The sequence below is a fragment of the Ornithodoros turicata genome, unplaced genomic scaffold, assembly GCF_037126465.1.
Source record: "Ornithodoros turicata isolate Travis unplaced genomic scaffold, ASM3712646v1 ctg00001222.1, whole genome shotgun sequence".
Classification (NCBI taxonomy): Eukaryota; Metazoa; Arthropoda; class Arachnida; order Ixodida; family Argasidae; genus Ornithodoros; species Ornithodoros turicata.
Window position 1 is genome coordinate 21,605 of NW_026999509.1, and position 71,623 is coordinate 93,227.

At 45.2% G+C, this 71,623-nt stretch overlaps 3 protein-coding genes and 1 long non-coding RNA gene across 5 annotated transcripts in view; 1 reads left to right on the top strand and 3 right to left on the bottom strand.

Annotated features, from left to right (window-relative positions):
* Window positions 1-5,125: 5,125 nt before the first annotated feature.
* On the bottom strand, window positions 5,126-5,775 carry LOC135376692 (uncharacterized). Its single transcript, XR_010417807.1, has 2 exons — window positions 5,497-5,775; window positions 5,126-5,441 (listed from the first exon to the last, which is right to left on the bottom strand). It is a non-coding gene; the product is annotated as an uncharacterized LOC135376692 (long non-coding RNA).
* Window positions 5,776-10,845: 5,070 nt separating this feature from the next.
* Window positions 10,846-31,728, top strand: LOC135376689 (crooked neck-like protein 1). Its single transcript, XM_064609181.1, has 15 exons — window positions 10,846-11,087; window positions 11,153-11,242; window positions 11,306-11,368; window positions 11,421-11,512; window positions 11,566-11,649; window positions 11,701-11,942; window positions 12,009-12,187; window positions 12,238-12,399; window positions 27,180-27,308; window positions 27,365-27,577; window positions 27,635-27,781; window positions 29,664-29,858; window positions 29,913-30,071; window positions 31,091-31,183; window positions 31,240-31,728. Exons 1-15 carry the CDS (start codon window positions 11,037-11,039, stop codon window positions 31,354-31,356), a joined length of 2,016 nt encoding a protein of 671 aa, XP_064465251.1. The 5' UTR covers window positions 10,846-11,036; the 3' UTR covers window positions 31,357-31,728.
* Window positions 31,344-37,778, bottom strand: LOC135376690 (N-alpha-acetyltransferase 20-like). Of its 2 annotated transcripts, none has more exons than XM_064609183.1 (6): window positions 37,607-37,778; window positions 37,527-37,551; window positions 37,377-37,443; window positions 32,831-32,960; window positions 32,644-32,783; window positions 31,344-31,479 (listed from the first exon to the last, which is right to left on the bottom strand). In XM_064609183.1, exons 1-6 carry the CDS (start codon window positions 37,657-37,659, stop codon window positions 31,394-31,396), a joined length of 501 nt encoding a protein of 166 aa, XP_064465253.1. In that variant the 5' UTR covers window positions 37,660-37,778; the 3' UTR covers window positions 31,344-31,393. The 2 variants fall into 2 exon arrangements, with proteins under 2 accessions (XP_064465253.1, XP_064465252.1); XM_064609182.1 differs by having other exon boundaries at window positions 37,377-37,467; window positions 37,607-37,769.
* Window positions 37,779-46,562: 8,784 nt separating this feature from the next.
* LOC135376691 (uncharacterized) overlaps window positions 46,563-71,623 on the bottom strand; it is a 26,473-nt gene continuing 1,412 nt past the window's right edge. Inside the window, exons 2-5 of the mRNA XM_064609184.1 lie at window positions 53,974-54,153; window positions 50,545-51,877; window positions 49,052-49,651; window positions 46,563-47,147 (exon numbers count right to left, since the gene is read on the bottom strand). Of these exons, the coding sequence (XP_064465254.1) occupies window positions 46,967-47,147; window positions 49,052-49,651; window positions 50,545-51,877; window positions 53,974-54,153 (2,294 nt within the window). The 3' untranslated portion in view covers window positions 46,563-46,966. The remainder of the gene's footprint in view (window positions 47,148-49,051; window positions 49,652-50,544; window positions 51,878-53,973; window positions 54,154-71,623) is intronic.

Below are 71,623 nucleotides of genomic sequence, written 5' to 3' on the forward strand. Positions count from 1 at the left end.
TAACTGGCATAGCCTGAAACGTCGATGGAGTGAGTTGTTCCGTTAGGCGGTAAACGCCTTTAAAGCGAGGGGAGAGTTTCTCGAGGCCTTGCAGAACTGGCTGTTGGCGGCGAATCCAAACGAAGTCACCCACTTGGAAGGAGTGTTGACGATGGGTTCGATCATATAGCTTTTTTCTACGATGCTGAGCAGTTTCAGAGTTTGTGAGAGCCTCTACGCGTGCAGTTTGAACATCTAGTAGCCGTTCTGCGAGCGACGAAGCACTTGGGGGGCGATGTCGTTCTTCGGGGAGTTTTGGCAAGTATCCGAAGAGAAGTTCAAACGGGCTGAAGCCAGTGCTGGCGTTATACGCTGTATTTACGGCGAATGCAGCTTCTGCTAACTTGGAATCCCAGGGTGGTTGGTTTTGTGGACTGATTTTCCATAGGACTGTGACGAGTGAGCCGTTGCTGCGCTCTATCATTCCGTTTCCTTCCGCTCGGTAGGCAGTGGAGTAGTGTACTTGCACTCCGTGAAGGCGCATGAAACGCACAAACTGGGCAGACTCGAAAGCTGCTCCGTGGTCGGAGAGACAATGGTCTGGGGCACCAAAACGGTAGAATATTGAATGCAGATGGGCTATTACGTCCACGGTGTTTGTAGAACGTACTGCGGCAGGGATGATGAAGCGTGTTGTGAAGTCAATCACGTTAAAGATGTAGCGGGCACTCCCTGTTGGTGGCATCATTATGTGGTCAAATGCGATGATTGAAAATGGGATTTCAGAGACTGGCACGTGTCCCATAAAGCCAACATTCTTTGAGGTAGGACGATTGTAGAGCTGGCAGGTTTGGCACGATGTAACATAGTTCTGTACTGATGCCGTTAGTCCGGGCCACCAGTAACGGTCGTGAAGCTTGCGTAGTGTGCGTTCTGAACCCATGTGGCCTGCACAATCATGCATAGTATGGAGGATGGCTGATCGCATTTTTGCGGGGACGACCAAGGTTGGGTGCCCAGAGTCCGACTGTTTGTAGAGAATTCCATCGATGTCCAAGAAGTCGCTGCACGATGGGTTGTCTTGCATTGTTAGCCGGGCGGCTGCGCACTGGGGATCCTCTCGTTGCAGTTCAGCGAGTGAACTGTTATGTGCTGTGATGGCAAGTGACAGGCGAGAAAGGTGATCGGCGACAACATTTTGGCGACCTGGGCGATGTTCCACGCTAAAGTCAAATTCAATTAAGTCCATAAGCATGCCTGTGAAGCGACGTGACGGGCGAACGTTGGTGGTAAGGCAAACAACAGTCCAATTGTCGGTAATGAGAGGAAACTTTCGGCCTAAAAGGTAGTGGCGGAACCTTAACGTAATGGCCCAATGGACGGTGATACATTCCCAAACATTACTGTGCAGTTTTTGTTCGTCAGGCGTAAGCTTGCGGCTAGCATACTCGATGACTGTGTCATGGCCATTCTGAAGTTGAGTAAGCACTGCACCGACAGCTGATGCGGATGCATCTGTAGTTACAGTAGTTGGAACTTCCTCAAGAAAATGTCCCAGAAGTGGCGCTTCAGTAAGGGCTTTGCGTACAGTCTGAAAAGCTTGTTCACACGTAGTGTTCCAATACCACTCGGGGGCTTTGACGAGGGCATACAGTGGGGTGGCAATCCTTGAGAAGTTTTTGATAAAGCGGCGGTAGAAATTTGCAGTTTGTACCCAGGAGAGAACTTGCTTCCGTGTTGTTGGTCTTGGGATGTTTAACATGGCGGTCACTTTGGTTGGATCGGGAAGTTTCCCGTCGCTGCAGAGGATGAATCCTAGAAAACGGATTCGAGATAGCCCGTAACGACACTTATCAAGTGAAACTTTCAGTCCATGGTGTTCCAAGCGGTGGAGCACCAATTGGAGCACTTCGACGAAGTCAGGAAAAGATCATGCGAAAACCAGAATGTCATCTAAATAGATACGAATTCCTGACTTTTGTGGGGCTTTGAAGTTGCTGAACACAAGTTGCATGGCACGTTGAAAGGTAGATGGGGCATTCTTGAGGCCAAAAGGCATACGTGTCCACATGTAAGTGCCACTGTGTGTGATAAAGGCAGTCTTAGCATAGTCCTCTGGTCGAAGGCTGACTTGCCAGTAGGCAAACTTTAAATCGAGACAGGCAAAGTAGGATGCTCCTGCTACATCGTGAATGATGTCGTCTGCATGCGGCAGTGGGTGCACGGCTGTGATTGTAAGTTTGTTTAAGGGTATGTAGTTGACGCAAAGTCGTTTCTTTTGTCCTCTGGTGACGACGATAGCCGGGAAAGCCCATGGCCCTGTAGCTGGAAGGAGGATGCCTTGCTTTAGAAGTTTATCCGTTTGCTCATCCAAAAACCGACGGTCATCTGGGGAGTATCGATATGGACTCCTGCTGTATGGCACTGCGTTGGGTAGTAATTCGATGTGATGCTCAAGTCCTTTTAGATGACCGATGTCATCTTCATTGCGAGCAAAAACACTGTGGTGAGTTGACAAGACTGAGGCGAGCTCCGACTGTTGTGCCTGCGACAGTTCCTTGCCCACAGCTGCTGGTGGCAAGTCGTCGTGAACAGGTATTGTAACGGTTTCATCAGGTGCAGAACGAGTGCAGTGTGATGGTGCCGTGCTTTTGCAAAGGGGCTCCCATGGAGGTTTTGTATCTGGTAGCGACGACTCCTGAAGACCCAGAGTAGGTTGGGCTTCTGGTGCTGTGCCTTGCGCTAGGGACGACTGGTGAAGAACAACTGCGCAAGATGAACGAGGATAGAGTTTGAGATGTGCTTGTACTACTGAACCTGAAGCAGGGTGGTGTACTTCTGCTGGGTTAGGTGGCTCAAAGACAAGGCGGGTGCCTGTTACGCGGAACCAGTCCTCACCCAAAATCAAGGGCAACACGTTATTGTGGAGGACAACAGCCTCTACGACTCCAGAAATAGGTCCAATTGTAATCTTCAGACAGATCGTTCCTTCTGGTAGAACGGTCGATCCACCGACTACTCCCAGTGGTGGCTGGGTCCAAGGAAGTAGCTGTGTGCTGGTCACGAGGGACTGGTGAATAATGGTCATTTTTGACCCAGAGTCAGGAAATGCGTCGCATGGTCCGATACTGGCGATAGTAGCTCTAAAAAATGAGCACTCCAGTTGAGACCCGTCAAAAGTTTCTGATGTGGTGGTATGTAGAGCGTGAGGCACTGGCGGTGCTGGTATGGTAGTAGTCTGTGTTGCAGTCTTTGATGATGAGGAACCGTGATTTTGTCGGCCTTGCTTTGTAGGGCACTTGGAGGAGAGGTGGCCTTTCTCACGACACGAGAAGCAGACAGCTTCGCTTAGTGGGTCACCAGGGCGGAATGCTGGTGCACCGTAGCGCTGAGACAGAGCTTCGTACCGGACTTCTTTTTGTTCCGGGGCTAAGTCCGCAATTCGAACACGCTGTTGTAGAGCATGGGGGCGCGGACGACCTTCTGGATAAGACTTGAGATTTGCAGTATTGGGACTTGCAAGTTGGTGTTCAGGTGGTCCAGTGTTGGGGGGTCCCAACGATGCACTTGGACGACTTTGATGGCGTTTGTATTCCTCCTGACTGTGACGTGGGGGCACAGAGGTTGGCTGTTGCAAATGCTGGAGTGTGCGATCTATGTCATTGCACATCTCAAGAAACGCTGCCACTGACGCTGGACGCTGTGCGGCGATGCTTGTAGCAGTGGACTGGGTTGATATACCCTGCAGTAGGTACTCCACTTTTTGAGCATCTGTGGGGGGAGCAGGGCATTTGTTGATAGCACGGAGCTTTCCGTAGGCGTAGTCACGCAGGGACTGGGAGCTGTGTTGCACGGTAGCCATAACCTGCTGCTGCCACTGGATCAGTGACGTTTCCTGTGCGAATGTGTCGAGGAAGGCAGTCTTCCATGAGTCCCACGTGGGGTACTCACGACCCGAAGTCAGATGCCAGTTCTTGGCTGTGCCGCGCAGTTTACTGGCCGCGATTAAGCGTGTAGTGTCTGGTGACCATGATGCCAGTTGTTGCGTTCGTTGAAGATCCTCAATCCATAGACGTGCTTTTTGTTTCTTGCCGTCCTCAAAGGCAGGTATGCTAGACGAAATGTCGGGCATGGTGGTGACGTTTATTTGAGGAACGTAAGACATCTGGTAAGGCTGAAGTACAGGATGCAAAGCAGACTGAGGTGCGGTTTGGGGATGGGGCGATGGAATGGCGCTGACTCCGTGGTCCGCTGTCGACGCTTGGGATGTGTTGCTTGAGTGGAGCATGGTTTCACACAATGGAGGAGACATAGGAAGAGTTGACGTAGCTATCTCTGAAGGCACACTCATAGTCATTGGTAGAGATTGCGGGGGTTGTTGGGCTTGTTGCAGGATATGTGTCAGTGTGTTGATGGATGCTGTAAGCTGTTGTAAAATTGGGGGTCAAAAGGCACAGGAGCTTGAGGGATATCTTGGAGCGTTTCCCGTGTTGTGGATGCTGTGGAACGTTCTGCGTCAAGGCAGGCTTGGAGACGCTGGACGAGTTCTGCGTCCGAGCCGGTTGTGTCAAGATCGCGACGTGAGAGTTCATCCCGAATTAGAAGTGGGCTGAGGCCTGCCATCGTAGCGGCGTCCAATTCCCGCCAATTGATACCCGGCATGGTGGAATCAGCGAGCGAAAGCCGCGTGACAATATGGCGGCTCAAGGCCAAGACGGCGAAGCCGAGGAAGAAGGCAAAGATGGCGCGGCCTGGGAGAAGGTCCGAGAACCGGGGTGACAAGCGAACAAAGCGAGGCTGGGCGGCATTGTGGTACGAGCGGGGTAGGCAATGGGTTGATGTCGACTGCGCCAAATGTGGGGATGCCAGGGCTGGAGAGGCATGAGGCAGGGCTTGGGGAGAACAATGAGGGCAGCGAACTACCCGTTTAATGGCGAAAGCGATACAGACAACTAGCAACAGAACCGTCAAGTAAGCATGGCGAGCGACGACTACTGACTAGTGGCAAGGGAGTCTCTGGTCATTCAGACGCGGCGAGCGCGCATGCCACAGCTTTTGCGTAAGCAAGGGGGCGACCTCTGTTGGAGTCCAGGGGAAGTGCGGCATGAGTGAGGAGGAGGGGGAAGGAAAACCCTCACAATATAGCTCAAGTAATTACCGTTTATTCTGCTAAAAGCATACACTGAGCAGAAAGAAATAATCAATACATCTCTACATTTACATCCCACGCAGTATAAGTCTGATCACTCACTGTGTCTAGACAAAGCATATGCCTGACTGTGCGATGCACTCACGGACCACAGGGAGCTTTCGTTCGTTGGCCACCTCACATCTTGTATTTTCTTAGAGAAGATGACACGACACTCCTGTTTTCTATGCAGGTCGCGACATACACCCCATTCCTCTTCACCGTACGTTCGGAATCTTCTTATCCTGTTTCTCTTCAAGTTCCTCCGAAGTTTCTAAAATGAAACATCTAATTAATAGTAATCAAAACATCACGGTCATCACTCATACCTGCAAACATTCGCGACGTGCAGTCCGATTGGCGTTTCACAGTGCGGTCTTGCCTCTACGCCGTTTACGTCTTCTTGGCGTCAAAACGCTTCCGGGAAATCGACAATGTGTTGCACAGGAACCATTGTCATCGCATTGTCTTACAAAGCGCACTGAAACACACGTAAATACTGCACAGGAGATACACCATCACCATCCTTGCGACGGTTACTGAAGAGAAAACCAACTTGCTGCGACGCGCAGGGTTGCCAGATGGCGAAGGCCTTGTATCATGCCTTGTATAGCCCGTTTTCCGGCCACCTGTAGCCAAAATATAGCCAGTACGCCAGTACCTTCTAGCCAAAAAAATAGCCAAAAGCGCCCGACGTGTTTGTGCATGCTACACATGCTGCGGGAGGCGCTCCTTGTCCTTCCTTGTTATCCGTTTCGGTTTGACTGCTGACGCAGAAACGACAGCCGTGCATTGAATGAATGACAGGCATTTATTATTCGTGAAATGATGCGATTAGAACGAAGGAAAATATGAAAAATTCAAGCTCCAGTCAATTGTAGACTGCTAAGGACATTCGTCGGAGTTGTTTCCCGGGTCTTCAGGATCCTCGTCCGCAGTTTCTTCCCATTGACTTTCTCCATAAAGCACGTCGCTCGTGAACTTCTTTAGGAGGTTGTCTGACGGCTTGAAATCGGCACAGCCACAGGAGGGTCTCGAGGGTGGTCAAAGACAAACGGTTCCTCAGGTCTGTTTTCATAACAGTAACCTGACTAAATACTCTTTCTACGACAGCATTGGAGATCGGGACGCTGAGCAGGCCGATAGCGAACCCCGACAGATTCGGGAACATCTTTTTCCCAATGCTGTTTTCCATGCGTCGCAGTTTTATCCAGAACTTGGGCGTGTTCTCATCCCGTGCGTCCTTTATAACAATCTGCAGCAGCGAGAACTCAGATTCGATATCAGAGACTGAGTCGCCAGGAATCAGGTTGCGAAACGATCAGCGAAATGCGGAAAATTATAATTTTCCGCATATAGATAGATATAAGATAGAAAATATGTTTTCTCAAGATTGTTGCATTGTAGCAGCTGTAGAGATTCCAGTACTTCTAAGTTCAATCGAAGTTGTCTCAACACAATTTTGACACAGGCGACAAGGTGGATCTTTCCATCACACCCAGTTTTTCCTCATCCTGCAGGTGGGAGCATTGCATCAGCATTCAGCAAAGCGAAACTTTGTCGCATAAACGCGAGCTTTCAAGGTCAAGGGGAACGCACTGACGCAGCCGTGGATTCAAGGAACGTATGAAACAATGGATTTTTCTCTTGTTTCACATTTTCATCGTTTCTAAACGGAATCACGGTCAAAATTCAGAAAATAGCCCAAAACTAGCCAAATAGCCAAACCCGATTTTTACCCGCCAAATGCGAGCAATATTAGCCAAATTTGGCTATTTCTAGCCAAATCTGGCAACCCTGGCGACGCGTCGAAGTTCTAACTTCCAACTGCCACACCTGCCACTCTCGCTTCTCGCTCCGTCGCTCGCTCTCTCCTCTCCCTCTCGCCGTTTGAAGTTTGAATTGCCGTGGCGTCTTCACATTGCATCAGCCTCTGCAATTACATTTTCTTTTTTTGTTGTCGTCTTTCTTCTAGTATTTAGCTTAATTTTTGTTGTTGTTGAGATGTATTTTTTTACATTACCCTGGTACTTGACCCTGGTAAGCTGACGATACAGCTCAGACACAAAGGCGTTATTCAAGTCGTGCTACACGCCGTTACGTAGGATTCTTTGTCACAAATCAAACCAAGGCACAAAACAATACCAATAGATGAAAAATTGTTACAATCTTGGTCTCATTATGACGTAATACCGAACTTGTGCGCAAAGGTTATTCAAAGAAATGAATGTGCACTTGCTTCCGTAGAGAGCACCGTGTACCATGCTAGCAATGCATGCAGAAAAGCTCTCGAGTGTTCGCACATATATTGATGACAACACTACCAGTGTAGTGTAACACGTTCTCTCAAGCATATTATGCACTCAAAATGTATTTGCCTCCGGGTAAAATGCAAGTGTGCTCGATTGAACGTCGGAAGAGCGATCAAGCAACCTGCATCCAGTGCTCGTTTTGGGCAAAAAGCACTTCATAATGGTCAACTAAATATACAGAATGGACGCCTATTTATTCCTTGATGAAGAGTGACTCACCTGTATAAATTTAGGCCCTGTATCCTTGCCAGTACGGTTGGTACGACCGTAATTGCAAGAAGTTGACATGATCGCTGCGGCGACTGTTGTGGGTACAGTAAGATTGCGGCCGGTTTCTTCACGCTCGCGCTCCCTATCCGCGATCCAGCCTTTTACAATCGAGATCAGTGGTCCCACATGGATGCTCATCGGCAGTACCCCTAGCGGTGCCTGCACATAACTCTCCTGAGACCGAAATGCACTACCATGCACTGTCATGACCACCCTATTCTAATAGCGTCCTCGATAAACCAGAGCCGTATATTAAAAGGGAGTCTGGCCATTAATGGGTCATGCCAGAGCCGTATATTAAAAGGGAGTCTGGCCATTAATGGGTCATGCCTATACCTGAAGCTCCACCCACTTTTTCAGCTTTCCGACCAATGAAGTCTTGAAATATGGGGCGCTATCAATCAGCCTATCCTCACTATTTGCCCCCCTATTCAACCTGGGCAGCGCCATTTTGGGTGGCAAGTGGATTGGATGGGATTGAAATGGATACCTCTCGCAATCTGCAAAAGTAGTGGATTGTTGGTGCAAATTTGATAAGCGCCACCTAGGGAGCGTAAGGCACGTCGGGAATTGTCGTCTGTTTCCGTCGTTGTACCGCTGCCGGCAGAACCACCTGCTGGGACACATTCTGTTGTCGGTATGATTTTTAAACAAATCTACATGAATAGTTGGAATATAAGAGGCAAGAATGTTTATATCCATGAAATCCAGCTGTTAAAAATGAGATTGTACAGCACAGCGCCGTTTTTGTTATGATTTCGTCGTGATCGCCGTGTTCACTAGGCCTAACACGTCGACAAAACGTATTATTTTCAGTTAGATATCAGTGGATGAGCATAAGATGAAACTGATTTCCGAGAAACTTATATTAGGATGTACATTTGCAGCGTAAAATCAGGTTAATCTGTGAAAATTTTTTGTCACGAAATCCCCGCTTCACTGTGTTTGTTTTCGTTGCCATTTTGGGTGGCAGTATGGTGTCATGGCGACCCCCTTGGTAAAAAGCAAACCAATCAGAGGAGCGAAACTGTGATTGACAGGTCGAGCCTCTTTTTGTGACTCCTCCCAATGGCCAGACTCCCTTTTAATATACGGCTCTGGGTCATGCCTATACCTGAAGCTCCACCCACTTTTTCAGCTTTCCGACCAATGAAGTCTTGAAATATGGGGCGCTATCAATCAGCCTATCCTCACTATTTGCCCCCCTATCCAACCTGGGCAGCGCCATTTTGGGTGGCAAGTGGATTGGATGGGATTGAAATGGATACCTCTCGCAATCTGCAAAAGTAGTGAATTGTTGGTGCAAATTTGATAAGCGCCACCTAGGGAGCGTAAGGCACGTCGGGAATTGTCGTCTGCTTCCGTCGTTGTACCGCTGCCGGCAGAACCACCTGCTGGGACACATTCTGTTGTCGGTGTGATTTTTAAACAAATCTACATGAATAGTTGGAATATAAGAGGCAAGAATGTTTATATCCATGAAATCCAGCTGTTAAAAATGAGATTGTACAGCACAGCGCCGTTTTTGTTATGATTTCGTTGTGATCGCCGTGTTCACTAGGCCTAACACGTCGACAAAACGTATTATTTTCAGTTAGATATCAGTGGATGAGCATAAGATGAAACTGATTTCCGAGAAACTTATATTAGGATGTACATTTGCAGCGTAAAATCAGGTTAATCTGTGAAAATTTTTTGTCACGAAATCCCCGCTTCACTGTGTTTGTTTTCGTTGCCATTTTGGGTGGCAGTATGGTGTCATGGCGACCCCCTTGGTAAAAAGCAAACCAATCAGAGGAGCGAAACTGTGATTGACAGGTCGAGCCTCTTTTTGTGACTCCTCCCAATGGCCAGACTCCCTTTTAATATACGGCTCTGGGTCATGCCTATACCTGAAGCTCCACCCACTTTTTCAGCTTTCCGACCAATGAAGTCTTGAAATATGGGGCGCTATCAATCAGCCTATCCTCACTATTTGCCCCCCTATCCAACCTGGGCAGCGCCATTTTGGGTGGCAAGTGGATTGGATGGGATTGAAATGGATACCTCTCGCAATCTGCAAAAGTAGTGAATTGTTGGTGCAAATTTGATAAGCGCCACCTAGGGAGCGTAAGGCACGTCGGGAATTGTCGTCTGCTTCCGTCGTTGTACCGCTGCCGGCAGAACCACCTGCTGGGACACATTCTGTTGTCGGTGTGATTTTTAAACAAATCTACATGAATAGTTGGAATATAAGAGGCAAGAATGTTTATATCCATGAAATCCAGCTGTTAAAAATGAGATTGTACAGCACAGCGCCGTTTTTGTTATGATTTCGTTGTGATCGCCGTGTTCACTAGGCCTAACACGTCGACAAAACGTATTATTTTCAGTTAGATATCAGTGGATGAGCATAAGATGAAACTGATTTCCGAGAAACTTATATTAGGATGTACATTTGCAGCGTAAAATCAGGTTAATCTGTGAAAATTTTTTGTCACGAAATCCCCGCTTCACTGTGTTTGTTTTCGTTGCCATTTTGGGTGGCAGTATGGTGTCATGGCGACCCCCTTGGTAAAAAGCAAACCAATCAGAGGAGCGAAACTGTGATTGACAGGTCGAGCCTCTTTTTGTGACTCCTCCCAATGGCCAGACTCCCTTTTAATATACGGCTCTGCGATAAACTGCACCGGTGCGCCCCGGTGCGACCTGGTGCGGCTTGCCATCCTCGATAAACTGCACTGGTGCGCACTGAACGTCCTCGATTAAAGGAGTGCACCCGTTCAGTGCAGCAGACTCCAGAACTGTTCCCAATCTGCCAATCGAACAGACTTGCTCTGGAAACGCTCCGAATCTGCCATTGGAATTCAACGTAAGGTGACGAACGATCGACAGCACACAAGCAAGTGATATAGTGGGAAAATATTAGCTGCTTATTTGTCTAACAAATACATATGAGATACGGATATAGTAATATAGTACGCCGAATTTAGATAGCAAGTGATGTTTTTAGGAAAACGAGCACGTCAAGTTTAGCGGGATGAAGCAGCCAACGGAAAGCAACGCCGTCCATGACTAACGGATGGCAGCTCCCGGTCCTTCAACGTGCTCTACGCCGCCGGAAAAAATGCCGACGGCGTGGGCGCACACCTCTAGCTGAGAGTGCTCAGAGTTAAGAAGTGAAAATGGCGGCGTTTTGTGTTGTTGTGCTGACTGCGACCGTGTTGTTGTTGTAACCACGGTAGTTGTAACCGGTTGTAACGTTTCATTCCTTTGAAAGAGGTCTCCTCGCCGGCGTGGTATCCGAGATGGCCAGCACAAGCGGATCGAAACCTCAGAAAATACCCAAGGTGGCAAAGGTACAAAAGAGCAAAGCATATTAAGAAACGTTTATTCTAATGGCACATTCGATTAACCTTTTCAGGTGAAGAATAAAACACCGGCTGAGATCCAGATCACAGCAGAACAGCTCCTTCGTGAAGCTAAGGAGAGAGACCTTGAAATCCTTCCACCGGTCAGCCGTATGACAAACCAGAGGAAGGAAATTGTATTCATTTATTTTTTTGTTTTATTTCAGCCTCCCAAGCAAAAGATCTCAGACCCGGAGGAACTCGCCGAGTATCAGCTGAGGAAACGAAAGGTATTTGTGACAGTGTGGAGCACGCCAAACTAAATTTGTTAACATTGCCAAGGCCTTTGAAGACAACATCCGGAAAAACCGTTCCCTCATCAGCAACTGGATCAAGTACGCACAATGGGAAGAAAGCCAGAAAGAAATTCAGAGGTAAGGAAAGGCAGAGAGCTGGAACCAGAGCTAAAAGGCTCACTTTTTTTCAGAGCTCGTTCCGTTTACGAACGTGGTCTTGATGTGGATCATCGCAACGTCACACTGTGGCTGAAATATGCAGAAATGGAGATGAAGTAAGAGCTTGAAATTACATTACATTACATGCTGACAAAGCTGTTTTCTAGGAACCGGCAGGTAAACCACGCGCGCAACGTATGGGACCGAGCCGTCTCTCTCCTACCTCGAGTCAATCAGCTCTGGTACAAGTACACGTACATGGAAGAAATGTTGGAAAACATCGCGGGTGCCCGACAAGTCTTCGAGAGGTGGATGGAGTGGGAACCTCACGAACAAGCATGGCATACATACATCAACTTTGAGCTGCGCTACAAGGAGATCCAACGGGCACGGCTCATCTATGAGCGTTATATCCTTTTCTAAAGTTGTTCCCAAACTTGTCAGGGTGAGATATATGAGCCTTGACTAAGCACACTCGTGGTGGTTCATCCTGAGGTCAAGAACTGGATCAAATATGCAAGATTTGAAGAGCGTAACAGCTATGTGGCCAACGCCCGCAGTGTCTTTGAACGAGCTGTTGAGTTCTTTGGCAAAGAATATATGGATGAGAAGCTGTACATTTCCTTCGCCAAATTTGAAGAAAATCAGAGAGAGGTAATTTGACCCTCTTGTGTGGAACGGGAATGACATTTTTTCTTTTCCAGCACGACCGCGTTCGTGTCATTTACAAGTACGCCTTGGAACACATCCCAAAGGAACATGCTCAGGAACTTTTAAAGCACTACACTATCCATGAAAAAAAATATGGAGATAGAACAGGCATCGAAGATGTCATCGTCAGTAAGAGGAAGTTCCAGTACGAAGAGGTTTGTCTTTTTTTGTATGCATGAAAGAAAAATCTTTTCTCAGTGCTGCTCAGTACCAGAATACCACATGATTGGACCCTCTGATTGTAACATGCGTGCATCTAAATCTAAAACGTAATATACGGTGTGTTTCATTTAACTCTTCCCTTAATGCGGCCATATAGGAGCTGCGCTACTTGGCCGCCGAAGCAGATAAGGACATTTGGTGCATATTATAAACACCACAGTATGAAATTCCTTTTCCCTTTAAGTATTTCTTCGTGGTGGTGATTTATGAAGCTAGCCCTGCACTAAGGGGGCAGTGTGGAGATTTTATCTTGGTTGCGTCATCGTGGGGGGGGGAGTTCCTGCAGCAGACCTCTTTCGCAAGTACTCACATTTGGAGCATATTTAGATTCTATTTTGTTTATTACAATGCAAATAATAACTGAAGGTGTTAAATAATCAGATTTTTCTCCTGAATGTGTGGTATGTGGAATGTGTGAATAACTTGCACTGTTGCTGTTCTCTGTCTCAAAACTAAGCGGGAGCAATAGAGTAATAATAATAATAATAATAACCTTTATTCAACACTCTCGTGGACGGGAGTTGGGACAAAAAAGCCTAAAGGACCTGACAAAGGTCCAAACCCCTGGCAACATCATAAACACATCAATAATAAACATATTTACAAGCATATGTACAAGTCATAAGGTACAGTCCAAAAAGGAGTTTGCAATTATACAAGCAATATAGCCCCAGTATAGTGTCATTCAGACATGTCCAAATGAGTTCCTTGTTAATCAAGATTGAGATAGTAACATACCTGCAAACTCTCCCGCATTATCCGGGAGATGGCCGAATTTCATTCAATCTCCCGATTGTACGGACGCTCTCTCTACTCTCCCGGAAAATTGGGGCTTTGGGCTTTTTTTCTCTTATATTTGTTTAAAATCTGTGCAGACTGACCGTCCATGGCTGGAGGTCGTTGCAGATCGCGTGTTTCATTGTGTTCGTGTTTCTCGAGAAGACTCACTATTGTCCTACAATCAATTCAGTCTCGTACAGTAGTTTCGTCTCCTCCAATGGCGCTCACCATACAGAAAAAATACCAAATACCTGCAGGTGTTCATCATACGTGCATTTTCACGGGTTTTCTGGTTGAGCACGACCAGCCATGGAGCGTAAACGGTCACGTGTGACCACTGTTCCGGAAGATGTTCCCAAAATGTGACGAAGCGATGCGCTACAAGTGCGGACAGACGAAGACCACTGGCATCATCGGTGAAATGGCTGTGGCCGCAAAAAATGCAATACTGGAGAACCTAAGACGACCCGTCTTTGCAATTGCGGTTGACACAAGCAACGATGGGGAGTCGCAGCTCCACCGGATAGCGGCTACATACGACGTAGAGTAATCGCAATACAGTCTGTGACAATGCTATTTCGAGTGTACAAAATTAATGCGCATCGTGTACCCCCCCTTCCTCTCTGGGCAATCTCCCGAATTTTGAGTTCGTCAGGTTGGCAGGTATGTAGTAATGAAGCAAATCCGCTTTCGGTAATAAACATAGCTCGTTATTGCTATTGAGCATCTTAACTGTATTATATTGGAATGTTTCATGGCCTATATGATGTTTCACATTTTGGTATCACGTAACATATTGGGTGACAATAATTGTACGTCTGGCTTTTATAATGTAGATCGATCATAGTTTGAAAACCTGTTAGGTTGTTTTTTACAGCTCTCTTATAAGTTAGTGAGAGTCTGTAGTTGTACAAGTTGTGGATTTTAATTATTTTGTGCTTTTCAAATAGACCCCTAGTTGTATGAGTATAGTGTATATCCTCTAAAGTGCGCAGGAATTTCTTCTGAAGCGTAAAAGGATTGATAGAGATGATCTCGGGGAGGTACGCCAAAACAAGAAACAGTGATTGAGGTGGGAGTCAATACATGCATGGTGCATCAATTCTAAAACAGAAAAGCGGTGGAATAGCAAAATGTGGTGCAAGAACAGGAAAGTTGAGCATGAAACTAATGTTTTCTGCAGAAATGAGCTGACAATGCAAGAGCAGAAATGAGAAATGAAAGCTGTTACGCATTATTTTTTTCCGCTCCAAAAGATGTGCGCGGACTTCCAAAAATACCACATCACCTTTCTCTGTCACTTGAAAGGTGCGTCTGATCACAGCACTATCTGGCGCCCACTTCACGAACAAGTGAACTCAGCACCATTCCGCCAACTGCTTGTAAGATATCAGAATTGCACGTCTTATATCTGCTCAACGATAAGCTCGACGTGAATGACAGTGCCGACCTTGTCTATCTTTCTTTTTTTTTTAAATTTTTAAATGAAAGAGAAGAACATAAGAGAAATGGCTAAATTATCTCAGATTGCACATTGAGCATCCTGCTGTCGTGTGTCACTTTTATTTACTTCCATTTTGATGCAACAGTTACTTGTTGAACAGGTGATGTAGCTGAATAGAGCAAATAATGCCATACTCCAATGAACAGCTCTGGCCTTAGGTGCAGCGCAGGGGAATAAAAAGGAAAAAAGAAAGAAAAGCGGTGAAGATATTTCAAAGCTGGCCTCCGGATTTGAACCCCAAGCCCTGCAATAATGCTGCGGCACTATCAGAACTTAAAAGAAGCAGAAAAGTTCACGAAGAAATGCCACAGGTCAGAGACGCCACAAGAAGGATGTTCGTACCGGCATATTGGCATCTATTGCTACAAACCCACATGCTAGCATGCGTGAGGAAAGCAGGGAGACCGGAATACCATTATCAACTGTTTCGAGATTGCTAAAGGAAGCCAGCCTCCATCCATACCATGTACAACTGCACCAACACTTGGAACAAAGGGATCTCTAAAGCAGAGTGGATTTCACTAACTGACTCTTGCTAAACGTTGACGAAAAGCCAGACTTTCTCAGAACTGTCATTTGGACAGACGAGGCAAACTCCTCCTGGGGCACACAGATAAATTTGCATAATGCTCATTATCTGAGCCCTACTAATCCACACTGCTTCACGAGTCGCGTCATCAATACAAATGGTGTTTGAACATTTAGTGTGGTATTTTCGATGGAACTCTCATTGGTCCCATCCTCCTTGATGGGATGTTGACTGCAGATCGATATGTGCGCAATATTCTCCAGGCCATGATAAATGACTTCTGTGCTGATGTTCCGCTAGCAAGATTTCGCCAAGTGTGGTTTCAACATGACGGCGCACATGCCCACAGCACACGCCAGGCTCATGCATATCTCGATAGCGTCTTCTTGAACCAGTGGATTGGAAGGTTCGGGACTGTGCCATGGCCTGCTATGTCCCCAGGCACGACACCATTGGGCCTTTTTTTTTTTTTGATCAGACGCACCTTTCATGCGACGGAGAAGGGTCACGTGGTATTTTTAAAGTCTGCTAACATTTTTTGGACACAGGGACAAAAATAACGGGTAGAGAATTGTACCCATTGGCATTGGTCACCTCATGTCAGTGTCCATAACTTGACTATTGAACACTTTTATCTAATCCTAATAATTAAAGGCTCTAATTAAGGCTCTGCCGTCTGTGGAGGTGACGTGTCCTCCACAGGCTCGAGAGGGGGCTGGAGATTTGCTGTCTCATGGTGTCACATTATGGCAGACATCACTCTTCCACTATGATGTCAAGCTTGGTTAGCTCATTAAAACATCCCTTTGCGCTTGTTGGTGACAGAGTTCCAAGATGTAAAAGCACTAAAAGCAGGACAAACACAAGACACACACAACAGCGAGCGCTCGCTGTTGTGGGTGTCTTGTGTTTGTCCGGTTTTTAGCGCTTTTCCGATTGGTCTCTCCACTTACTCTGACCCATTTATGTTTCCAACATGACTAAACGGCTGTGCGTCTGCACACATGATGAAGAGGCCATGAACCCTTTTGGATACAAAAGCCTTTGAAGAAAGCTGCTTCATGACTCCTCTTTGCCAGTCTAAGCTCTTTTGTGTTCGGGCAGCATGCAGCATTTCCGAGAACTCTAGTTCTAATTGATGTGCTTTGCTTTGGGATAGATATAGCAGTATGGGATTTATCAGCTGTAGGAGAGAAAATTAATGATGTCGTGTGGTGCATATTTCATGCTTCACATCGGGTGTTAAATTTCTTATTATGCTAGTGAGTTTTACTACATCGTACACCTTTGTATACGGAAGAGGTAGGTGGGTCTGCGCATGTGCAAAACATAAAGAGAGCTGCAGAAAACCACGATGGAGGCAGTCATCAAGGCACTTTGCGTGTGGAGCCTTTAATTGCGGTTTAGAATGTATAAATGAATTTGTGCATCTTGGAATGAATGAATTGTCACTCGCTATATTATACAAAAGCATGGAAACAAAGTCTTGAGTGTTATACGACACAGCTCAGAAACCATGCGATGCTATCTGTTCACCGCTATTCATTGCAGCTGCAATCTCCACAGCCTTGTGAACAGTAATCCCCACTATGAGCTAACCAAAAATAAAACTTGACATCATGAGCTCTAAAGTCATTGGACTTTAAGGACCTCCTCTTGCCAGAGCTGGCTACCATCCTTCTCTCAAGGCAGGTGAGGATCACATGCATCCCTTATGTCACCACTGGGCAGAACCTCTGTGTGCATGGACACCTCTGTACAGAACGACCAAAATTTATTTTCGTTGCTGGCCATTGAATGCAGGTGTTTCATCCAACACATTAGAAATACTGCACAAACACCTTCCTAGGGAATTGTGTTCCTATACATACACAGAGCTGGTCTTTCTCCATTCCACTTAAAATGAGCTCCATAGTAAAACCATTCTTGCTGCAGAAGCTAATGTCTGAAAGAAAACAACGTGCAGCAGGCGCATTGGAAAGAAAATCAACAATTGAAAATATTTGATGACGTGATCATCCGCACTATGTCTGTGGTGATGTGTCTAGCCATCAAGATTTTTAATCATTTTCTCTAAATTTCCTCTTTTTGGGTCTGTTTGTAATGCGAACGCATATTGCAAGGGAAATATTAGTATTGTGCAGTAATATACATACTTTCTACATATTGTTTTTGAGCAGCTTTCAGTAATGAACAGCACCTTGTGCATAGTCATACTTAGATCAAACACAGTGTTGAAGGAGGATGTTGCTTGCTATGAGGGTGGTTCAACAAATATCCTCAAAAATTTAACGTTTAGAATTTCCAACCGTTTCTCATTCATGATATTCTTGCTGTGGGTGGTAGTGCAGGTATCGTATTTTCTCTGTCGTGTTTTGCAACCTCATTAGTAATCTGTTGTCTTATAAGCAAAGGTGTGGAACCCATTGACATTCCTCGTTGGATGAAAGTGCAATATGGTAATGCTTGCATATCAATACAACTAGTGTATGAATTGGCGTGCAAGAGACAGCAAACATGCTCGACTTTCCACACACTGCTGTAACGGCTTAAAAACTGCTGGTGTAGCAAATGTGGTTATTTGTCAAGACAGATGCATCACTGTCAAAGAGCACTGTTGTGTCAACCAATTTCATCATACGGGAGAAGATGCAGTATGCAGTCCATAAGATGGGTTCCAAGAAGTCTTACGCATGAAACGCAACATTTCTCAGACACTATGAGCAGGAAGAGTTTCAGCTCACTGGTGATGAAAGCCAGCCAGAGATGAACAAGCAGAGAATGGTGTCCCAGCTTGCCACCGAACCAGGCGAGCGCGGGAAACGTCCTCTTGATACTTTTTTTTGATCACAAGGCAACTATTGTTGAACATTATATGCTTGGGGGGCACACGGTGCATGCGATAACATATTGTCATCTGCTAGTGACACATCTGAGGCCTGCCCATTACAAGGACAACTAGGGCCTTGTGTCAAACCCGGTCAAATCCGATTTGCATCATCATCACATAGATAGGGTAAAACCTGAAAACACTTAGTAAGTGCAAATACGAGGGGTGTTCAAGTCAAACCGGGACTTTCTGTCTCTTGAGTGTACAAATGGCTCGCGCTACTTCTTTTTCGTCATTTTCACACGCGACAGGCCTCCGCATTCACCATGTGGTGGTCCAAAGTTTATGCAAAACAGAAGACACGTGCTGGACAAGATGGCCGACAACGAGGTGAGCACGCACATCGAACAGCGAATTGTCATGAAGTTTCTCGTGAATGAAGGCGTAAAGTCATCTGAAATTCACAGAAGACTTCAGGCTCAGTGTGGCCACGATATACTTAGCCGCAGCAAGGCGTTTGAGTTGTGCAAACGGTTCCGAGACGGCCGTACATCAGTGCAGGACGATACCGGCCGGGGCGGCTCAGAGCCCAGTGTCAGAGTTCCTGAGAACATCCAACTTGTGGAGCGTCTGATCCTCAAGGACCTACAGATAACATGTCTCGAACTGGCTCGAAAGACGGACATTTCTGTGGGAACGTTGAGCACTATCATTCATGAACACCTCCAGTTTCGGAAAGCCGGGCCTGATCACCAAAGGGGTCCTCCTCCTGCAGGACAATGCACGCCCGCATACCGCGCATCTCACGACACGCACCTTACAGGAACTTGGCTGGGTGTTGCTGCCACATCCCCCTTACAGTTCAGACCTCGCCCCCAGCGATTTCCATCTCTTCGGGCCACTGAAGGCGTTCCTTGGGGGCCACCACTTCAGCTGCGACGAGGTCAAGAATATGGTCCGATCATGGCTGCTACGTGCCTGTAAGGATTTCTACGCTGCTGGTATCCAAGCCCTCGTGAAACGCTGGGACAAGTGCATTATTGCAGCTGGATTACGTTGAAAAATAAAATTAATTTCTCGCCTGTATGTTCATTTTACATTTCCGAAAAATGAAAAGTCCCGGTTTGACTTGAACACCCCTCATACATCCATCATTATGGGTACTGGAGAATGCTAAGCACAGCACATATCAGGAAAAGTGCTCTTTTTTTATTTTCCACCTGATTTCATCCTGTTTTATGGCTCCTGATGTCAAACCCTATTTTCAAAAAACATAAAACCCCAAAACGCAAGGCCTTCTAAGAACGATACCGTGGACCACTCAGGAAGGGGTTCTCCTCCAACGTCACAATGCCCGCCTCATATAATGTCTCGTATGTGTACTTGAACCACTTCCCCCATATTCTCATGATGTCCTTGGTCACCTCTTGGTGGTGGTGAGTTTGTATCCGATGAAGATATAAAACAAGTGGTGCATGAATGGCAGCACACCGACCCAAAAGACTTGTTCTCTGCTGGAATACAGGCGCCTCTCAAACAACGCCTACATTGAAAAGCAGGAGGACCATGTAGAAAAATGATACACCAGAATATTATTTTTCTTTGTTCATCAATAAACCACCCTCATAAATAAAGAAAGGGGTACACAAAGTATACCCTTGTTCCTAGAAAAAAAAACAATCAAGTTTAATTCTTATCAGAAGTGCACTGGTTATGGATAGGGTTCTGCATGGCATGTGGATTAGAGCACTGCACGGGCCGACTTTTCCGGGCCCGACCCGGCCCGGGCGCATCGAAAAATGGCCCGGCCCGACCCGGGCCCGGACCTTCATATTTTTATGCGGCCCGGCCCGGCCCGGCCCGGTGACCCAGTGACTAGAGCCCGGCCCGGCGTCTAAGCAAATAGAGCCCGCCCCGGCCCGGTGACCCGGCGAGTAGATCCCGGCCTAGTATTTCCAGCCGCGACGTACGCGTTTCTGGCGATTATCAAACAAATTTATAAGTAAATTTATAAGGAGAGAAGACAAACATACAAGTGATGGCGGTTTAACACCGTAACCGCACGAGACCAAATTAAATCCAGAAGGCACGGGGCGTTATCGTTACACTGTCAAGATTTTGCGGAGATAGAGCATGCTGTCGACAAACTGCTTCTCCCAGTCCCTATGCCTCTCACCAAGCTTTGCCAAAGTGATTGTGAAATATGTGAGGAGTGAGGAGCAATGTAAAGTGGCTTGGAGAATGTTCTAGAGGGTCGAATCATATGCATAATGCAGTACCCTTTGCTTGTCTTTGCAAAATATGCACAGGAATGACGCAAGCGCATGATGATATGAACTAATGCGTCTCCAATGTGTGGAATTAGCTGCGTGGCCCGGCCGGGCCTGACTCTCGGGAACATATTTGTCGGCCCGGCCCGGCCCGCAGTGGTGGCGTATTTTAACGGCCCGGGCCCGGCCCGGCCCGCGGTGCTGGCGTATTTTGTCGGCCCGGGCTCGGCCCGGCCCGGAGCACACAGCCAATAACAAGCCCAGCCCGGCCCGCGGGCCGGGTCGGGCCCGGGCCGGGTCGGGGGCCCGTGCCCGTGCAGTGCTCTAATGTGGATACCCACAGATGACCCGCACTTGCTTGCAGGATGAAACTAGCGGTGGTGCGTAGCTAGTAGGCGGGTGTCATTGATGCCAGTATGGTATGTGGGTCGGATGCAGGCAGGACATATTTCTAAAAGGGAATACAAACACTTTACGATACCCGTCCTAAGAATCTGGCGCATTATGACCTTTGTAGTCGCTGCGCCAGAAAAATCCTAATCATCATCATGTCCTAAGAATCTCCAATTCCGAAATGAGGACCAGCTTGTGATTTCAAGTAGTGCTCCCTCACTCCCATCAGAACCCATCATGGCCTCCCCCGGGTACTGGCTGCTCACTACACTATTTCTTCCTGTATCGTAGTTTGGATGCAATTTTGAAAAAATAAAATTACTAAATGCGGGTAGCAGGTGGATGTGGGTTGCACTTCTCAGTGGAACGTGAGCTAGGTGTGGATACCTGCAAGTGTTGGTATGGTGCAGGTAAAAAAAAAAAAAATTTGACCTGCACAGTTATATGTGAGATTCACAGAAGAAAAAGCCCTCGAGCATGGGCGATATGGAGGACTAGAAACACAGAGCCCTCCGTGTTGACCAAGCTCAGACTTTTCTTTCTATGGATTTCCTCCACCAGCTGCCTGTATGCTATTTGGTCAGTCTAGTTATGGAATATAAGAACAATACCAACATGCCAGAATTATGAACAAAAATATGTGCCATTCACTATTTTGGGCACGCTTACTCTGCAAAATGCATCAACTTAATAAGAGCTCTTTCGATTAAATGTGCATTAAAGGGGCACTAAAATGCAAAAACAACTTGGTCTGAAATGAAAGTCTGTGTTTCAGTTAGTACAATTCAAACAAAATTAGTTCACACAACGCTACCAGTTAGGTGAAAAACGCAATGAAACAGAGTCGTCTTTTGCGGCAACGGATGGGGTCCCCAGGAGGCAAAGATTGGCGGCATCCAATGAGACAGCAGGAGAAGCAAATGTATGTGACGTATGAAAGAGGAGGTACAGCGCGCACAATAAACATATGTTCATTCTCCGGTTCATTGATCACTCCGTTCCTTCGACACATGAGTCTGCAGGATAAAACCTGAAGCCAAGCCACCTGCAGCATGCCACTGAAACACCAACACTGGGGATTCCCCAGATATAACGGGGAGGCCAGCAGCGTACCCATTCAGAAATGGCTCCGTCTCTTCGAGTCGAAGGCTGATTCCTGCAACTGGACCAACAATGAAAAAGAACAGAGTTTCAGCGAATATGTTGAAGACGAAGCTTTCTGATGGTATCTAAACAAAATTTTTGACAACAGCGAGATGTGGGAGGACATCAAATCCCGCATGGTTCTCTGCTTCTTAACATCGGCTGCTGACCCCTTCCGTACGTTTACTCATTATCAACAGCGAAGGGACCAGTCGATTGAGTCATATTATGAGGAAAAGCGAAGGCTCGGCGACTCCGCGAGACTCAAAGCCGCTCACATAATTTCTGGTCTGACCGACAGTCTTCTACCAGACTATGAACTTGCCTATGCAAGATTGGACATTAAATCTTCCACGGACTGGTTTCTAGCCGCCCAGAAAATCAATATCGCTTTAAATCGTCAGAAGTTGCGAAGGACTTACAGCCATCCGCAACTCAGAAGGTACGGACACCCTACAAGCGCATCCCAACATTCCTAAAACCGAATGCTGGCACTGTAAGTCCCTCAGGCTCTCCCAGCAGTTTCACTGGCAAAACGCCTACCCTAACCGACCGTCAGTCTCTGCCCTCGGCCCTTACCAGGGATACGGGGACAGAGATCCAAGGTTTCAGTAATTCATTTCAACGCATTCATTAATGGGAAGCCTGTTACTGCATTTTTGGATATGGGAGCCACCATTTCCACCATCAGTGAACACATTTACAAGGGACTCAAACTTCAACTCCTCAGGAATTCCAGCATCGCAGTTCAACAGGTTACATTTCCCACACAAACCTTGGGTGGCGTCCGCATTCATTTACAAATTGGCGATACAGCATGGGAAGTCGAAGTTCATGTCCTCCGTGGTATGATGGTCTTTCGACACTAACGATCAAGCACGAGGCACCTCCCCAAGATACACCACGCCCAAGTGATGGTTGCATCGAAGACGACTCCTTCACGATAGCGCAACAACATCTACTTTATGCGCTCCTTCGGAAGTACGATTCAGTCTTCTCCAAGTCTCAAACTGACATTGGGTCCATTGGCACTGAGCAGCACTCTATCACGCTTACGAGCGAAATACCGATTCACAGATCACTGTACCGAACCTCGCAGACAGACAGAGTGCAGATTGACCCACCGGTTGAGTCACTCCTTAACCAAGGCTTTATACGACCATCCTTGTCTCTGTATACAGCTCTCGTCACACTGGCGGAAAAGAAATGTGAAGGCCGGACTCGAATGTGTATTGAGTACCAGAAACTCAACGCTGTAACAGTGCCCGACTACCAGCCCATACTCGTATTGACGATGTGCTGGACTCTCTTGGGCCCTCACGCTACTACAACGCATTGGACATTACCTACGGATATTGGCATGTTCCTATGAGACCAGAAGACATTCATAAGACCGCGTTTGTCACACCCACAGGTCACTATGAACGGCTTGTCATGCCCTTCGGTCTGAAGAATGCTCCGGCAACCTTCCAGCGAACCATCAGGAACATCATTGCCAAACACCATCTTCGCAACGTTGTCAACTATTTTGATGACATAGTCGTCCACGTGCCTACGTTTGAAGAAGACCTCACAAGCCTTGACAGTCTGTTAGCAGCACTGCAAGCTGAAAATGTCAAACTGAAACTTAAGACGTGCCAGTTTGCGCGCACTAGCATCGATTTCCTCGGTCACACAATTTGCAATGGCACAATATCCCCTAAGAACCTTGATGCAGTACGCAAATTCCCAGCTCCATAGTGCGTCAAGTATTTGCAACGTTTTCTGGGCTCTGTCAATGTTTACAAGCAGTACATCGATCATTTCAGCGACACCTCTTCCCCTCACGGAACTCCTCAAGAAGGACGCACAAGGCACTGGTCACCTGAATGCCACGCTGCATTTGCAGCTCTGAGGACCCGCCTCACGGAAGCCCGGTGCTTCATATATTCGACCCATCCAAACGTTGTACCCTTTCCTGGGATGCATCTCTTACCGGCGTTGGTGTAGTACTGAAGCAAGTAGGTGATGACGGAAATGACCATCCAATTGCCTATCATTCTCGCAAACTATTGAAACATGAAACGAACTACACTGCTACTGAACTGGGATGCTTGGCCATCGTTGAAGCTGTTGACAAGTGGCACAGCGACTTGCACGGCAACCACCACCCCCGGTCACCCCCAGTGCAATGGCCTAAATGAGCACACGAGTCAAACTATCGTCAACCGACTCAAGTGCAAAATTCAGGAACAGCCCAGGACCCCTTGGCATCAGCACCTTACACAAGTAGTCACCGAATAGAACTGCATCCCGCACGAAGACCCCCGTTTTTCTCCATCGTATTTAATGCACGGCGTCCCTTCGTACGATCTTCACATCTCTGACAACATCCCGTCCCTCGCAGAAGCCCGTAGACAAGCAGTGCGCAATTCTCTCGCCTACCATCAGAAAAACAAAGTTATTTATGACCGAAAATTTCTTCCTGCTGATTTCTCCCCGGGAGATGCTGTTCTCTATGAGACCCCGTGGCACCCCAACTGTGGGAAGCTTGCTCCTGCCATGGAAGGACCCTACACAATACTTTGCAAGATTTTGCCTGTTATGAAATTGACCACCACTCCAACTTACCTCTTGGGCGGTCAACCGACATTGTCCACGTTAGCAACTCCTCTACATCCTCCGTTCTTCTACCTAGCCTCTACCATTCCCCTACTCTTTTTTCTTGTGGAGGGCGCGGAGTGTGACGTATGAAAGAGGAGGTGCAGCGCGCAATAAACATATGTTTGTTCTCTGGTTCACTGATCGCTCCGTTCCTTCATCACATGTATACCTATGGTGGGCATGTGAATTTGGAACAGGTCCGATCGTAGTTTTCCATATACGCGCGGCATGATGTGCACTATTGCATTTTCAATATTGATTCACTGAATTATAGCCCACAGCAGCTCTCATGAATGTTCCACTGACAACATTTATCTTCACGTCCTTCAGACAGCGCCGCCAGTCCACTTTACAACGCGCGCTATGTTTTTCACAGGGACAGTTCCATGGCAAGGCACGCGCAGCATAGACTAAAAACACCGATGCACGACCTGAAACTATATTCTCTGCTTAGCACCGAAGCAAGAAAGAGTCTGGTATATTTTTTATTGTAGCTTCGTAACAGAATCAAAGTTTTGAATTATGATACGTAACAAGTACAATAATAATATAGTGTGTAATATAATTTGAAGTGAACTTGTTTTTGCATTTTTGTGCCCCTTTAAATGTTCGTACACACGGCTAAAGGCCCTAACTGCCCTGGCCCTGGAAAATAAATTTTTCCATTGAGTAAGATTTACAAATCTGTGGGATTCTGTGGTAAAAAAAGCAAAAGAAAAGAAGAGCGCAACATTCCACCAGTATCACATAAATACAATGATGCCTATATAAGCGTATCTCAATCTACTATGGGGACACATCAAAGGTATGATTTCGATTTTTTGGTTGTACACTTCCTCGAGCAGAATATTGGAGGTAATCAAGGCCTCAAGAAATACTATAACAATGTTCATTCAACATCCGCATTCTTTCGCTGTATCACAAACAGCCCACGATGCATCTTCGCTTTAGCTTGCCAGCATTGTTGTTTCCCAAGCACTCGTTGATGGTTGATTTGTGTCGATGGTCAACAGATTTGACACACACTAAGAAAGAGAAAATGCTGCTATACTTGCCATCGCTCTCAAGCGTGCAAATTCTTGCTTAGATGGCATTGTATGACAACAATTGTGAGTGGCATTTTGGACTGATCGTGCTTAGCCCGCAACAGTGTTGCAGGTCTGTTGTACATAATTCCATAATATGGAGAAGATTCCATTTAAAAAAAAAAAAACATGATTCTGAACTTATTTTGCAAGCGATTTTGAGGAAAGCAAGAGGCTCTAGTACCATGGTGTACATCACAGTGTCTGCATAAGGTTGCTTTTTTATTATATCCAGTTTGCTGCTCTATTCAAATTTCCCATGTTCTTTTTGATGCAGCAAAAGTGCGTAATTAAGTGTGTTACGGCATCATTGTTCAGCAACGAAAGTGGCATCAACCATCTGGTTGTTCAATGAGAAATTCTGGACATTTTGAGCCCAGATCACCAGACTGGAATCATTTCGAATCCTCATTGCTGTCATTTTGAAAGGAAACCAAATGTCCCACATTTTGGTAGTCTCATGGAATACTGAGGAACAAGTGAATGGCCTCAACCCGTATTAAGGCTAATCACAATACTATATGCACGCTGTCACCCTTGTCCAGGCATGTTTTTATTTCTCATTTGGTTTAGCTGTTCTATTTCAGGATAAAACTCCTACCAGTCTCAACTCATCCCAGTTGATGTGATATGAGAAAATGCCCTGAAGAAAACACACACATGCTCAAAGCACCCCGCTTCACCCTCCAGCACCCAGCTAACCAAATGTCCAAATGTCCAGCACCCAGCTAGCATACACAAAGCTCAAAGCACATGAGAGAATCATTGAAAGGTAGTACAGAAATGGCGCAGTGAAAATGTCAGTTGGACAGCACATAAGGGTTGCCTCCCTGTGTACCCTTTTGGGGTACTCCTTGCTGATATCCAGTTTTACAGCAAGTGCATTACATCTGACCTATAGATCATTCATCCGAAAATGAATTCCGAAATTGATGCACACAAAATGAGTAGCAAAGTGTAAATCTTGTTGAATCTCACTTTGAGATTACATGCAAATACATGTACATAATGCCATAAGACAACAGTTAACCAATTGGTCAGGAAAATTCCAGCATTATATTGAAAGGCATCACAAAAACAATGCCTGGAGAAGCGTGCCTATGGAACCCCTTGTGAATAGTACTGTGACGAGCCCTAATACGGGTTGACTTACTAAAATGATTAGTATCTCAGTATCCCACACGACGACGAATATATGGTACATTTCAATATGGTTGCTATTCAGAATTCCCTATTTCCAATAATCACTGCAGTGTGCTTGGGTAAATGTTATTTGTGGCATTTCCTTCAGTACAAGTGCCATTTTTTTCTCATGTAGCCAGTGCGACTTGAATTGCTATGAGCTGGAGTAGGCCTGTAAACTTAACGAGCCGGCAGCGCTCCAGCTGGCGCCACTCAGCAATCTCGTCGAAATAACACGTCGTGCATGTTCATATGTTGGAAATACTGGGAGAGTTCCTCCTTGAAATACATGTGTCTTTGGACACGAGTGTCAGTTGGAATTAAGAGATATTGCACTATATTTATCTTGTTCAGCAAATCAAAGAGAATCCACTCAACTATGATGCCTGGTTCGACTACCTGCGTCTCATGGAAAGCGAAGGAAATGTCACCAGCACACGCGAGACTTACGAGAGGGCTATCGCAAATGTACCTCTCTCAAAGGTAAGACAGTAACAAGAATGAAGAGAATATTTTGAAAGTGGTGAAAATGTTTGTAGGAGAAGCGTTACTGGCGTCGCTACATCTATTTGTGGATCAACTACGCCCTGTATGAGGAGCTGCAGGTCCAAGACGCAGAACGTACGCAGCAGGTGTACAAGGCTTGTCTACATCTTCTCCCACACCAAACCTTCACGTTTGCCAAGGTCTGGCTCTTGGCTGCACATTTCCATGTGCGACAGAAAGATCTGGCAGCTGCCCGAAAGCTTCTGGTTTGTACAAAGTTGCTTAATCATGTCATCTGATGCCTGAGTGTTGATTGTCTTCAGGGTACTGCAATTGGTCTCTGCCCTAAGGACAAGCTTTTTCGAGGTTACATAGACCTGGAGATCCAGCTGAGAGAGTTTGACCGTTGTCGCATCCTGTACCAGAAGTTTCTAGAGTTTGCTCCTGAGAACTGTACCACGTGGATGAAGGTAAAAATCTCTTTCATAGATGATGCACAATGATTGCAAGGGAGGCCTTTGCTCCTAGTACTAACTAGCTCCAGTTTTCGAGAAATTGCCAGGAATGTACCATAATAGCGACCAAGTGGGTAAAACAGCGCCATCCTGAACATGATCCAGGTTTACCCTGAGTGGAACCTAGGTTAGTGTGGTTGGGTTCAACTAGTGCAATGTTCAGTCAACCTTATCAAGTAAATAGCCTCCCTGGTTCCTATATTTTTTAGGTCTTTTAAACAACCTCCCAAAATTGATAGTCTTTTTCGTTGTCCTCAGATGGCTTCTTTGTGTCCAGTGTGGAGTTTCCCCGTGCCATGACATTTTGCATCTCATAAACTCTCGGCAAAATAACGTGGGTCTTGGAATTTGTAGAATCTTAATGAGTGAATACAACTGCCACTCTAATTGGGCCTTTGCTGTGAAACTTGGAATGCAGATTCACCTTGAGTGTCTCTTACATAAAATTTGCCCTTAAGAACTGAATATCGCTAGTCATAAAAAGTGGGAAATTTTTCTGTTAGGAAATGACAGTTCCTTAAAGAGGCATGGAATGCACCTCAAACATTTGTTTTTTTACTGCATGACATGAATATACCAACTGGAACACAAAATGTTTCCTCTGGGAAGTGTGCATTTCCTGGCAAAGTTGGTTTACAAGAGTGTACATGGTAATCTTCTCCTTCTGGCATGTTGTCATGTCAGATCACGTTTTGGCTGCCGAGAATTGTCATCTAGTGAGGTGCTCTGTGTGAGACGAAATACAACCTCAAAAAGAAAAAAGCTTGGGGGTGCTTTTCTGACACTCTTTGTGTATCCCAGGGCTTGTAATTCTCCTTGTCTAGGCAATGCAGATTTAGGGCTCATTGCATTGCATAAAACATTCCCATCAAATTGTTGTCATGCCCTACACAGCTGTGTGTAAATTTAGATCCTAGAAACTGCCGGACGATAGCGTGACAACAGCAAGTTTTCTTTGCTGTAAATAAATTTCTGCTGTTTACCCAGAGAGGCCATTTTCGTCTCATATGCATGCAGCAAACAAACATTTTTGAGTTAAGTATAGCTGTCTCAAAAATGTTTTTTTTCTACAGATACATATAAATTCCTGTCTTTAACCCATGGGTGTACTACCCTCTGGGGCAGATTGGTGTTTTTATTGCACCCTACATTCCTGAGTATTTACCATACTCTAGAGAGGTGAAAAGAATCCCTTTTGTGCTTTGTCCCTCCCCACTGAGGGCACTGTCAGAGCTTCTGTCATCCAATTGTACAACATGGGCCGACCTCCCCTTGTGATGTAGCTGGACTCAACCCGTGTCGCTTCAATACAACAAAAGAGCAAGGGTTGTCATAAAGGTCTGTCCAGGGCCTGAATTCAACATACTTCCCTGTATTATTTAATATTCCTAGCTTTCTTGCTGTCTGGTACATACTGCCACAACTCTTGCAATCTTTTATAAACCCTAGAAAGTTTCCTTTAGCTGGGTTTTCATGATACTTTCCGTCAGCCACCAAATGCAGTCTTTTATCTTCGGAGGTCATCCCCGTGGCTTCTCAAGACTGGTGATTAGTAGATGGTCCGCGAATTCCAAAACTGTTTGCTGGGAATAATAGCACTGTTGTCTGTGTCCTTTATTTAATTCTGGGGAGAGAGAATATCTCTACAGCTCCCGTCAACCTTAATAACACCGGACAAAATATGATTACAGCAACCCTTGGGGCCATGTGGAACTCTTTGTTGAACAGAATTGTTCGGTTAGTTTAACACAAGGATTTTGCTCACTTAACATTCTCCCAGTGTTATTGTTAAGGTTGACTGGAGCTGTACATCTAAAGCAAAAGCCTGCCAACATAGTTTGCAGAATTGGAGACAATATTGGGCGATGTTGCACGTGCACGATCTATCTACGAGATTGCCATCGATCAACCACGGCTGGACATGCCAGAGGTGTTGTGGAAAGGCTACATAGACTTTGAAGTGGAGCTGGAGGAGCATGCAAAGGCTGCACAACTCTATGAGCGCTTACTGCAGAGGACACAGCATGTCAAGGTAGGCAGTAATGTTGAGAGTGTGTTTGTTGTGATCATAACTCCTTTGTCTCAGGTGTGGATTAGCTACGCACAATTTCAACTGAATAATACTAGCGAGGACCAGGCCGTGTCCAGAGCAAGAGCAGTCTATGAGAGAGCTAACAAACAACTACGCTCAACAGAAGAGAAAGAAGAGAGACTCATGTTGCTCGAATCCTGGGAGAGCTTTGAGGTAAATGTAAAAGAAGCACAGGTAGAGGCAGTGATGGCCAGTAGTTAACTAGCTGTAGTTAAACTACCTGATTGTAGTTAAAAAGTAGTTATCAACTACTTGCAGAAATGTAGTGGCAACTACTAGTTAAACTACTATTTCGAGTAGCTAACTACAGTAGTTAGGTTGCTGCAGGCGCCAACTACTTCCGATTTTGCCGCAAGCTTTTCGGCACGGTTGTGATTCCGACTTTTACCTTGAGCTACCTGTCTGATGAGAATGGAGGTGCAGCGCAATTGTGCCGTGCATGTGTAATAAATCAACACTTTTAATGCTTGTCTAGTGAAGCCTCATTTGTTGTGAAAGAGTAATTCTGCAACTTAGTTTATCACGTATGCGCAGAAAGAGTTCCATCGCAAGCTTTGTATTTGACGATCGTGGTAGCCTGCGTAATAACTTGGTTACCGTCCTGGTGTGCACATAACCGCATAGGATGGCTATGTGATCAGTCATCTTGGCTAAGCGAAAATACTTTACGGTCCACAGTGGTGCAATCAGCAGCCACCACAATATTTGTGCGTGGCGCATTGATCTGCAACAAAGCAGCCCGAGTGTAAATCTTGTATGTGGTCCGTCGTATGTTGTATGTACCTGTATAGCGGAAGTTTTCACGCCATAGAAAATATTTCTGCAACAAGCTCCTTTGTCAGCGAGCAAAATTTCCGGAAATTTTGCATATCTGGTAATATACAAGTGACAGGCAAGTGACGACAGTATGTGAATTAAGTGACGTAGGCACAAGAGTATGTTTTAAATATCATTATCATTGCTTGTGATTCATATTTAGGTGTCCAACAACACTACAAGGGGTTGGTGCTGATGGACATCATCAAGTAGTTATAGATGTAGCTGAAATACATTGCAGTAACACCTCCCCTGAAAAGTAGTTGAACTACTCTTAACTAGTTAAACTACTCCATCACAAAGTAGTTAGTGGCCATCAATGGGTAAACGGTTGATGGGAAAAGTTGATGTTGCAGGAGATGCATGGCAACAGGGAGAGCAGAGAAGCAGTCTCCCAACAGATGCCTAAGAAGGTGAAAAAGAGGAGAAAGATTGTAACAGAGGATGGGGTATGTAAAAAATATCCATGTGGCTGGCAAAATAACTTGCTTGGCTTACATTCCAGACGGAGGCTGGGTGGGAAGAGTATTTTGACTACATCTTCCCGACGGACGAGGCAGCGAAGCCCCACCTCAAGCTTCTGGAAATTGCAAAGAAGTGGAAGAAAACTCAGAGAGAATGACGCCATTTTATTCCTCGTGTACATAGTTGTAAATTTGTCAATCAACATCTTCTGTTCGTACTGGATGCAAGAGTGGAATCACAGATTTCCTTTCTACGTCTCTTGGCAAGGCTTTGCGCATGTCTGAAACACATCAACAACTTATTCAGGGTGCAGCAAAAAATAGTACATCCCTCGTTCATTTGAGCTTTCCACAGAATGTATAATACAAAACAACTCGGCTTGTTCATGTTGCATCTAAGCAACAAAGCTGCGTGGAGGCAGCGTTGTTTTCTACGGCAGTGTACGCTAAATCTGTTGTTGGTAAATGACCACTGCACAGTGTTGTACTCGTGACTTGAGTAAAAAGTATCGATATACTTTTAGAAGTAATGGAGTACCGCTACTGTTACTAAAAAAATAGCAACACAATACTTTTCCCGACACTTTTGTTGAAAATACGAAAGTGATGCAACATAGAAATCTCGCTTATGTGAACACCCCATTTGTATAATAGCAAATTGGGAGGATGTAGTTTTGCAGTAAAACGACAGCAGTTTATTATGCAGCTTGGACACTTTGCTTGACTTTTATCAATAGCTGATTCTCGAAGTTGTCTTCTACCATCCTAACAGGCTGTGGTCTCTCCAGTAGCTGACAGAGACCGATATGACAATTACGTTAGTGTCAGGTCCACACATACAGTGGAGTGCAATGACCAAGGAAACCTATCCGAAGTTACAACACCACAGTACGCATGTGAGTGTGACTCAGTGCGACATGGCAGCTTAGCAGTGAGGACTTGACCTTTGTTCGTCGACCTCAACTCTCTTGTTGAGTACAGCGTGGCTATTTCCTCCAAAGTGAACATGTGTTTGAATAATCCCATTACGGAGCACGTGGGCATGTCCAAAGGGTTCTTGTCAAGCACTAGGCGAACCAGTGACAATGAATAAGGTAGGAAATATGGTCAGTGAGGAAAAAGTGGAGTACTAAAAAAGTATTGGTAACGATATGGAGATCGCGTTACCGTTAATTTGTGACGGAAATACATTCCAATACAGAAAAAAGTATCGATAACTGTAATGACGTTCCATACAGCACTGCCAGGCTAAAGCCGTTGTTTCAGATGTCCACGAATATTCTGGTCACACAACTCAAAAATCAAGTAGATGGTGGAGTTTTCAGAATCCCCCAGTTTTCTCAGTTTTGCATGTTTACACACTCAACAATATTGGATGTTCACTGGCGTGGTATAATGCAACCCGCAGCCGGAGGCCCATCCAATTGAAATAGAAAAGAACGTACCAAATGCATCCTCATCTGTATCTTCTCCACAGTAGTACTCAAGCACCCTTCTGTAGACACTGTAACCTAGGTGCTTGTACATATCCACAGCCACTTTATTGGAGACACGCACAAAGAGGTCCACAAAATATGCCTGCTTCCTGTAAAAGCCTCTTTTAACCAGGGACAAGGCACAAAAGTGACTTACTTTTCTGATGTTTGCTCCAGTCCACGCATGAGTGTTGCAGCGATTCCTAGCTTCCTATACTCTGGTGCCACTGTCAATGCTGTCACATGGCCGTGCCAGTTCTCATCCAGTCCTTCTGCTTTTCCCATGACTGAAAATTTCCCCACGATGCTTATCATCTGCCAAACAAAGCCTTTTATCGCTGTCAAAATCAGTCCTTGCAAACGAGTGACACTTTGCATTGCTGTGTATTTGAAATTATTATAAAGCTAAGACCCCCTCATAATACCCATCAACACTGGAATATTTTAGAGAATATGCCACACATTTAATGAAGCTCGAAACTGCTGTTATTTCCAACAGACATCACGATGGTCGGAAACGTAAAATTGTTTAGCTGCAACTCATAATGGATTTTATGCTAATTGAATGAATTAGAAATGCCACAGTAAATATATTGCTGTAGTAGATGTTTGGACAACGAGGAAAAGTAGCGGATTCCAGGTAGAATTCTTACTAGAGAACTGCACAGGCACCTTATTGGCTGTGTGCTCCAGCATACACGAACACTGCGGGACGGGGCAGGAGGACAAACGTTTCCCGAGAGCCTGTCTCAACTGGGTCATGCAGCTAATTCCACATAATGCAGGACTATATTAGTTAGCCCCTGCAATTGTAAAGATGCTTCGTCAGAGGCTCTCCAACGTTGCATTTTTCACTGATGATGGCAGTGATCCTAAGTCTCAAGAAGGAATTTACTTGTCTGAAAATTATGCGGGCAATTTATTTATTTATCTATTTATCGGAGAGGAGCTTTAGCCATGACTTCCAGCACTTTTATCAGTTTTAAGTAACGAGAACTTCAGTTTTCTTAATTCAACTCAAAATTTTGCAAAGTCAACCTCATATTTTTTTATTTTGCCAGATATGGAAAGTGCATGTGAGATTTATCCCATGCTACTCCAAAATACATTCACAACTACAATGGTAATAGCCACAAAAAAGAAACGGGAAAACTGTCTTTTCGAGGCGCAAAGCTCAGTTCTCTGTCTGATTAATGGAAGGTGTGGGGGAAGAAAACATTGACCTGCCCCTGCCTGTTTCCTTATCAGTGTTGTTTCAGATAACTCTGCAGTGTAGCCAAGCTGGTGTTATCAGCAGAAGCATGGAAAAGGAAAAGTGAAGTGGCAGGTTCATGGCCTCCTTGCGTTGCTTCATAGTGAGATCTGAGTGTCGCAGACAAAATCGTGAAACTACGGGTTTTGCAATTTTTTTCTGGTTACTTCCATTATAGTAGGGAATGTGCTTTGCAATAGGATGAGATAGATCCATGACCTTTCTGGCAAAAAAAAAAAAAGAGTGGGGTTGACTTGGCAAATTTCAAAGCTCAGTTAAGAAAATTTAATAGGTTGCAACTCAAAGGAGTACAGAGGGCCGTCCAAAAACATTTCAGATTAAGACGTCTCATGGTATATGTGTCAATTTACCGGATAGCACGAAAGGTTTTGATATGTGCAATTTGTTTCTCAGAAAAAAAACACATAAACATAGCTCCATGCGTTCACCCTTAACTTGCCACTCTGGGTAAAATGAGGAGGAATAACATGATGCCATGTCACCAATGATCCTCAGGGTTCACACATTCTGGTACACTGGTAAGTGGGGGTCAGCGTCCTGACTCTTTGCTGCTGTAAACCAGTTTTGCCAGTTCCCCTGGAGAATTGGGGATAGAAGGAGCAGCCGAATCATGACTGAGCAAGGAGCAATGCCTTTTCGGAGCCTCGTGTAGCATGGTTATCTACAAGATAGCGGACGGTCTGCATGTAGTGAGCAGAGGGCGCTTTCGTTTTGCTTATCACAGTGTGTAACACTGACTAGTACCAGAGAGGGTACACTGACTAATCCACAGAGGAGTAGGTGTTCAAAAAGCGGATAACCTAAAACGTGGGGTGTGCTGACCCGCCTGACCGGATTATCACAATGCTGCTAGCGCATAGAGGGTGAACAAACACATCAAAATCCGAGAAGTATTAGTTAGTTAGTTAATAACTTAGTAAAATAAAGTCAACCTTGGAGCTTTCAGCAACCCACCATGGCGGAGAAGTATTACTGGAGTATTATAATACCAATAATACGCGTTTTTGCATATTATAATTAGGGAGTGACTTTTTCGGGTTAAACCCAATTTCACCCAGTTATTCCCCCTGAAATGACATCAGACTAATTCGGGTAAAACAGGATTTCTCCCCAAATTCCAGTCACTATAAAATCCTCAAGTGACGTTCCCAGCGAAGACAAACAAAGGTCACCACGTGTAACGCATGTAAGAATGGGTCACTTACGTTCCCAGCAATACACCCATGTGTGTCAACACTGTCTATGCCTTCGGGGATTACCGCTGGAAGGTCACGATCCCGCAAAAAAAAAAAACAGAAAAAGAGAGATTAGGAAAGGACTTAATAGACAAAACACCCGAAGGCACAATTATCACCCGATTTCTCCCCGAATTACAGATTTAAAGATAGCGCCCGATTTTTACCTCCCGAATCTGAGAAAGGTATTTAACCCAAAAAAGTCACTCCCTAATTATAATACGTAATACAGACTTTTCTAAAACCTGTATTATAATATGTAATACAAATACAAAACGTATTACAGTAATACTATTGTAATGCATGCCCAGCCCTGCACCAAGGATACCCCGATTTTGGATCAAGCTGATGCAGTACCAGTACAAAGTACTTCATGTTTCAGGCAAGCTGTTAGCAAAAGCGGATACGTTGTCACAATCCCCTACGGGAAAGCCAGAAGGAACGGGGAACACCGACGAGTGGTCCGTGCATGAAATTCTTAAATCTGTACTGTCGTGTCTTCCGGTGAATTTGCAGCGCATCAAACAGAAACACGAAGCAGACAGTGAGTTCGAAGCACTTAGAGCATATTGGGAAAAGGGATGGCCACAGAAGAACAATATCCCAATTCACTTAATGAAGTATTGGAAATACCGCAGTGAACTGTCGATAGTGTGAGGTGTTTTACTGAAAGGATAGCAATTTTTATTCCTGAGGCACTTCAAAATGACACGTTGAGCTTAAAGTGGGACTCCGCAACAAAATCACCACAAAGATTGTGACATAGCAGTAACCCTTGAGGTGGTAGGAACATACATACGAAATATTGCGTTCCCAAAGTGCACAGATTTTATTCGAACGAATTATTACGAAGTGAGTGCTTCGCCTCTGTGAAGCAAGAGGGCGCTGAAAGCTACACTGCTAACGTCATCCGGCATGGAAGAATGCAAGCTTCGTAGCAGATGACAATGCTGGGTGATGTCACAGCATCTTCCTCCGGGCGAACCGTTGTGCGCTTTGCATTTTGGTTTCGGTTTGGTATTGCCATCATTTACGAATTAATTACCTCCACAAAATTAATGCAAATGTTATATTTGGTATCGAGGGAGTGGTCCGTGTTCGGTATGATGCTCACCTAATTTTTTTCGAATCCTTGCGAAGTCTCCCTTTAATACACGAGGGTCATCAGGGCATTACAAGATGCACATCGAGAGCTAGAGATGCAGTTTAGTGGCCGGGCATGGACTAACATAACCAAACTATTGCATCGAACTGCAAAGTGTGTGCTTCAACAAGAGTGTTTCCCCAACGAACCACGTATATCTACTCCGACCTCAGACAGGCCTTGGAAACTTGTGGGAATTGACTTGTTTTATTTGAATGGTCAGGATTTTTTGACGATTGCTGATTATAGGTCCAGGTTTCCTTAAGTGTTATCACTTAGGAAAGTTACCTTACTTCAGTGATCAAGACATGTAAAAGAGTGTTTGCTCGTTACAGCATTCCCAATTGATCCAATTATTTTTAGACAAGGAGACTTTTCAGCGAAATTTTTTAACATGTTAGGTGATACCCCCTTTTGAACAGCAAGGGTAACATCATATGCATATACCAGGTGCTTCATGAAAATCCCCCTAGCTGACATTATCAAAAAAACTTTCTCTTTGGTGAAACATCCATGAGACACCAACCAAGAGCTGAGCACTAAGTGACTCATTTTGATATGTTGTTTATTTAAAAATCCAAATATTTAAATTTTACTTCAGATGCTTTTGCACTTGTGCCATAGCAATCAGCAAAGAATATTGCACAAAAAAAAGGAAAACGTGCCAACACTTTGTGACTTTTCAGCAGAGCTGTGGGGATGGGAGCCGCCGAACGGCAGGCTCGGGCAGGCTGGTTGCACAGTATGCAGCAGGAATGAAGAGAATTTGAATTTACTATCTCAGCAGTGAAAAAAAAAAAAAAAGTTTGATTTTCTTTGTTTACAGAGCTTCTGACAGCAGTGGGTGGGGGGGGAGGAGGAAGGGGGGGAGGGGGGGCTTCACGTTTGCCCTGCCCTGGGCAATCACCTCGCTACGGCTTTGCTTTTTCAGAGTAATGAATTTGTTTCCATCTACATATTTCATATGCGGAATAATGCAGCAATGCGCACTTTCGCTTAGCTCTCAATTGTGTGTTCATCCGCGGGTGTTTCAGAGAGATCTCTTCCTTACTGTATCCCATGATGTCTCCGTTGGGCGCTTGTGCCACTTGAAAATACTCCGGCCAATGAGTAACGTACTGAAGGTAGAACGACAGCCCATACTGGTGACAATGTAAAAGCTAACAACAATCATTTTGTCGAAGGCAAGTGGAAAGGATACGGTCTCCGTCAGCGGATCCAAGTTCCTGAAACAGTACAACATCAAGTATACTCGAGAAGGAAGTACACTGCCGCACTTACACATTGTTGTAATTGAATATATCTTCGCATGTGAACGGGCGGATTGTCGTCATTTTGATTGTTGCGTTCACGACCGACGATTATACCATTGTACAGACTACCGACCATGGAGGAAGGGAACACAGTAGCGGCCGTTTCTAACAGATTTCCGTGGGACCCCTCTGGCGGTCGCTCCTGTCAAATCCGCCATTACTTCCTGTCCACCACGTGATCCTTTCTAAAGTTTCGGTTTGGCAACGCTTTGTTGCTCGCGCTGCTTACCGTGCTTTTATGCATTTCCAACGTCATTTATTCTTAAAATGTGAGCACTATTGTGGAAACAACGTTATGTTAACATGTTCTTACCACGGCTGCAGCTGTCGTTCAACAGAAAGCAGCTCTGTCACAAGAATAACGTTTCATTCGTAAGTGCGTACTTGCATGATCGGTTGTTTTGTACCTCTGTCTGTGTGAGAGTCATCTTGAATCGTTCGTTTGCAAGCTGGCGCTGTGCTACAGCTGCAGATTCATCTGATTTCCTTCATTGTTGTACAGGTTTGATTACTGGCATGCTTTACCACTTCAGCAACAAACACAAAAGTTGGCCACGTCGTCACACAAACGTCGCTGCCAGGAATGATGTTTCTAGTCTTCCGTGCTTGTCCTGCAGACTGTGACCGGTCTTGTAGTAGCAGGGTAAACCAAGAGTAAACCTCCGAACACACACAAATAAAACTGGACGCGCGGCGTTCATCACAATGCAGGTATCTGAGCTGCAAGACAATCACGACTCCCGTCGTCTGCCTTGGAAGCTCGCCTGCGCATGCTCTTGGGGTCACGTGAGCGGTCACATGGTAGACAGGAGCATCCCAGAATGAAATGCGAGGGCCGACACGCCCGTCCCAATGGGAAAAAGCTGGAAGGGCCGCTCCTGTGTTTCCTTCCTCCATGCTACCGACCATGCATGCGCGAATGATGATGATGATAATGGCGGCTGCTCCTTTGTAGCGGGTGGACAGCACAGCAGCTGCACGTCCTAGCCTTAAAATCCCCATAAGTCCGAGCTCCTATCCATGACCTACTACTATACTAGTATAGAGTAGGTCGTGCTCCTATCCTCTCAAAAGTTGCCCTGGCCACTTCCTTGCCACCAGGTTTCTACGATGAAAGATGAAAGTCACTGAAAAGGTTAGCCAGCTGTAGGGATCGAACCCACATCTTCTGGATTGCCGGTCCAGGGCTCAGTTTATCTGAACCCAGAACATCAGTTTATCTCTTGTTCAACAGGTTTCTAGTCGTCTTTTTGTTACTTCAATCCCCAGTGCTTGGGTCAGAGTTTCTGAGACGGATTGTGGCGCGATCTTCCGGCACTTCAAAACAACATGCTCCATAGTCTCCGTCTCTTCACCACAGATGGCGCTCTCTGTCGTGCCTGGCCAGAGCCGTATATTAAAAGGGAGTCTGGCCATTAATGGGTCATGCCTATACCTGAAGCTCCACCCACTTTTTCAGCTTTCCGACCAATGAAGTCTTGAAATATGGGGCGCTATCAATCAGCCTATCCTCACTATTTGCCCCCCTATCCAACCTGGGCAGCGCCATTTTGGGTGGCAAGTGGATTGGATGGGATTGAAATGGATACCTCTCGCAATCTGCAAAAGTAGTGAATTGTTGGTGCAAATTTGATAAGCGCCACCTAGGGAGCGTAAGGCACGTCGGGAATTGTCGTCTGCTTCCGTCGTTGTACCGCTGCCGGCAGAACCACCTGCTGGGACACATTCTGTTGTCGGTGTGATTTTTAAACAAATCTACATGAATAGTTGGAATATAAGAGGCAAGAATGTTTATATCCATGAAATCCAGCTGTTAAAAATGAGATTGTACAGCACAGCGCCGTTTTTGTTATGATTTCGTTGTGATCGCCGTGTTCACTAGGCCTAACACGTCGACAAAACGTATTATTTTCAGTTAGATATCAGTGGATGAGCATAAGATGAAACTGATTTCCGAGAAACTTATATTAGGATGTACATTTGCAGCGTAAAATCAGGTTAATCTGTGAAAATTTTTTGTCACGAAATCCCCGCTTCACTGTGTTTGTTTTCGTTGCCATTTTGGGTGGCAGTATGGTGTCATGGCGACCCCCTTGGTAAAAAGCAAACCAATCAGAGAGCGAAACTGTGATTGACAGGTCGAGCCTCTTTTTGTGACTCCTCCCAATGGCCAGACTCCCTTTTAATATACGGCTCTGTGCCTGGCCAGAGCCGTATATTAAAAGGGAGTCTGGCCATTGGGAGGAGTCACAAAAAGAGGCTCGACCTGTCAATCACAGTTTCGCTCCTCTGATTGGTTTGCTTTTTACCAAGGGGGTCGCCATGACACCATACTGCCACCCAAAATGGCGACGAAAACAAACACAATGAAGCGGGGATTTCGTGACAAAAAATTTTTAGAGACTAAGCTGATTTTACGCTGCAAATGTACATCCTAATATAAATTTCTCGGAAATCAGTTTCAACTTATGCTCATCCATCGATATCTAACTGAAAATAATACGTTTTGTCGCCGGTGTTAGGCCTAGTGAACACGGCGATCATAACGAAATCATAACAAAAACGGCGCTGTGCTGTACAATCTTATATTTAACAGCTGGATTTCATGGATATAAACATTCTTGCCTCTTATATTCCAACTATTCACGTAGATTTGTTTAAAAATCATACCGACAACAGAATGTGTCCCAGCAGGTGGTTCTGCCGGCAGCGGTACAACGACGGAAGCAGACGACAATTCCCGACGTGCCTTATGCTCCATAGGTGGCGTTTATCAAATTTGCACCAACAATCCACTACTTTTGCAGATTGGGAGAGGTATCCATTTCAATCCCATCCAATCCACTTGCCACCCAAAATGGCGCTGCCCATGTTGGATATGGGGACAAATAGTGAGGATAGGTTGATTGATAGCGCCCCATATTTCAAGACTTCATTGGTCGGAAAGCTGAAAAGTGGGTGGAGCTTCAGGTATAGGCATGACCCATTAATGGCCAGACTCCCTTTTAATATACGGCTCTGTGCCTGGCCAGAGCCGTGTATGCCAAAGGGAGTCTGGCCATTAATGGAACATGCCTATTCCTGGAGCTCCACCCACTTTTTGAGCTCTCTGGCCAATCACGAGCCAAAATACAGTTCGCTATTAACCCCAGGCTATCCAATCTATATATTACCTGTATTAACTGGGTGCCGACATTTTCGGGAAACTGGATTGGATTAGATTGAATAGGATATTCCCTGACGACCTAGCAACATAATGGATTTTGCGTCCACTTTTAACGGCGCCATCTGGATGGTGAGGGGCACGCCGGGAAGACGCAGAATAGCAGAAGTAGCAGAAGGCAGAAGTGATTGCTAGCAGAACCGCCGCTAGCAGAATTGGCCGGCAGAACCGCTAGTTGGAACAGACTGCCGGTATTATACGTATTTTAACTATGAAACATAACAAGACTGAACCAAGAACGGGCACAGGTGTGTTTATGAATATAAGTATGTCATAAAATGAAAATTTTTGGCCATTTGTAGCGTTTTTCTCGCTATTTGCCTGTGGTCGCTGTCGTTACTAGGCCTAACAAGGACGACGAAACATATTATTTTCAGGTAAACATCGACACTGGAGCGTAATTTAAAGGGATTTGCAAGATAATTGCAACAGATTGTACACTTACGGAATAAAATTGACGTAATTTGTGAAAAAAAATTCATGAAATCCTCGCTTCGCCGTTCCAAGCTACGCCGCCATTTTCGGGAAAATTTTGGTGTCATGGCGGTCCGCATAGAAAACAGCAGCCAATGAAAAACGCTCAATTTGATTGACAGGTCGACCCCCTTTTTTAGGCTCCTCCTAATGGCCAGACTCCCTTTGGCATACACGGCACTGTGCCTGGCCAGAGCCGTATATTAAAAGGGAGTCTGGCCATTAATGGGTTATGCCTATACCTGAAGCTCCACCCACTTTTTCAGCTTTCCGACCAATGAAGTCTTGAAATATGGGGCGCTATCAATCAACCTATCCTCACTATTTGTCCCCATATCCAACATGGGCAGCGCCATTTTGGTTGGCAAGTGGATTGGATGGGATTGAAATGGATACCTCTCGCAATCTGCAAAAGTAGTGGAATGTTGGTGCAAATTTGATGAGCGCCACCTAGGGAGCGTAAGGCACGTCGGGAATTGTCGTCTGCTTCCGTCGTTGTACCGCTGCCGGCAGAACCACCTGCTGGGACACATTCTGCTGTCGGTATGATTTTTAAACAAATCTACATGAATAGTTGGAATATAAGAGGCAAGAATGTTTATATCCATGAAATCCAGCTACTAAATATAAGATTGTACAGCACTCTGCCGTTTTTGTTATGATTTCATTATGATCGCCGTGTTCACTAGGCCTAACACCGGCGACAAAACGTATTATTTTCAGTTAGATATCGGCGGATGAGCGTAAGTTGAAACTGATTTCCGAGAAACGTATATGAGGATGTACATTTGCGGCGTGAAATCAGAGTAGTCTGTGAAAATTTTTTGTCACGAAATCCCCGCTTCACTGCGTTTGTTTTCGTCGCCATTTTGGGTGGCAGTAAGGTGTCATGGCGACCCCCTTGATAAAAAGGAAACCAATCAGAGGACCGAAACTGTGATTGACAGGTCGAGCCTCTTTTTGTGACTCTTCCCAATGGCCAGACTCCCGTTTAATATACGGCTCTGTGCCTGGCCAGTGCCGTGTATGCCAAAGGGAGTCTGGCCATTAGGAGGAGCCTAAAAAAGAGGCTCGACCTGTCAATCAAACTTAGGCGCATTTCATTGGTTACGGTTTTCCATGGGAGCTGCCATGACCCAAATTTTCTCCAAGATGGAGGATGGTGCTTGGAACGGCGAAGCGGAGATTTCGTGACAAAAAAATTTCACGGACTACTTTAATTTCATACTGTGAGTATATATCCTCATGTACGCATCTGCACAATCAGCTTCAACTTTCGGTCCGCCATCATTATTTACGTGAAAATGAGATGTTTCGTCGCTAACGTTAGGCCTAGTTAAGATCGTGGTACAAGGGAAATAGCAAGAAGGACGACCTTTATACGTAGGATTTTGCATAATATACTTGCATTTCATTTATACATACATCTTTGCTCCTTTTTGATTCAATGTACTTACATTACGTGGTATAAAACTACATACCGGCTGTCGTCTGCTACGAAGAAGCGGTTGTACCACCATCCTGGCCAATCACTTCTGCCCCCAACCATTTCTGCATTTCTGAGCCTTCCCAACATGCCTCTCTCCGTGCAGATGGCGTTGATAAAAGTGGGCTCAAAATCCGTCGTTTTGGTCTGTCACCAGTGATATCCATTTCAATCCAAATCCATCAATTTTCTCCAAAATGGTAGCGCCCAGTAAATAAGGGTGAGGTACAAGTACTGGATGGATGTAACAATAGACAACTGTATTTCGACCTATGATTGGCTAGATACTTCAAAAAGTGGGTGGTGCCTCAGCTATAGGCAGGTCCCATTAATGGCCAGTGTCCCTTTGGCATACACGGCACTGTGCCCTGCCAGAGCCGTATATTAAAAGGGAGTCTGGCCTATACCTGAAGCTCCACCCACTTTTTCAGCTTTCTGACCAATGGAGTCTTGAAATATAGGGCGCTATCAATCAACCTATCCTCACTATTTGTCCCCCTATCCAACATGGGCAGCGCCATTTTGGGTGTCAAGTGGATTGGATGGGATTGAAATGGATACCTCTCGCAATCTGCAGAACTAGTGGATTTTTTGTGCAAATTTGATGAGCGCCACCTAGAGAGCGTAAGGCACGTCGGGAGCTGTCGTCTGCTTCCGTCGTTGCTCCGCTGCCGGCAGAACCAAGTGCTGGGACACATTCTGTCGTCGGAATGATTTTTAAACAAATCTACACGAATAGTTGGAATATAAAAGGCAAGAATGTTAATATCCATGAAATCCTGCAATTAAATATAAGATTGTACAGCACAGTGCCGTTTTGGTTATGATTTCGCTGTGATCGCCGCGATCGCCGTGTTCACTAGGCCTAACATCGGCGACAAAACGTATTATTTTCGATTAGATATCGACGGATGAGCGTATGTTGAAACAGATTTCCGAGAAAAGTATTTGAGAATGTGCATTTGCAGCGTAAAGTCTGAGTAGTCTGAAAATTTTTTTTCACGAAATCCCCGCTTCACTGTGTTTGTTTTCGACGCCATTTTCGGTGGCAGTATGGTGTCATGGCGACCCCCTTGATAAAAAGCAAACCAATCAGAGGAGCGAGGCTGTGATTGACAGGTCGAGCCTCTTTTTGTGACTCCTCCCAATGGGCAGACTTCCTTTTAATATACGGCTCTGTGCTTGGCCAGTGCCGCGTATGCCAAAGGGAGTCTGGCCATTAATGGGACCTGCCTATACCTGGAGCTCCACCCACTTTTTGAGCTCTCTGGCCAATCACGAGGCAAAATACAGTTCGCTATTAATCCTAGGCTATCCAAGCTATAAATTATCTGTATGCACTGGGTGCCGACATTTTCGGGAAACTGGATTGGATTGAATAGGATATTCCCTGACTACCAAGCAACATAATGGATTTTGCGTCCACTTTTAAAGGCGCCATCTGGATGGAGAGGGGCATGTCGGAAAGTCGCAGAGTAGCAGAAGGGCAGAAATAGCAGAAGCAGAAGTGCATTCTAGCAGAACTGATTGGCCGGTAGAACCGCTAGTTGGAACAGACCGCCGGTATTATACGTATTTTAACTATAAAACATAACATGATTGAATCGAGAATGGGCAAAGGTGTGCACGTGAATAAAAGTATGCCATAAAATGCAAATTTTCGGCAATCCGTAGCGTTTTTATTGCTATTTGCATGTGATTGCTGTCGTTACTAGGCCTAACAAGGACGACGAAACATGTTATTTTCAGGTAAACGTTGACACTGGAGCGTAATTTAAAGGTGATTTGCAAGATAATTGCAACAAAATGTACACTTACGGAATAAAATTGATGTAATTTGTGAAAAAATTGGTCATGAAATCCTCGTTCCAATTTACGCCGCCATTTTCGGGAAAATTTTGGTGTCATGGTGGCCCGCATAGAAAACAGCAGCTAATGAAAAACGCTCAATTTGATTGACAGGTCGAGCCTCTTTTTTAGGCTCCTCCTAATGGCCAGACTCCCTTTGGCATACACGACACAGTGCCTGGGCAGAGCCGTATATTAAAAGGGAGTCTGGCCATTGGGAGGAGTCATAAAAAGAGGCTGGACCTGTCAATCACAGTTTCGCTCCTCTGATTGGGTTGCTTTTTACCAAGGGGGTCGCCATGACACCTTACTGCCACCCAAAATGGCGACGAAAACAAACAGTGGTGAAGCGGAGATTTCGCGACAAACAATTTTCACGGACTACTCTGATTTTACGCTGCAAATGTACATTTTCATATACGTTTCTTGGAAATCAGTTTCAACGTACGCTCATCCATCGATATCTAACCGAAAATAATACGTTTTGTCGCCGATGTTAGGCCTAGTGAACACGGCGATCACAGCGACATCGTAACCAAAACGGCACTGTGCTGTACAGTCTTATATTTAATTGATGGATTTCATGGATATAAACATTCCTGCCTCTTATATTCCAACTATTCATGTAGATTTGCTTGAAATTCATACCGACAACGCAGCAGGTGGTTCTGCCGGCAGCGGTACAACGACGGAAGCAGACGACAATTCCCGACGTGCCTTACGCTCCCTAGGTGGCGCTCATCAAATTTGCGCTAACAATCCACTACTTTTGCAGATTGCGAGAGGTATCCATTTCAATCCTATCCAATCCACTTGCCACCCAAAATGGCGCTGCCCGTGTTGAATAAGGGGGCAAATAGTGAGAATAGGCTGATTGATAGCGCCCCATATTTCATTGGTCGGAAAGCTGAAAAAGTGGGTGGTGCTTCAGGTATAGTCATGACCCATTAATGGCCAGACTCCCTTATAATATACGGCTCTGTGCCTGGCCACTGCCGTATATTAAACGGCCTGGATATAAAAGGTGCCTGGACCGGCAATCCAGAAGATGTGGGTTCGAGTCACATGAAACGTCAAGGCACACGTGACCTTAGAGATGACGGCGCCCCTGATCGGCGGCCACACCGTTTGTAAACAATGCGGTTGCTGTTTCTGCACGACGTTTTGGATGTTTTTCGATCACGGTAATTATTTTTATCCGATAACATCGAAGGAAAACGCGCAGTTTTGCACATAAGGCCTTGTACTGTTGACGACTTCCAAAGATGTTATGACGACCCCGCGTTAAGACTCACTGAGCCGATGCAATGTACTTAAACTTGGAGAAATGAGCTACCATGTTGCGGAAGAAGCACCGCATAGTTTACGCTGACAAAGTACGTTCATCTCTTCTGGTTATGATGACGGAAATATGTCAGTAAGCGGCAAAACGACATGTAAACAAAGTCACATGACCTCAAAATGACGTTTTCTATGACGTGCGACCAGGACAAGACGGCAGTTTTGCCAAAAGCGCCCGATAGTTACAACAACGGCGGATTTGTGTCACCCCTGTGCGTAGCTCTAGTCCAGACGTGCGCGAATATCTGTAGTCGACAGTTTCCGGCGTAGACTCTCCGCGCGCGTTGAAAAACTGTTTTTCCGAGTTCACACGCACGCCGAGCGCGCTCTCAAAACGTAGGAAAACGCTCCATCCGTTTCGGCCTTTATCGTAGTGTTCCACGTCCTGCTGCAAGTCCTTTTTCCTCTTTTTATTTTTTCCCCCGCTGCAGTACGTACTACTACTAGTACTGCTACTTCATTGTCACGTCGAAGAGTGCTACAAATGGAAACTAACTTTAATCTCAATAATCACCTACGTTTATTTTGAAGTATATTCTTGGTGAAGTCAAATGATTCTGCAAAGTGTTTATTTCGGAAGACTTTTTCGCACAACACAGAGAGTCGGAATGAAACTGACATTGCAGTCAGCAGCGACGACAGTTCCTTTCCGAGTCCGAGTCAAACAAAACCAAATAAATAGTGCCACATGTAAATGCGTCGGTTTCATAGCCGTCGCGGCAAAGGCATATTTTCTGCGGGAGGTTTTATATAGAAACGTCAGGTCAGCACAAGACGCCAGGACTACACAACAACGAGGAAACAACAAATAACACTCCTGAGTATTATCGAACTGAAATACGTGGAATTGTCATTCCGTTTTTCATTTGGAACACTGATGTAACGTGGCTTTGGTTGCATGTCGGGGGACTTTCAATGCGCTTTCCATGATTAATGTGTCGAGTATGTCAGAGCAATCATCTGGAACCCTTGCTTCCAAAGCCGGTGTTTCCAACCCACGGGTAGACATCTGGACAGGGCTGGCAAGTTTTCATGTATCGTAATCCCCCTTGGTAGGGAACGTTGCAGACAGTTGGATGATGACATGGATCAGGCCTGTCCTGGTACCGGCATTGCCAAGGTTCGAAAGAGTTGATTCTGAAAGAGTCAACAGAATGGCATTTGCAAGCATATCGAAATAACTCACAGTCTGAGAGAATACCTAAACTCTTTTAGCGTTCCTTAAAAAAATAAAAAGTGAATGTTGTTCATGTCGAGCGACTGTTGCCTTTAGCTATAATATTACCTTCCGTAATATAGACACTCCTAACTAGAAAGGCTCGTGTTTCAGTGCGCTCTTCAATTCTCATATTTCTGTTCACTGTTTTGGTTATCATTTTTTCTTTTGATCTGTCATATTTGGTTTTTAGGTGATTAATCTTTCTAAACTCGAGGAACATTCGCGAAAATACAACAAATGTAGACGACCAAGGTGTCAAATAACAGCACCATACTACTTGTTCGAAAGACAGGATGAACCAAATTTCAAAAACATTAGAAATGACGAAGTAGCATTCAAACGGCTTAGGCTGCAGAAAACGACGTGTTACAATACACGACGTTATAGTACATGACAATCTGAGAGCTATCTCTAAGTTCGGTGCAGCTGGAGTACTTTAAAAGAGCCCACGAGAAATCCATATTTTACCAAAAATTTTACCTTTGTTCATCAATGAAACTGCAGTTTATGTATACAGAAATGCCTTTCTTTTGTGGACTTAACGACCTCGGCGATAGATAGGAACAAACATTTTTGCTCCCCAATTTAGTTTCAGCTCGACGACGTTCATTTCATTCATTTTTTCATTTGATTTCATTTATTTACATTTCTACCTACCTATTTACCTATTATGTCGATGCAAACGTTACCAATCCCCAGTGATGGAAGTGCCTAGAACAGTTCTGGTGCAAGAAAAATCGTTTCGGCTCAGCTTCGCGATCGATCCGCCTTCTGAGGGCTTCGGGCGTGTATGGTTACTAATTCACGATGTGGAATGAACGCTTTCCACCTATAATTTCATATCCGGGGCAGTTTTCCACTCAATTTAGAGGCGCGAGATCGGGGAGCCGCGAGGCTTAGCGTGGTCGCTTCCAAGGAGTCTGTGCAAAGCGGGCTTGAACTGCGTGTGCATCGCGTATGTGCACATACGCGATGTGTTTTGTTGTCGAAGAGCCAGCCTAGCGATCCTCAAATGTAGCAAGTTACAATGCCGTCAACAACTGGCCTATACCTAGGGTTTCACGTTTTCGATGTTTATTTTTGGGCGGATTCGGCGTATGTTTTTCGATGTTTATTGATTTTCGCGAAATCGGAGTTTTTCGATGTTTTGGATGAAGCACAGCTCCTTTTGAAGTGGCAAGGAAAACTGAAATCGCAACTGCGTCGTATGACGATGTCTCGCCTCTTTCAAGCATTATCAACAATGCGTGACAAACGCTTCGTGTTCCAAATAATGCGCGTGCATGTTCTTCAACAGAATCGCGAATGCACATAGTGGGCAAAAAAAAAAGAAGAAGAAGAAGAAGAAGAGAAACAGCCAGCGACAGCAGTTTTACACCACAACATCCATCGATCCATAAGCAAGTCTTCCGGTGAAGCTGCTTCAAGTGCCACCTGCGCGGTCCACCATTCCGCCTGAGTCAGCTCACTACCTCACTAACCTTTTCTAGTACACTTTAGTTACTCGTTCACTGCGGGTTTCACTTTCTCGTGACACGCGCGATCTCCGTGAACTGCCAACTAGTCGCATGCTCCGCGCTTTGGCGCAACTTTGGCGCAAATGCAGCAGAAAACACTTTCTACGGCGCAGGGTGGCGCGGCACTTCCATCACTACCAATCCCTGACTATATTTCTTGCTTCGAAGGTCTTTGCCTATTATATAGTATCGAAAATCTAGTCCTGTATTGACAGTACTAATATGAAGATGTCGAGTGAGGCAAATCTCGTTTTGGGGACATCGTGCACAGGATTTTCCAAAAGAAGTGTCTGCAACGAAATTACCTGTGGTTAGGTGTCGGATCCCGCATCCATTGTATGAGCTGCCAATTGGTGATGAGCCAGACATCTCCTTTGGACAAGATATGGTCTAGAAACTTCAAGAATCCTTTCTTGTGGTGTTGCGTATTGAACCAGGCTGAGTGATAAAAGAGATTGAAAGGCGCGCGGTTGCTTTTATAATGACGGTTGAAGTTCTTGAGAAGCATTTTATAGACACCATCTTCGTCGCCGGGGTTGGAGCAAGCATCACCCATGGAACAGCGTCCACCGCGAAGGTCCACCCACATGACCATACCAACCTCCCAAACGCCGGGGAAAGACTTGCTCGGGCACGGTGTGATCATGCACTCGTGGTTGATAGCATAATCTAAGGTGTAAGGCCAAAAGGGAGGGTTGTTCTCAAAGACGGGCATAGACGAGTCGTACGTGAAGTTGGCCTCGTGAAGCATCTCGAACATCTTGTTGCCGCCGATTTGGAGGAAAGGGGCGCGCATCCCGCGAATGTCTTCCGCTTTCACACCTCCGAACAAGTGGAGGATCTCCCTCTGGCCAGCCACTTCTTTGAACCACTGATTCTTGGAGAATTTTTCGCCGAAGCTGTGCCTGCGAGAATCAAAGGAGGCACTCGACTACAACCTGGTATCAGCCGTTTTGATGCCATTGTTGGAAATTCTGTCATCTCAACATGTCTAAACACAGCATTACAAATTGCGCGCGTTAAAATGAAGCACGTAAGGCACAAGCGAGAACCACAGCTCGTCCAGCACTACCCATCGCGTTTCTTGGGCGTGATACATTGTACAGAATCATGCAGTTTGCATGTGTAGTTCGGTGAATCCATCTGTTCACTACAGAGTCAACGTGCTTAGTTTTACTGGGGGTTATCGTTTTTCTTAAACCGACACACGAGAGAGGTGTGTCACGCAAGTTACGTGTCTGAAGTAACGGATGACGCGGCTACACAAATCCAGAAGAGATATGACAATAAATTCCTAAGGTGTTCCTGCAAAAGTTTGGAACACGCCTGATAAGAATATTGCATAAGAATTCCCTCTATCTAAACAAAATTTTCTGTGTTTTTTTTGCTTTGTTTAATTTTTGTCTTATTGTATTGTAGCTTGTAGCCTTATCTAACTCCTGACTAGTGCTCCATTGACATTTAGGTACTTTTCGGGAAGGAACTTTTAACCGGGATTTTCCATCTGGTTCCTTCGTTAGACGATAAATGTATGTATTATACGAATGGATGAAAATAAAAATTAATTGATTGGTTGAAAATCTATCATTTCATAACACGCGCTACAAAATGTTGCAAAAGTAGCCGCCGTATGGTATACTAAAGTCCCGTGGACGATAGTTAAACTAGCAACAGTCGTAATGGAATACCACATCTCTCTCTGGTCATTTGAGTAAGACACCTTGTTGTGTGCAACTTCCGTCAACACGCGCCACATGCATTGCTTTTAGAAAGCAGAAAATAATGGGAAATAGCTTACGTAATAGTATGAGATGCGAGCTCGTGACCTTTCGAGTAGAGCGTCTGTACCTGACCATAGTCCGTCCACTCATGAGAGACGTAAAATGTTCCCCGGATAGGACAGCCGTTGGGATTCTTTCGTCCAGTGTCGAAGATCTCCGTGTAATGATCAAAATTGAGGTCATTCACAGCGTCGTCAAAAGTTAGAAGAACTACTTGAGGCACCTCACTACTTGGAAGGCCCCCTGGAACCTCTGATCCCCCACAATGACAGTCGGGCAGACGACACTTTCGGCTATCACATCTCTGGGCTGCTTCCAGTGGCGCAGGTGTTGCATACAGGTTCCTTGGTCTAGCAGGTCGAGAGGCCGGCGTCGGTGGCGCTGGAGGTCTTGTCCCTGGCGCTCTGAATCCCTTTGGAAGTGGTCTCCTGCTGAGCCTGGGGGCAGTTGTGGTAGTTGTCCTGTACCGACGAGGTCTCTGCGTTGTAGTCGTCGTCTGGTACTGGTCGTCGTCCGCGTATGCATACTCCGATGGAAGGTTATAATTGTCATAATCATGATAAGAGGGATACGACTGCGGTTGCTTTGTGACTTTCAGTTGAATGGGTGCCTGCGTTGTGGGGGGAGGTGCGGGGATTTGAGTGAGCAAGTTCTGTCGAGTGCGAGGATAAAAGCGGGCGTCCCGAGCTCTGTTGCTGGATGGTCGAAGGGTGTGAAAGTTCTCCGCATAGCTCTCGAAGCGTTCTCGAGGGTATGTGACGAAGACAACATCTTTATTTCGGTGGTCAGCATAGTACACGGGAAGGACGTCGTCTTCCCTTGGGTTGGGCGCAGCTAGTATGGCAGTCTCGTCTCGCTTGAATACTTGGTCAGGCTCTTTATCTTTGGACTTGCCACTATTGCGGAACAGAGGCTTGACAAAGACACTCAGTCCGCCATCCTTCAGCGGTGGTATCTTGTCTGGTCGGCCACCGTCCGCTACGTGAATGCCTCCTTCCGAGTCGACAACAGGAGGAACAGCTTCCTCATATTGCGGTTGCTGGGGGTCATAGTTATTGGACAGTGGAGGTGCACCTTCTTCCTTATTGTCTTCCACGCCTGGAGGATTCTCTGTCGACTCCTCGACCCTCTTGGAGTCGTCCAGCAGAGACTGGTAGTCGTCATATGTGGTAGGCGAGCGCGTCGTCGTACTAGGTGGTTGTGGCGTCGTCGTTGTCACAGGGTTTGCTCGACTACGCACTTCCGATAGCTGACGATTTCTTCCTGAGGATCGACTGGAAGCGGCATAGCGACGGTTGGACGATACAATGGAACCTTCGTTTACGGCAGGGGGTCGCTTGCCACTGGACCCTGAAACAAGACAGCCAGTAAGTACTAGCGCAACCGACGCCCATAAACAAAAAACCACTACCCAACTAGGGGGCAAAACTTCTATAAATGAGTCGTGTTTTGGTAATGACCTTACGAACACCAATTTTCTAGAGGGTAACGGTGGCAACTTCCCTTAAAATAACTAACAATTGAGACATAATTTTCTGGATGGGGACTTTAAAAAAAAAAGAAAAAAAAGCACTAAGCGACTTCGCCTCTGGGAGGGATGTAAAATTTCCGAAAAAATTTGTGCCTCGAAAAGATAGATAAATAAATAAGAGAGAAGAAAGAAACAGCTTTCCTCTGTGTGTATTTTTTTAATTCGGGAAAAAACTACAATAATGAAGAGACTGTTACAACAGCCTGTAACCTGCTTATTGCCATGTATATACAGGGTGTTACCCAAGAAAAGTCCACCCGTAGCCAGCGTGCCGTGCTCCAACGATTACTGAATGCGTGGAACATTGTGTCGTTTACATACAGGGTGTATGCTATAAAAGGTCAGTCACATTTTCGTGCAAGAAGTGATACCTCCTTGATGCTATACCTCTATCACGAAAAGACTTCCTCTGCCTCAAAGTGAACAATTTGTGCTAGAGGAACCTACGAAACAATTGTGGTTACCTAGCACTGTGTAACAAAATAAATATGACTCTGCAAACGTTCACCTCCATCCATCGGTATTGCGCATAGGAAACACATGAAGACGAAAGTTTCCGTGGCCGTGTTTATTTTATTACGCAGTGAATGGTAACCACAATTTTTTCCTATGTTTCTCTGGCATAAGTGATTCACTGTATAGCAGCACAAGTCCGTCTCTCAAATAGATATAGTGTCACGCGCGAAAATGTCACTGACCTTTTATAGCATACACCCTGTACAAAGCTCAGAAGACCCCTGAACTGGTATGTTTCAAATGGGTTGAGCATCGCAGTGCAAAGTTATGATGCAAAGCATACGGATCCCATGTTCAAAACAATCAAGATGGTGGTGAAGCGAAGTGCAGTCGAGAGATGGCTCCCCAGACGGCGACGTGTCGCTTCGGCAGAGATGTCTTCGTGTTGTTACCTACACTTTTTCCGGGGGTTGGCGTCCGAAAGCGGATGAACTATTTTACAAAAGCGCCATGAACACTGCGGTCAAAGCGGAAGCGACGAATGACGATGGTCATCTTTCGCCCGTAACCTGAAGTCACCTGACGATGTCTGTAGTCAGCAAGGAGTCACCAGTCATGTCAAGGAAGGTCATCGGTACAGAAGGCTGGGTCTCACACGAACAATCCCTCCTGGAACCACGCTGTCCCACTTAGAGAAAAATAATATTGGGAATGCGAGAATTTCTTGACAGGAAAATGAATTATATGTTTCAAGAGCGTAGAGCAGTTGCTCGTCGAAGTACTTTGTAGGCTGAATGTGAAACCAAAACTCGGGCCCCTCACAATGTTCTGGCGCACGAAAAACGCCATCTGAAGTTTTTAGTTTTTTTTTATATCTGAGTGACTGAAAAAAAAAACTGTTTTTTTTTCGACAGCGCTGACTCTGCGAGACATCTGTCCTTTCCCATGCACGGGACACGAGTTCACACACAACACATTGTGACGAGTATACACTACACTGGGGGCACCGCCTGCCTATGCAGACTACAACTCTGCTCCTATAGCAACGGTGCGAGTATCTCTGTTCTCCAGGAAACGTCTGTCAGCAGCTGTGGTGAGGAGACGGAATAATAGGGCAGCAGGGGCAGCAATATTGTCAGACACGTTGGTATACACGGCATTACATGACTCCCCCAAAACACTAGATTTGAATTTTCTGATAATTCACGTGGTGAAAAAATATTTTAGGAGAATTCTGTTGGAGTACAATTGCATAAATTGGATAGGATTCTGAAGACACGGGATTTAGTTACGTCTGAATGGGTTCTGCTGCTGGCAGTGGTTGGACTACCTCGGCTCGTGTCGTTCTCACATTATGTATAATTTCATATATGGACGTCTAACAACTCACAATTACTGCATACTGTCCATCAGACAGCGTCAGCAAGTCCATGCAAATTTGTGATAAGAAAAGACCGACCTGCTGGTCCGGCACATTGGACATTCCTTGGCCAGTCGCATGTCTGCAACTCGACGCTGAAGTAAAGTCCACCAGTGCAGCTCTCGTGCAGAGGATCTCCGAAGACGCACACGAAATACTTGCTGCAGTCCCCTTCGTCCGGATAGTAACCAAACTGTTCAGGACATTTGAAGTCATCGCCTGAAAAAGATAGACATGATGATAATCATGCGGTTGTTTCCACGGTCAACAGTTTTGCACGGGAAAGTCATCGTGATACCGGAGTGGACATTGCGGTCCATTGCTGGGCCCTCCTTTGAATGTTCTGCACTGTAATGGGATACTGTGGGACTTACAGTCTTGATGACGATAATGTGGGGCTATTCCCACGTCTACGGGTTTTACCCATGGTTTTCATTAAAAACGCGGGTTTCTGCACTGTAACGGGATACTGCGGGACTAGGTATCTGTATTACGATATTGCGGGACTATTTCCATGTCTACGGGTATTACCCGTGCTTTTCTTTCAAAATGCGGGTTTCTGCACCATAATGGGATACTGTGGGACTGTCAACCTGGATAACGGTATTGTAGGACTATTCCCATGTCTACGCATTTTACCCGTTGTTTTCATTAAAAACGCGGGTTTCTCCACTGTAATGAGATACTGTGAGACTGTCAGTCTTGATTACTATATTGTGGGGCTATTCCCAAGTCTGCGGGTATTCCCTGTGATTTTAATTAAAACGCGAGTTTCTGCGATGTAATAGGATACTGTGGGTCTGTCAATCTGGATTACGACAGTGTGGGACTATTTCCGTGTATAAGGGTATTACCCATGCCTTTCATTCAAAATGAGGATTTCTGCACTGTAATGGGATACTGTGGGACTCTATGTGAATCACAGTATCCTATCAGAGTGCAGAAACCGGCATATTTAATGAAAATTGGTAATACACGCACACATGGAAATAGTCCCGCAATATCCTAAACCAGATAGACAGCCCCGCAGTATTCCATTACAGTGCAGAAACCCGCGTTTTGAATGAAAACCATGGGTAAAACTCGTAGTCGTGGGAATGGCCACACAATATCGTAATCAAGACTGACAGTCCCACAGTATCCCGCTACGGTGCAGAAACCCGTATATTTAACGTAAAGCATGGGTAATAACCGCACACATGGGAATAGTCCCACAACATCGTAAGCAAGCTTGGGGGTCGTACAGTATCCCATTACGGTACGTAAACCAGTATTTTTAATGGAAACCATGGGCAATGCCCGTAGGCATGGGCATAGCGCCACAATATCGTAATCGATATTCACAGTCCCACAGCATCCCACTATAGTACAGAAACCTGCACTTTGAATGAAAAGGATGAGTAATAGCCGTAGACATGGTAACAGTCCCACAATATTGCAATCCAGATTGACAGTCCAGACAGTCCAGCCCAGATTACAGTGCAGAAACCCGCGTTTTTAATGAAAACCATACGTAAAACCCGTAGACATGGGAATAGCCTCACAACATCGCAATCCAGAGAGACAGTCACACAGTATCCCATTAGAGTGCAAAAACCCGCGTTTTTAATGAAAAGGATGGGTAATACCCGTAGACATCGGTATAGTCCCACAATGCATTTCTGGATTACGACATGTCGTAGCTTATAAGAAACAATACTAGTGTACATCATTCGAATTAAACATCACGCACATATTAAAATAGACGGACAAACACAATAACGTATGCTTGACAGATTTGCGAAACAAAGGCTCCGAACCGATTCGATCGAACGCTGTTGGGATTCCGTAACAGAACTGTCAGGCCAAGATGATGAGATATTTGGACGCAGCTATGAAGCCAATAATTATTCAGTAGACAGTGTCTGATCCTATTAGATCAGTAAACGAAAAATGTTGTCTATGGCCATGTTGTTTGCATTGTGGTTGAAGGACTACAAATTTTCGCACATCCACTGGCTTGCAAATGAAAGTCCACATGTCCACGACGATCAGACATGACTCTCCTTTTCAACCCATTCCCTCTCATGCAAGACATTCCTTAAAATTATGAGATGACTGGCCGACTCATAATGTCTAAAATTATTTTCCCCACCACGCGGCGTTCTCTCATCACAAAAACAAGTTGCAAAGATGCTCGTGCTTTTATGTACTTCCAAGTTTTTCCAACCGCAATCCCAGTCAACCTTCAAAAGTGTGCACACAAGAAAAGAGACTTCCTATGTGGAGCGTTGTCCAGATTGCATGTAAAACGAGATTTGACTCGAAAGCGTAACATTCCGCCCCGTGAACTAGATTCTTGAGCGATCCGACCGGTTTCCCTCTAACATGGAGTATAAATTAAAAGACAGTACTTTTTTTTTGTTTGTTTGGCAGCTTGCTTTCCTGCCATTATTCATGATTCAATAATACACTTTTATACGAATGTTACTTCATCTTACGCACTTTCTTTGCAGTTGCGTCGGCTAGGGAACTGTTGGAGGGACGCAAAACACTGTTTTCTGAAAGAATGCTTTCTCAAAGCAGATGGCACCGTTGGTCGCCTCGAAGGCCGTCCTCCGTTCAACTCAATAGTAACGTCGTTGCTGATAGAAAGGAAGTTTAGCGAGCACACACTCACTGGAATACTTGGGCCAAGTCAAATAATAGCTCGGGTATTTAGAAAGTGGAAATTTCTCATAAAACGTTGTTCAGTTGATTGCACCGAGATATTCCATTGTGGGCTCAATAATACTATTATTAGAGATCGGATGAATCCAGACTTTTCCGAACTCCGAATCCAACGAAGGTTCTGCGAAACCACGAATCATACGAATCTCGAATCTTTCAAATCCCTTCTTAAAAAAAGAGTTGAAAAAGCCACGGACAAAACACTTCTACTGAAAAGTTTTTTGAAGCTGAGTTTGATAACTTTATTTAATGAAAAACAAATTAAATAATAGTCCACTTTCAGGAGAAAACACGCCCATAGAGCTCTTCAAAAATGTGATTTACCTAACATGTTGTTCATCGACTACAGGAATTACATAAACTCTCGAGTCTGAATTCTTTCCGTAAAGAAACAATCAAAAGCAAAACCATGTTACTTTTAAACTTGTAATGTAATGGTTCCTGCTTGAACTCTTTCGGTCTAGAGCAACGTAAACAAACAAACAAGAAAAACCCGCCGGCCGATCAGGCTTTCGGCCGACTCTGGAGGCCCTAATTTTCAGAAGAAACAAGAAAACCTGGTTGATGGATTCGAAAGATTCGATTTACCGTTTTGGGCACTGGGATTCGGATTCCCGAATCTCTGTCTAGGATTCGCGGATTCGGTTGGCCCATCCCTAAATATCATTATTCGTGTCGCGAGACAACTGTGATCAATCATGAATGATGAGCTACGCCATAGTTGTCGGTCTCGCGCCCAACTTTGCCCACCTGGAGAGTTCTAACGTATGCTGAAACCTCAGCACACCGTACTTAACGCCCCTCGCTGAAGACGGTGTGTCAAAGCATCGTGTGACCCCACCACCAATTCCTGGCATCCTCCACCGTGTTCGAACCGGCAACATTGGTATGAATAGGCAAACACGCTACCAACTGAGCCACCGAGATTGAATGACTTTTTTAAATGAATAAATGATGGCAGTACCTTATGTTTAATTGCCTCATCCACTATACACATGACAACGTTACATAAGCTACCGAGGCCCGACCAGTGTGGGCTCAAGACTCACTCTAAAAACAGAAATTCACCGCGTGGCTCGCTGTGCGCCATCATGGCCAACAATGATAGGGTTATTGCTTCTGATTCGAAGAGGGAGGGGGGCGTACTCTTTTTTGTGGTAATTTTGGATATATGAAAATTGCCACAAAAAAGGGTACGCCCCTCTCTCTTCCAATCACAAGCAATAAGCCTACCATTCGTAGCCGTGGTGGTTGCCGCAGAGCGCGCTATGAGGTGAAGTTCTGCTTTTAGAGTGTTGAATAAAAAAGAGACCCCGATCGTGGAAGAAAAACAAAAAAAGAACAGGTTGGCAGTCTTGCAGGTGAATCTGCTGTTCTTGCAATAGAATGCAGTCAGCGCTCCTGTCAATATTCTTCCAGTATTCCTAAGCCGTTCTGTATTCTCCTATTGAGTATACACTCTTAAAAATGAGGTGGTGGTGGTGATAGGGCTTGCCGTTGTCTTCTTAAAAATGAACTTCACCGCATAGCACGCTCCTAACCAACCATCATCTCGAATGATATCGTTATCTGCCCTGATTTGTTGAAAACGGGAGGCGTACGCCATTTCTGTGACAATTATGAACAGCATAAGTGTCACAAAAAGGCGTACGCCTCTCGATTTCAACAAATCAGGGCAGATAACGATATCATTCGAGATGATGGTTGGTTAGGAGCGTGCTATGCGGTGAAGTTCATTTTTAAGAGTGTACACTCTTTCGAATTCAACCATTTTTAACGAAGCTTATTCTGGAAAATTGTACATGGAAAATGTTCTCTCGGTGACCTACGAAAATCGCTGACAGCACTATTGAGATTGAGACTCTAATGAGACTTTAATTATAGTGCACCATACGTTAATTTTCTGCTAGGTGGCGCAAGCTACCACCTATTCCATAGGGTAATGCCACAGGATCCATCCATCCAGAAGGATGTCGGCTGGCTATCGGGCTCGATGGGATGGATGGATGGATGGATGGATTACGGCCCGCTCTCTGTATCGGGGCATATGATATACGCCACCAAAGCCTGCTGAGAAAGTAATAATAGCGCTACAATTTAGTTAATTCATGATGGCAGTTGATGCTCTGAGGCTGGAACACATAGAAAGGACAAATACATACAAAGCCTCAAGTGCCTAAGAAATTAATGATGAAATAAGAAAGTCACTGAAAAGAATAGCCAGCTGTACACTCTTAAAAATGCACTTCACCGCATAGCACGCTCCTAGCCAACCACAATCTCAAATGATATCGTTATCTGCCCCGATTTTTTGAAAACAGGAGGCGTACGCCTTTTCTGTGACGCTTATGCTGTTCATAATTGTCACAAAAAAGGCGTACTCCTCCCGCTTTAAACAAATCAGGGCAGATAACGGTGTCATTAGAAATCATGGTTGGCTAGGAGTGTGCTTTGCGGTGAAGTTCATTTCTAAGAGTGTAGGACTCGAACCCACATCTTCTGGGTCCAATAAAGAAGATGTGGGTTCGAGTCCTACAGCTGGCTAACCTTTTCAGTGACTTCCTTCTTTCATCATTAGTTAATTCATCAAGTATTTGGGTTCGCGTTGTTGTAGAGAGCGCCATATGTGTGCCGTGATGTGAACGCGTGAAGCAGGCACAACAAAAAATGACTGCGTTTGAATCACCATCCCACACTTGCTACCCATCAAAAATATAAGATATTGCCACGAATCATCATCGCGAAACTTCCAGGGCAGGCACGAAACGGTACATCTCATCCCGGCGCATGCTGAAGAAGAAGCAAGAAGCTTCCAGACACATCGCCTGCTCTCTGGCAAACGCACGTGCTGTTTCTAGACTTTTCGGCGCGTCGCTTAAATGCTTGTGCGCTCCAAGCTGGAGCATTCATTCTTTGGACTCAGTTGTGTTCAGAGAGCTATCACTCTTGTGTTTTGCTACCAAGTAGTCTAATAAGCCGTTCGCTGTTTATTCGACGACTCGCCGACCCATTTCGCTTCGTGACAATATCGCGTCGCTAGTCCCAACTCCCAGCTTTTCGATCTGAGTGCATGAAAAGTAACGTACAATATTGACGCTGAAATTTAAACAGTTAATATATGACGGCGAGTCAGCTGGACTAAAAATCACCGGAAAAAAGAAAAAAGCAACGTGGCCGGCAGGAATGACTGTTACTATTCACTAAAGTGAGCTTGCGGGCGTGTCTTCCCATTTCGCTTATTCCTATTTCGCCTAATGCTTTTTAGCGGATCATCTCGCCATCCCTTAGCAGGTTCATCGACCTCGAACTGCAGGGGGTCCCATTTGGCCTAATGTATGTTGCAGACAGTCCCACTTCGCCTACTGATCCGTGTCACGTGAGGAATGAAGGCGGCCCCCGGCGTGCTGCCCAACGTCATATTCGCATCTTCACGTAACTTTACAACCTTGTTGGTTTTATTCAAGCATAGCCTGGAATTGATGCATTTTTCGAGTTCTTCCTGAAAAGTCAATGTGACAAATTCGTTATTCTATTTGGGGAAGTGAAAGATAATTACGCATAACAACTTTATCCCTTTGCTAGTTCTATTCAAGGTCGTGTTAATCGTGGGGCTGACCTAAACCAGTTCAACCTGTTATATTTCTTCCCTAATGTGTTCGCTCAAAAATATAACTCATGCAAGAGTGAAAATATCGTTTTTATTTGCACGTTTTCTAAAAATGAAAAGGGCAGCTTTCTTTTCAGCACTTCAAATTTTTTCAAAAATTTGCAGCACTATTCAATATGCATTAGATGTCCCACTGCATTGAAGGATGACATGATGTACCGTTCGCCATTCTGAAGTTGTAGTTCAAACATCTAGTTTTTCATTGATTAATGACGCCGTAGGCCCTCCTCCTACGTGTACATTCTTAAAAATGAACTTCACCACATAGCACGCTCCTAGCCAACCATCACCACGAATGATAACGTTCTCGCTCTAGATTTGTTGAAAACGGGAGTAGGAGCCTATTTTGTGTCCATTATGCACGGCACAAAATAGGCTCCTCCTCCCGTTTTCAACAAATCAGGGGCGAGAACGTTGTCATTCGGGATGGTGGTTGGCTAGGAGCGTGCTATGTGGCGAAGTTCATTTCTAAGAGTGTAGGCATGTGGCCGGAAGTAAGCCTTGCCTGCTGTTTCTCATTTATCTGCTAGTCCTTCTGAAGAAGTTGAACCATTTTATACAAATTCACTTGGCTGCGTTGGGCCATCGCGTTCATCCTGTGGTGCCATGTATCGTTCGTCGTCCGCCTTCCTGGGTTGCCCTTCGCCATGCCATCGTGTTCCCTCCATTCTTTCCACGAGTGGAGCTTTCTTTCTTTTTCTTTTTTCGAGTGAGCAAAAATCTGCTCTTTTTTTTTCATTCCAAGTCGGATTCCCTGAGTCTCACGAAAGACCTGCGACCGTGCTAGTCATTTTGCATGAGTCCATTTCCGTGTCCAGTCTGTAGGGGGGGGGGGGGATATGTTTATTAAGAAAAAGAAAGGAAAGTCTGTAGGGGAACGTATTCATTTTTTACGTTAAACATTCATCCATCCATTCATGAATCAACGAAAAAGTTTTAGTCAATATTAATCTATTAATTTTATTATTAGTGGTATCGCGCACACCTTCATTTGCAAATGTAAAGTGTCCTTGTTTAGGACAACGCGTAAGTTTGTTGTCGGACGAGCTCATTCATTTCTTGCAGACGTCACCATCGGGGGGGGGGGGGCTGTAAGTAACGCCCACTTGCCGGTAGTCCCATTTCGCCTAATGAGATTGCACGACAGTCCCATTTCGCCTAACGCCTGTCACTCCTCCCGCCTCTTTAATCCGATAATCCGGATTAGGCGAAATGGGATGTAACCGCTTGTGGGGTACGGCGAGCCTTCTTGTGACGCAGAACAGTGGGCAAAGCATACTCTAAGAACATCATTTGCTGTCCCTGTTTGTCAAGTTCCCGAACCTTACCGCGGCACCCGATGAATCTGTCACGACCCCCCTTATGGTCGCAATCTACAGTTTATGAAACACTGAGAAAGGCCACTGAAAAGACAGGGGGTGACATTCTGTGTGATTTTAAATTACTTTTTACAACACCACAACTTCAGAAAAATGGTAAACTGTATAATATGAGAGAACTGATGTCCTGCGAGGCTGGTTAGCTTAGCTCAATTGCTAGAGCCCCGGACCGGTAATCCAGAAGATGTGGGTTCGAGTCCTACAGCTGGCTAACCTTTTCGGTGACTTCCATCTTTCATCGTCATTATCATGTATAATATGAGTTGTGACGTACTAACCTGGGACTGCAAGAGTTGCGGAATTAACCGATCGAGCTTTTTGACAGCACATATTAATTTTGGACTACATGTCCTTCAGAGCAATAATTTAGGTACTATATAGGCTGCAAATTCGGAGAATTCGGGGGCTGGATTGTCAGACAATTTCATCAGCAATGTTTCCTTATGTATGAACCATTTTCTTGATCATCTCTCTTGCGGGAGATAATGTCGTAGGAAATAAGTGCGCCCTATTTGTTACGTCCCCACGTTTTCAAACAGTGTATGCAATCATTTCGAAGCAGTAAGCGAGAATATGTTGTCTAGACAACCTTCATTCAGTCCAAGTGGGGCAGAGAAGAAAACGTGATGCCTTTCTTCCTACGACCTTTCACCCGTCTTTGTCACCTGATTCTCACGGGCCTCTTCCGGTTCTTCCGCTTTGTCTGTTCGTTACATGATGCAAGGCCTAGTTGGATCCCACGAAACTTCGGAAAAATCGCCACGACTTTTGCAAACGCTTTCCTCACGACGTTTCTGGCACAGCGAGGGGTTGTCGATAACAGCTATTGGCTGTGCTTACATGACTATGTTTACCCAGAAACGCAAGCTCGGGGGGCGGGGGGCGGTTGCAAAAAAATGGGGGGTGGGTCACTATTAGAATTGCTTTGTAAAAGCTTTATGCATCATTGACAACATGTGGGTAAAGTCGAAGTAACCAAAGAACCCACCCATCCCCTTCTCGTATAGGTGCACAGGTGAGAAGAGCAGGTGCGAGCGACAGCGTAATCAGTCATCACAATCATCTCAGCAGACCCATCACCATAGTAGAAGCAATGGGGTGGTGGTGGTGGTGGTGGTGGTGGTGAAAGGGCTCACCGGTGTCGGCCGTAGCAGCAATGCTTAGAAGCGTTAGCCTCGCATGCCGTGGAGTTCATTCGTCATCGTCGACGAATCAGCACAACCCATGAGCCACAATGCATTGTTGTACTGGTTCACCATAGTTGTACTGCCTGTGCGTTGCCTACTGGCAATAAAGAACATGCACCCCCGGCATTTCGAGCATATTACTAACCTAAAGCCCTAATAAACCTTTGTCTTGCCTTTCTTGTCTGAATACTGGTCCTTTCCGGAAGAGAAGGTCGATTATCTCCATTGCAATAGAAGGCTTAGCCGCTTACGCAGCCGATGATTAGCCCCCTACAAAAACTGCATGTCACCTTTCTGCGGACCTCTAGCGTACTTCATGTGTACCCTACTTTGCCTGTCATCTTTGTGTGGTCTGCACCTTTCTGCGTACCAGGTCTACAGAAATGCCACAGACATATTGCGGACTTTCTTTTGCTGTCATGGAATTTGTGACGGATGTATGTAGGCTTTCTGCACACTGTGACGTACTGCTGCTATGCCACATTTATTTAGTAGGCTCAAACAACGTTTTGGTTGAACCATTTACTGATGAGTAAATTACCGTCATGAACTTTCACTATGACCATAATTATGACAAAAACACGTAATTCAAATATGCATCTCTCTAGGTGCATGCATACCACCACGAAACTGCCTCGCATGCTTCCACTTGAATATCTTGAAAGAGACATGCAGAGTAAAGTTTCCAACAACCATATACACTACATGCAGCAGCTTGGCAAGGGCTTGCCCATGCTTGCTTATTTGAGAGTAGACATTACGTAGAGCGTTTGCAAGACAACGACGACTTACGAACTCGTGAGAAGCACAAAATCATGAAATCTGTCACCAACATTTTATTGTCCCCAGTAGCCCGCCACATCCCGAGCCCAATATTGCTTCGGCATCACCACCGGCATATCACCAAGCAGAAACGCTCGCACAACCATCACTGTAAATGAACGGTCGCATCCGTTCCAGTCGATTTTGAAACTATATAGTGTCATTTAATTCCTTGCGGACCACTGACCACAGTATCGAAAATCCCACGCGAAATAATGGTGTAGTTTCACTGTTATTCGACGGAATATATGACAAGAGCAGACGACGGATATTGAGGGTATGCTGGAATTCCCTCTATGAAAAAACGAGAAGACGTCATTCTGTAACCGGCCAATGATGGCACGCCTCTGAGAAAAGGAATGCCGCGGCCCCGCGGGTGTTTCATAGAGTTACGGGGCGTCTAGACGGCGCCTTTCCTCCTCTGCGCACCACCCTCTCTCTCCTTCGCTTACTGAATGACGTCACGCCGCTGGAGCTTCTGCAGCGGCGGAGGCGGCGCTGATATTTAAAATTCGTGCATGAGTAAATTACCGTCATGAACTTTCAGTACGGCCATAACTATAAAAAAATCGTTTAATATTTAAAATTCGTTTTAAATGAAAATTCTTAACATTCGTTTAGCTAATATCTAAGCACTTTTGGAACGAAAAAATAGCCAGGTAGGCTATTGGCCGATGCTGAACACAGTGGTATTGGTTTCATAGATGAGTTTCCTGTTACTACCGAAGGAGGTAAGAACTCCTATCTGTGTGTATTTAGTTACGGGTGTAATAGCTGTAATATTGTTCTTTTACGCCTCGAAATTCTATTTACAATCTATTGTTCAATAGTCCTTCATAACGTGTGCAGCGTTAATACAAAACGCACTATTTTTGGGATACGGGCAAGTAGACGCACCGCCATCCAGATACCTCTATTCATTGTTACGTCATCTGAAGAATTGTAGCACCCAATCAGACGCCGACGCGGAGGTACACATACCGTTTTGCTTTACACACTTAAAAACGATGGTGATGGTGGGCGGTGAAAGGGCTTGCCGTTGTCGGCCTCTCTTAAAAATGAACATCAGCACATGGCACGCTCCTAGCCAACCGCCATCCAGAATGACAACGCTCTCGTCCCTGATTTGTTGAAAACGGGAGGCGGAGCCTATTTTGTAGCCATAATACAGCACATGAAGGCTCCACATAATAGGCCTCGCCTCCCATTATCAACAAATCAGGAGCGAGAACGTTGTCATTGGGGATGATCGTTCGCTAGCAGCCTGCTATATGTAGTGAAGATAAGGACCTATCAGATTCATCTATACAAAAGGTGCCACAGCAAACAAGTTAAAATCGCCGTTTGGAGCTAGCTTTGTAGATTTCATAGCCAACCCCCCCCCCCCCCCCCCCCCCGAAACCATCTGCACTGATTCTCTCATGCCATACTACTGTACCATCGCTATCGGCAAAACGGAGACTTGTCTAACTAATTAACCCTAATATCTCCAACCCCGAGACAAGGAGGGCTGACTCAAGTTCTGTAGACTTTCTGCCAGATGGAGGCAACATCTTTTGTAAGGGTTTCTTTTAAACCACTCACCACGCCTAATAAAAGTAATTTTTAATTCACAAATCTTGTAGCAGAGAGTCCATACATCCGTGACATTAGAGACCTGTAGACGCTGCATCTGAGTGGATGGTGAGTAATTAGGAAAAGACTCGGGACAAAGCCGGCCATACTCGTGAGCAGTCGTTTATTGAAGATACCTGTTGCAATGTTTGCAGGCGCCCACTTAGACTATCCTCAGTGGCAGCAATAGCATGAACAAATATATTTTAAGTGTCAATGCTACAGACACGTTTCCCGTCCTGAAGAACCGCATGATCATCAGTGTCGATGTGTCCAAGTGACCGCCTCTGTTCTCCTTGCTCTCCATCTTAGGAGTAGGGCCAGGTGCCACAAACACGCTGCGAAAACATTTAATTTCAGAAAGAGGAGAAGTTGGTTTTGCATTTGGCACTCTTGCCATATCGAATTTTTTTTGGCAGTGTTGGCATTAGTGTGTACATATTTCTTTTTCGATTCAGGTGATACACAAGGGGAAAGGGGCTTACCCCCTATTTACCTCGTCTGCACGGGAGACGTCACACTGACATATTTAGCCCTTAACTCCAATTTTTGTGCATAATGTTCGGGGTCTATAATAGGAGCTGACGTTCTTTTTGCAACATGTGGATGAACGGTCGCAGAAACATTTGTCACAGAAATATTGAACGAAATATCACATTGCGCTGGCACGGATGCTTTTTTTTTCCCCCGTAGCTTTCTTATATTCGAAAGAACATGTGAAAATTCCGTTCACCGACATCGGCGCGCCGACGAACGTTGAACGCCAGAATGTTGGCAAGTCAGCGTTTCGTCCTGCATTTCAACGCTTCGAAAAGTTGGAAAATGCAGGCACAACTAATAGACCTCTCCCTATTTACAAACAAATGACGTCAGATGGTACAACAGTGCCAACAACTTGGTAGACTGAAACTACTATAGGAAAAAATCAATAAGTCACAAGAATGCCACGTTTAAATATAGCTTTTTATATTGTAAGATCTTTATGCAATTCCTTACATATTATAACTTGTGTGGCCTTTTTCTGCTCCATTCCACCTGTAGCCCCATGTTTTCGGTAACCCTTTCTAAAGACGGCTATCGGGCTTTTCCATCTTCAGGCACCAGATGGGCACGAGTTTCTCTCGGAGCGCACGTGGTGTCTCAATACAAAGTAAGCGCGAACAAAAGTCGTAATAACAAACCACTTTACGACGTTGACTTTCGAGACGATGCAACGAACCCGTGGGTAGGGTTGCCACCAGGCCGGTATTATACCGGCACGGGCGGTTATTTGCGCGCTCTGCCGGTTGCCGGTAGGAAGGTGATACCGGCAGCCTTTTGCCGGTATTTGTGGCTCAAGACCTTTCATAAGGGCTTTTACGGGGTTTTCCCTTCAACATTTCACTACAGCTTGAATAAATCTGGAGCACTGACCCAACTCCGCAGTCACCAGTCGTTTTCTTAGTTATTCATTATTATTATTATCATTGTTATTCATTAAGTCTTGTGTTCGGTGGAGACAAGAGCAGTGGTTGTGCAAGGCTGTTGGTGGTTGTGTCGAGCCAGCTAGAACGTTCCTCACCCACTTTCCCTTTCCCACGAGCCTTTCCTCCTTCCCCTCTATTCCACCTCCTCTCCCTCAGCCGCTATTTTTCACTCCGAAAGGTGGCAACCCTACCTGTGGGTGGAGCCTTCTTTTCTTTTCGCGGTGGACTAGGAACGCGAATAAAGAAACCAAAGCGACTAAAAACATGACCTCATTTGTGTGTACCATTGATACAAAGAAGGGACCCTCGACCATGGTGAAGGAATACGGCTTTGTTCTCCGTCCACGCTGTTTCGGTTTCGTTATGCCTACCAACGTCATGACTAAGTCACCGTGATGTTTCTTCGGTAGATGTCTATTGGAATCTGTGTTTTGTAGTATGTTGGCTTGTTCTTCAGGCACTGCACTATCCGAAGTTTGAGAAAATGCAAACGATACATATGTAGCATTATGTATACAGGGTGTTTCAAAAAACGTGTCATTCGGACTTTATAAAAAAACGAGGCGACGGAAAAATACGGGGTAAACGGCACTTGTGTGGCAACGGAATTTGCCACCTTGTACAAATATTTTCATATTTTAATTAAAAGAAATTGAATTTCTTTAATTGAACTCCAAAATTTTCCAAGTCAACCTAACGTTTTTTTTACAGAACCAGAGAGCCCGTAGCGAACTTAGTCAGATCCACCAAGTAATCCACTCGATCTTGCAAATGGAACTGCCCCAAAAAAGTCCCGAAATTGAGGCTTCAAAGTTTCGGGTATTCAACGGCGCACCAAATCAGTCGCAAAGATGCGCAGAGAGCAGCACATGCTCCTAAACCCATGAGAGACAGAAGGTCGAAAAAAAAAAAAGAGGGCGGGAAGAAAGAGGCGGAATCATTTTTGTTTGCCGCTTATCAACGTATGGTGGAATGTCACCCGCCTTGTTATCGGCGCGTCTTGTGCTGCACACCGGTCCGGCGATAAACAGTTCTCCGTGGGGGCAGGAACATGTCCTGCCCTCCGCGCATATTTGCGACTGATTTGGTGCGCTGTTGAATACAACTCTGAAGCCTCAACTTCGGGACTTTTTTTGGGCAGTTCCATTTGCAATATCGAGCGGATTTCTTGGTGGATCTGACTAAGTTCGCTACGGGCTCTCTAATTCTGTAAAAAAAAAACGTTAGGTTGACTTGGGAAATTTTGGAGTTCAATTAAAGAAATTCAATTTCTTCTAATTAAAATCAAATGAAAATATTTTTGCAAGATGGCAAATTCAGTTGCCACACAAGTGCCGTTTACCCCGTATTTTTCCGTCGCCCCGTTTTTTTATAAAGTCCGAATGACACGTTTTTTGAAACACCCTGTATGTATGTCTGTGTTTGTATCTCGTCCAAGTTTTAGCGCTTTCAGAGGTGAGCAGCACTTGAAGGACCAGCACACAGCCAGAAAAGAAGATGTATGTAGATACTGGAGGAACTGGAGAGAGATATAGCTGCAGGAAACGTCAACATGAGATGAGGACAAGGTTTGGTGCCAGAAAGTGAAGTAAGATGAGAGGAATAAGCCCATGCCCTTGAAGCCACTTTGTGAAAAGGTACAAGTAGCCCCTGTACTGTCTGGAACCGGGGTTGTTGGCGGGGGTGCTCCCTCGTTTCATAGAACCAGAAGCCTGAAACCGAACGCGTAGCAGTATATGCAAAACTATCGCAAGTGTGCATCTGAATATACTGTCGAGAAATTATCTATAGTTTTACGATAATTGACCATCGATAGTTGCCGTAATCGAACTAAGCTTTTATTTTCTACCAAATGTTTCTGCTGTATATACAGTGCACTAAATAGTTCTCAAATAGACTGTACTAAACTGCCTAAATATCTCCTGGGATATCTCCTGGGATGGGTTACCAGAGCAGCTTTGCACTAGGTCAACTTAATTCTCTCACCCAAAACATAAATGACCGCGCTCCGATATTTTCCATGCAATAAGGAACATCGGTATTTGAAGCACTCTTTCCTTGCTTCCATCCTCTTGTAAACCCCTCGTCTCACAAACTGAATAACATAGTGAAACAGCAGAGGCACGACACGCTATAGAACTTCTGCACGAGAGCCGTGTGTATGGCGGCTCGGGCCGGGTAGGGTGACTCAACCATGGCGGAATTCCGGAGGTTTCCGCGCTGGGTTTTGTATATCGTCTATGAAGTCACTTGTAAGATACTTAGAGCGCGGATTTTCATGCAAATGCATTTTTTTTCTTTTTCTTTCTCGATATGGTTTCGTGTGTGGACTATCAAAAAACGCAACAACAACAACTTTATTTTGACTTTGGACAGTGGGGAGGTTCATCGCCAGAGGCGATACTCTACCCCGTTGGTGGTGGGAATGTGGGGAATAAAATAACGAGCCCATTCACAATAACGATCGAAGTCCGATGGTGTCCAGAAATGTCAAAAGAGCTTTGAGCGCAGAGCGTTGCTTGGCCGGATTGGGCCAGGGACCAAGCAATTTCGGTAGGGAGAAGGGGCGAGAGTCCAGCTGACGAAGACACTCGGAGAGTGCGCTCCGCGGAAAAACGCTTTTGGTCTCGAGCACAACCGTCTTCACTGCCTGCACTACCAACCCTTTAGAACTAGCGGCTACTGGTCATTCTGTGACGCTTCAGTGGATCCCTGGTCACGTAGGCCTTCTTCGTAACACCCGCGCAGACATAATAGCAAGACACGCAACATCTACCAGAGCTCTTCCTGCCACCCCTCTGCCACTAACGATCTCTGCCTGCTCCCTGCACATTCGCCGGTGGCCCTGTGTCCGTACCCGGCAGTCCCGAGCGGACTCTACATCATATCATCATTTCGTACGTCTCATTGACACCCTGCGGGACTTTACTATTGCCTGCCGTTGCAATAGAGCTGAAGAATCACTCCTCCACCCTCTTCGAATGAATGTTGCACGGACACCCTCACTCCTATATAAAATGCGCTAGACGAACTCCCCCAATTGCGCAACTTGTTGTATGGAAGCCGACATTGAGCACTGCCTCCTATCCTGCAACCTGTATCTCTCACAAAGACTCATCCTTCAACGCCACTTGCGACAACCTGGTTACCCTAACGTCACTTTGGCCACCCTGCTCGGCCCGGTCCTGCACAACCAGGGGGCAGTTACGACTGGACACTCCTGAGCTTTCTCCGTGCCACCGGCCTCTCGACCAGTCTATAGGGCCTTTTTGTATGTCTGTCTGTGTGTGTGTGTGTTTCTTTTCTTTTCATTTTCTTTTTATGGAAGGAATAGCAAGTCGGCCTATGCCTGACTACCCTTTCCTGGCTTTTTTTTTAAATAAACATCCCCCCCCCCCTTTAGACCTACACTTTCAGTGTTCAGCTAGGCTGTCGCCCTCTCACTATGTCAGAATTGCTTGGAACATGGCCAAACCTACTCCATCAACCGTGCCGTGAAGGTACATTTAAAATTTTTACATGCAGTAGGACTTCGGTACTGTGAGCTGACCCACCATTATTCCATTTCACCGATCGCCAGCAACGCGGTAGAGCATCGCCCCTGGCGATGAAACTCCCCACTCATCATCATTCAAATAAAGCTGTTCTTGGTCTTTTGTTTGGAGCCGATTAGAGAAGTTCTATGGTTCATATAAATTCAGAAGGTGGTGCATATAGTGACATTTTGTCAAAACGGACAAAAGATCAGTCATATTTAACATATAAGTTATATTTCACATTTTCATAGCATCATGTCACATTTTGTTAATTTTTATCGCTTGTAATACACTTTGCTCTGTTTTCCTGAATGAAATACTCAAATTTTTTTCGTAAAATATGGGGTCTATACATTGCTTTCACACCCCAAACAATTAAAAACAATGCATATTATGAGCGGTTCTACCGCACCTTTCTACATACTTGCATGTATATTTCAGGAGTTGTTAGTGCATATTTATCGGGGCTCTACTTATTACGAAAAGCTTCATCAATACCGAGAAGAAATTCCGCTGACTGGATCCGAGGTTTAAGCGGAAGCAGAATATTTCTTCCAGTAGGTGAGAAACACTGACACACACACATAAATGGGATGGTGATGAGCTGGAGTAGGTGAGAAATCGTAGCACATGATTGCGGCTTTTGTAGCATATACGCAGCAGTCCCAAATGAAATCAATGCGATTTTTTTTTTTTTGCTGTTCTGCTATGAGTGTGTTACAAAATACTGATGATTCGGTTACGAATCAGTTCCAGGAAATGCAGAAATCTTACTTTCAATTAGGTCATTCCACCAACAGTTGAACTCTAAAAATAACTCTCTCGACACAGGTGCAAATGGGCCACTCGAATTCTTTCCATTATAATTTTCTCGTGGTCGTCGATGAATGCTCTAGACAGTTTGGTTTTTAGCTACTGGGTTGATAAATTTACTTTTAGAATGCTCCTGCTTTACATGTACAGACACGCGGTTTCAGAAGTATCTATGTTAAAATTATAGATGCATACAGACGAAAAAAAAAAAACGATGATACAATACCCTTCGGTAACGTTACTTATACATATGTTACTTATACCCAAAATTATACTAGATGGTATATTGGCATAGTTGGTGCGGTATCGTGTCTGAACAGCGCGAGCAAAGTACCACAGAACGGCACTTGAAAGACGCAGCGCTTGCCCGTGTCCTTGCTATGGTCCTTGTCTTGCTTGTGTGCAGTTCAGTCATTGTGTAGTTACTTTCTTCTGTTTTCGTTAAAAGTTAGCCAGATCATAAAACACGTCTTCTAACTTCACCTGCCGTGTAGAA

What these genes read in the sequence shown, in the direction of transcription:
- LOC135376690 (XM_064609182.1), bottom strand. Translation starts at nt 37,659, where the DNA reads ATGACGACAATCCGCCCGTTCACATGCGAAGATATATTCAATTACAAC. An exon ending in CTGGAGCAAACATCAGAAAA is followed by an intron (nt 32,784 to 32,830) that starts GTAAGTCACTTT and finishes AGGCTTTTACAG; the next exon opens with GAAGCAGGCATATTTTGTGG. An exon ending in TACAGATGAGGATGCATTTG is followed by an intron (nt 31,480 to 32,643) that starts GTACGTTCTTTT and finishes GATGTGTTTCAG; the next exon opens with ACATGCGCAAAGCCTTGCCA.
- LOC135376689 (XM_064609181.1), top strand. Translation starts at nt 11,037, where the DNA reads ATGGCCAGCACAAGCGGATCGAAACCTCAGAAAATACCCAAGGTGGCA. An exon ending in AAATACCCAAGGTGGCAAAG is followed by an intron (nt 11,088 to 11,152) that starts GTACAAAAGAGC and finishes TAACCTTTTCAG; the next exon opens with GTGAAGAATAAAACACCGGC. An exon ending in AATCCTGGGAGAGCTTTGAG is followed by an intron (nt 30,072 to 31,090) that starts GTAAATGTAAAA and finishes TTGATGTTGCAG; the next exon opens with GAGATGCATGGCAACAGGGA.